The sequence below is a fragment of the Miscanthus floridulus genome, chromosome 7 (assembly GCF_019320115.1).
Source record: "Miscanthus floridulus cultivar M001 chromosome 7, ASM1932011v1, whole genome shotgun sequence".
Lineage (NCBI taxonomy): Eukaryota > Viridiplantae > Streptophyta > Magnoliopsida > Poales > Poaceae > Miscanthus > Miscanthus floridulus.
The window spans coordinates 14,750,377-14,820,620 of NC_089586.1; the positions used below are offsets into that span (position 1 = coordinate 14,750,377).

At 46.5% G+C, this 70,244-nt stretch overlaps 6 protein-coding genes across 12 annotated transcripts; 4 read left to right on the top strand and 2 right to left on the bottom strand.

Annotated features, from left to right (window-relative positions):
• The first annotated feature begins 3,358 nt into the window (after positions 1 to 3,358).
• On the top strand, positions 3,359 to 12,257 carry LOC136466576 (calcium-dependent protein kinase 4). 6 transcript variants are annotated; one of them, XM_066465020.1, is made up of 12 exons: positions 3,359 to 3,775; positions 7,729 to 7,859; positions 8,354 to 8,395; positions 8,566 to 8,677; positions 8,780 to 8,858; positions 8,951 to 9,120; positions 10,061 to 10,187; positions 10,548 to 10,663; positions 10,742 to 10,849; positions 10,935 to 10,997; positions 11,088 to 11,261; positions 11,709 to 12,257. In XM_066465020.1, exons 1-12 carry the CDS (start codon positions 3,491 to 3,493, stop codon positions 11,871 to 11,873), a joined length of 1,572 nt encoding a protein of 523 aa, XP_066321117.1. In that variant the 5' UTR covers positions 3,359 to 3,490; the 3' UTR covers positions 11,874 to 12,257. The 6 variants fall into 6 exon arrangements, with proteins under 6 accessions (XP_066321117.1, XP_066321118.1, XP_066321120.1 ...); XM_066465021.1 differs by having other exon boundaries at positions 3,363 to 3,775; positions 11,715 to 12,257; XM_066465023.1 differs by lacking the exon at positions 3,359 to 3,775 and adding an exon at positions 6,070 to 6,178.
• Positions 12,258 to 12,608: 351 nt separating this feature from the next.
• Positions 12,609 to 15,431, top strand: LOC136466578 (pentatricopeptide repeat-containing protein At1g18485-like). Of its 2 annotated transcripts, none has more exons than XM_066465026.1 (2): positions 12,609 to 14,769; positions 15,363 to 15,431. In XM_066465026.1, the coding sequence occupies exon 1, from the start codon at positions 13,274 to 13,276 to the stop codon at positions 14,549 to 14,551; it is 1,278 nt and encodes a 425-aa protein (XP_066321123.1). In that variant the 5' UTR covers positions 12,609 to 13,273; the 3' UTR covers positions 14,552 to 14,769; positions 15,363 to 15,431. The 2 variants fall into 2 exon arrangements, with proteins under 2 accessions (XP_066321123.1, XP_066321124.1); XM_066465027.1 differs by having other exon boundaries at positions 15,312 to 15,424.
• A 574-nt stretch (positions 15,432 to 16,005) lies between these two features.
• LOC136466579 (uncharacterized) lies at positions 16,006 to 17,708 on the top strand. The gene is made up of 4 exons (XM_066465028.1): positions 16,006 to 16,137; positions 16,269 to 16,380; positions 16,465 to 16,525; positions 16,679 to 17,708. The coding sequence occupies exons 1-4, from the start codon at positions 16,104 to 16,106 to the stop codon at positions 17,060 to 17,062; spliced, it is 591 nt and encodes a 196-aa protein (XP_066321125.1). The 5' UTR covers positions 16,006 to 16,103; the 3' UTR covers positions 17,063 to 17,708.
• Positions 17,709 to 24,398: 6,690 nt separating this feature from the next.
• On the top strand, positions 24,399 to 26,355 carry LOC136462643 (Golgi SNAP receptor complex member 1-2-like). Its single transcript, XM_066461714.1, has 5 exons — positions 24,399 to 24,998; positions 25,096 to 25,185; positions 25,289 to 25,360; positions 25,740 to 25,869; positions 26,033 to 26,355. Exons 1-5 carry the CDS (start codon positions 24,648 to 24,650, stop codon positions 26,128 to 26,130), a joined length of 741 nt encoding a protein of 246 aa, XP_066317811.1. The 5' UTR covers positions 24,399 to 24,647; the 3' UTR covers positions 26,131 to 26,355.
• A 91-nt stretch (positions 26,356 to 26,446) lies between these two features.
• Positions 26,447 to 30,713, bottom strand: LOC136462642 (phosphatidate cytidylyltransferase 4, chloroplastic-like). The gene is made up of 6 exons (XM_066461713.1): positions 29,904 to 30,713; positions 28,924 to 29,114; positions 28,550 to 28,674; positions 27,931 to 28,064; positions 27,554 to 27,669; positions 26,447 to 27,377 (listed from the first exon to the last, which is right to left on the bottom strand). Exons 1-6 carry the CDS (start codon positions 30,368 to 30,370, stop codon positions 27,286 to 27,288), a joined length of 1,125 nt encoding a protein of 374 aa, XP_066317810.1. The 5' UTR covers positions 30,371 to 30,713; the 3' UTR covers positions 26,447 to 27,285.
• A 1,334-nt stretch (positions 30,714 to 32,047) lies between these two features.
• Positions 32,048 to 32,966, bottom strand: LOC136462644 (uncharacterized). Its single transcript, XM_066461715.1, has one exon. It carries the CDS (start codon positions 32,902 to 32,904, stop codon positions 32,455 to 32,457), a length of 450 nt encoding a protein of 149 aa, XP_066317812.1. The 5' UTR covers positions 32,905 to 32,966; the 3' UTR covers positions 32,048 to 32,454.
• Between the last annotated feature and the right edge of the window lie 37,278 nt (positions 32,967 to 70,244).

Genomic DNA, 70,244 nt, shown 5'->3' on the forward strand with positions numbered 1-70,244 from the left:
ATTCCAAAAACTCTGATGATAAAATATTCCTTAGGTATCAAAGTTGAATGTTTGGAAGTGACATGAGTAGAGAATATGAATATCCAGTGCTCCCTCTCATGAACAAAAAAAAAAAACTTCTAAAAAGTGCATAAAGAGTCCAGTAAAAATGGATAGATCATGCGATCATCTATGTTAGTGTAGAATTTGAGCTTAAACAAAAAGTTTTTGCAAGGAGAAAAAGAAAAGACAACTTGTCGGTGCAGAAAGTGACCAACAAGTAAATATTTATAATTTTGTCGTACGTTGTGATCGGAGGTGGCCTAGCACTCAATGACACAGGGTTTATACTGGTTTAGGCAACGTGCCCTATGTCCAGTTTGAGTCGGTCGGTGACTTTATTCCTGAGCCCAGGTGCTCGAAGTTTGCAGTGGGGTTACAAACGAGAGGGAGAAAGATGGGGGTACAAGAGGTCCGGTCGGACTCCGGTCGGAAGGGCCGAGAGTGACAAGAGCTCCGCTATGAGCTAAGTGTTCGAGCATGTGCTCGTGGTTTGAACCTGGTGGTTCTGCTGTTGTGTGCTAGTGAACTTGATCGATCTAATGAATCTGGAATGACTTGAATCTATTGAGAGATAGCGCATCCTCTTTTATAGATGAAGGAGATGGCCTTACAAGTGAGAGGGAGATAGTACGTACGCTACTGAGCCGTGTTGCCCACGCCGGCGGGTACAGGATGATGGTAGGCACCCATAATACTGTTGAATGTCAGATGCACGTGGGAGGTGGTGTTGTCTTCTTCGGGTATGGCAGACGTCGACGCCTACCACACTGTTGATACCTGGAGGCATGCAAAGGGGTTTTACCATGTTCGTCCGGTACGGTAAAAGTCGGCGCCCACAACACTGTCGATGCCTAGAGGCATGGGGGGCTTACTGTATGGGAGTTAATGGCGCCCACAATACTGTAGGGAAAAATGTCGACGCCTACAACACTGTTTTGGCTCTGTTGTGCTAGGGAGGTTGCAGAGTACTGTTTTTCTGCAGGTGTACAGAGTATGGTCCCCAATATTGAGGCTTGACTTGTGCGCTCTGCCTTACTTTCTCCGTCCGTTTCCTGGTCGTTACCGAGCGGGCGTCCCCGGTCGGTTGGTCCCAGTCGGCTCTGATTGCGCCAGTCGGAGAAGAGCAGTGGGTAGGGTTTTGGCGTACCCCAGTCGGAGACGTGGGGTCGGAGTCGGAAGTAGTGCTTTGGCCAGGCCTTCCGGTCGGAGAGGTCGTCCGGAGGCGGGCTGGAGACCGAAGTGAGCGCTCCGGTCGGAAAGGTGGGCCGGAGTCGGAAAACGGACGCCGCTCCTCCTCGGGCAGCCCTTCTGGTCGGTGATTTGATCGCCCTTCTGGCCTGTTGTTTAGATACTTGGGCTGGCCCATGAGTTGCGTGTTGTCTGCTTGGGCCGAGCCTTTGTTGGAAAGCCGGTCCGCGAGGGAATAATAGTCAAAGTTCAAAATAGTAGGCTTTATACAATCTTAACACATTACACATACTACTTTTCTGTGAATGGAGAAAGTATTAGAGTTGGAGGTATAAATAAGACGGGCAATATTGTAATTCAAAGCCTTGGTGACAATTCATGAAGCTGAGGCCTGAGGGTACCCATGATAGGACAACGAAATTCTGCATGTGTGGAAAGTTTGAAAAAAAGGTACAAATGTTATCACAGGGACGTGGTCTTGACCAAGACTGCTTCCAAGGAGGAATATAATCCAGGTGCAAGGAAGGAGGCCCGGGACCGGCCGGGAGTCACAACAAGCTACAGTGAGTCGATCAGTGACTGATGACTAATTATAAGATCGATAGCAATAACATGACGAAATAAAATCAGGCTATTAATTTGGTTAGCTAAGTCGGCAGTCATCACGCGCATCTTGTGTGTAGCTAACTAAAAGGAGGTGGCAGTGGAGCTAGAGTTGACCAAGAGAGCGCTGTCATGCGGACAGATTATGGAGTAGTATTCGTGTATGTGAGGCTTCTTGTTAGGGAAACTAGGAGGCTGCTGTCAAGGGCAGCAGTTAGATAAGGATACCGGTGCCTCTGCAGGTCACCATGCACAGACCACTGCGAGAAACACTACTTTTGGTGACACGGAGAAATCGGGGCAGCACGTCTACTTGTTGCACTCGGGAGGCGCTAATGCAAGGAGACCCAAGCTTAAAATGGGTCTTCAATATAATATCTATAGCCTCTAACAGAGTACCTATATAGAAGACCTATTTTAGATGCCAAGAGAGGTATAACCTAAATTTGAGTATCTCTCCTGGAGACCCATTTACAGAAAGGGTTCTCTTTTGGATCTTATTGTTGGAGAAGGCTAAAAATGAGTATTGAACCCTTTAACTGTAGCGCTACCCAAACGTGAAATGGGTCTTGTGTTTTGGGTATCGATCGTTGGAGACAGCCTAAGGAGCCATCAGGATTGGTCCCACCAAAGAAAGTCATAGGCTAAATAGATCACCAAAATGAGTAATTATTCGGACTTCGACCCGACCATTTTTTATATACTTTTATCATAGATATATTTTTTGGAGTTGATGGGATATTTTGAGAGGAGATATGCAATGTATAATCCTTTTGAACAACCAGTCATATAGTTTGTTATGTTACATGGTTACATGTGATGTTAAAGCCAATAGCAATCCTTTTTTCTATTCGAAAATTAGCCCGTAACAAACTTACGCCAACGAATGCAATAGCTTGGTTCTTAAGGCCATGTTTGGTTATCGCAGTGGTGAGAAATCTCGCTATTAAGAAACTATAGCTGTATAACTCAACGACGCACAAAACCACCACTTATAAAATTAGCAAAGAAGAGTTCTAGAGCAATGTTTCTATCAAAACTCCCAAATGACAAACGGGTTTTTGCATTACTGTGCCATGGTTTTCGAAATTAGAAGGTTTTACTGTGTCTTTCAGAAATCAACTACATTTTTCCCTAAAATTATGGTACCTTCTAAGATCTCAAAATACTTTATCTCCAAACTAGCCTAAATATCATTATCATAGACACAAGCTAGAAGAGAAATTATAGACGCCCCTCTATCCCAAAAATGTTATAATTCTAGAATAATACTATGTCAATCCATATAAAATTTAATTAAGTGTATATAAAAAGATACACATATAGCAAATGTAAATAAATAAGATTAGAGAGGTGTGTGAAGGAGTGACTGGTGAGAGCCGAGAGGTGTTTGACAATTGGCAGTTTGACCGCTTGACCAGCGGCATCGTCTCGTGACTCTGTCGTCGTCTGCGTGTGTGTGGCTTCTCTTCCCCTCCCTTCGTCTCGTCTCGTCTCCTCCCCCTCACCTTCCTCTCCACCTTCCTCCCCTCCGCGCCCCGCTCCACCGCGCCAACCAACCAACACGGCTTCCCAACCTGCCGCCTATATACCTCCTCCCCCCGCGCCCCCACACGCGCACATCCATGTGCTCAGCTCCCCCCATCCCCGGCCACCCATGGGCGCCTGCTTCTCCTCCGCCTCCGCTGCCCCCGCCGGCGCCGCCGACGAGCGCCGCCCGTCCAAGGAGGACGACGGCAAGAGGAGGCGTCGCGCCGCCGGAACCTCGCCGGAAGGCGCGGCGGCGGCCCCCGTGCGGGTGGAGTTCGGCTACGAGAGGGACTTCGAGGCGCGCTACGAGGTCGGTCGCCTGCTCGGCCACGGCCAGTTCGGCTACACCTTCGCCGCCACCGACCGCGGCTCCGGGGACCGCGTCGCCGTCAAGCGCATCGACAAGGCCAAGGTGAGCTGCCGCCTGCCGCTGCCGCCCCCAAGTCGCCGCGCTGTCTCTGTCTCTCCTAGGAGTAGCAGTCTAGAGGTGGCGATTCCGAGCGTGCCTTTGGTCCATCGAACCACTGTGCTCTGTGCCTCCTTGCGCTGGGTGCATTTCGAGAGGGATTTCGTGCAATTTATCCGAGGAAATTAGGGATTTTTCTTTTGTTGCTTTCTGAGGTTTAGGTTCTTTCAGTTGGGATGCGATTTTTTTAGATAATGGATAAACATCCGGCCTCTACATCCGTAGATGTACACAGCCCAAAATTACAGAAAATGATAAAACCAAAAAGAAAGCCAAGGTCTTATAACATGACCAAGACGCTAACTTAAACAATAAAATTGTTTCCATCCGTTATTGGATATCTCTAGAGCAATAACTTCTAATTTCTTGCTTATTGTCGAGAGCGCGTCCTTAGCTTGCTCTTCACGCTGCAGCTGGGCCCAGAAGCGTAACCAGTACGCTCCCCTGAAAATGACCTGAGAATTCGAGGTTCTTTTTCGCCGTCAAACGTTCCGCCTTATGGAGTGTATGAACATCCGCTAAAGTTGCGTTTCTGGTGCTCCGTCGTAGTTCTTTGATGGGAACCACCACAGGTGTGGGATTGGAGGCTCCCTCAAGAGATGGTGAGGTAGCACCCGCTCCTTCCAACAATGCTGCCTCCAAGACGGCCTGAGATGCACCGGCTGGTGCCACCGCTGCCTCTCCCAAGGTCGTAGCAGGGGGAGAGGGTGCAGCAGGCAGTGGCGTCTCCACAGCCTCTCCAGGCTGGGTGGAGAGAGTAGCAGTGGCGGTAGTCCCCGCTACCTCTCCCCAGGTAGCAGAGGCCGGCACCACCACTGTCTCTCCCCCGGTCGGCGTGGACAGGGGGGCGAGTGGCGAAGTAGGGCCCCCCTCCTGAACCTCCGCAGCGGTGGACTCCATCACCTGAGCCACCTCAACATTGGGTGACGACGAGTCAAGCCGGAGCGTCTCCTCCGTCGATGTGGCCGAGCCACCTCCCTGTGCAGCCATCAGGGCGGTGACCTCCAGTGGTGGGGGTGCCGGGCCACGTCCCTGTGCAGCGGGGGCGTACTCTGGTTCCTCCACCGCTGCAGGGACCGACGTCATGATACCGGTCTCCACCGCTGTAGAAGTAGAAGAGAGGGCCGCCTCCGATGAGCCCCCAACGAGGCCGCACCCTATATCAATAGGGGCAGCAAGAGACACCAGCTCCAGCGGTGGCGAGGGGGAGGGCAATGGCGGAGTAAAGCCCTCTCCTCCCTCACCCGAAGCGTCGACAAATGTACTAGCAATCTTTGTCGAAGGTAGTGGCACAACAGCAGAAGAAAAAAGAGTATTATTAGAGTTAAAAAACGCTAATTCTTCTTGTGTTGGTGGAGAGTAACTCTTCCTGGTAGTCCCCAGGTCAGACTCCAAAGCAACTTTAAGACTGATCTCATCCAAGAGTTGCTCACAGGCCAAGTCCAAAGCTTCATCTACTAGATTTGCCTGTTGCATAGGTGGGACATTTTGAGTATGCTGCGGTGCTTGTTGGGAAGACTTCCTATTATCCTGAGGGTTCTGCGGGTTAGGATCTTCCGCATCTTCCATTTCACGGTCTCCCTCCTCCAGATCTTTATCACTCAACAAGTCCTCATCAGACGGATCAGCACCGGTGTCGGCTTGTAAATCTTCCTCCGCCTTGAAAAATAGGCGGTAGATACTAGTGCCAACACAAACGTCCGCCATACCTGGTATCTTCTTGGGGTCAAAAACAGCCACTAGAATGCGGGCTTGACCTGTTGCCCTGAGATGAACCATGTCCACCTTCTGCGTAGCTCCAACAATAGTCCCCACTGCCCACAGCGATAGGAACGAACGCAGGCGCCTAGGGACACCGGTGACATTTAGCCATACCTGCTCCAACACCTTAATAGGCTGCACATCATCCACAAACTCAGCAAAAGATATAGTGCCTTCCTTGTTCTTTGTGTTGATGGTGTCTATTGCTATCATGCGATCCAGTTCTTCTTTGCTGGGGAAGGGGACAACATAAGAGTTAGCCCCCAGCTGTTGTACCTCCCAATCCCAACGGACCGGGATAATCCTAGCCAGCTCCGCCTGAAGTAACTGTGCCGATACTTTGCCGACTTTGACAGTGACGAGTGCTGCAATTGAAGACTGTGATGTCTCCACGATCTGATTATTTCTTGCACCCTGGATTTGGAAAAACCCCATCCCATCCTCAGCTGCACCACACAACGCGACTGAGGGTTTGGGGCCTCGCAACAAAGGGCATAAATTTGTGAAGTGCTCATCCGTGCAAAGTTGGGATGCGATTGGTGCCGGATGTTTTCGGTAGCTTTGGCAGGCGTCTAGCTCAACGAGTAGGTAATTGCTCTCATTTCCAGCTGTTTTACCGCTTCATTTCTTCCAAGCTTTTGCCGTTGGTTGCTGGTGGTTCAGAGCTGCGGGATTTGAGGTGGTTTTGACATTCGGGCATCTCGGATGGCCTCTTAGTTTGGCACTACAGCTTTGTTATTTTCGGAACGAGGTGTTGCTCTCCAGCTCAGTACGCTACCTCATTCATGGAAATGGCAAAATCACTCATTTGTAGAACGGGAAAGGTGTTTTTCCTCTGGATATTCATGGAAACGCTTTGTTCAGTTGTCCTACTAATTTTGATAAGACGGTGCTGGGTTTACTGCGATACTCCTTAATGTTTCTTATTTGGAACTAAGATTGATTTATGCAGCACACAATTCATATGGAGCTGTGGTTTTTGTGTAATTGCTTCTGTTGTCTACTTGTCTTTGCTTCATTTCTTGAACCTTTGTTTTTTTTTTCCAAGGGGGGGAGTGCGAGGAGACAATTTCAATTTCAATGTTTACAGACGCGTCCAAATAGGTTATTTATTTATTTAGGATCATTAAGATTGTCTCCTTGCATGGTTGCGACTTGGAAGGTTCCTGTCGAAGAAAAAGTCAGGAAAGCTAACCATTGCCCACTCGCAGTGGACAACACTTCCATGTCTTCCATACTATAGGTGGACAGCATTTTCCTAGGTATTATTAATTTGACCTTGAAACACATATATACTAATCAACATGGTTTTGATTTCATCAAATGTTTTGGACTTTCTGTTGAACTGTCAAAGTTACTTTATTAGTCTTTTGGAAATTTGAACCTCTGGAATAAAATGTCAAATTTTGTGGAACCTTTGATAGTATCTTTTGGAAAATTAGTGTTAGCGTCATTGGAAATATCGTTCATGTGTCTGTGACTAATGTGTTACTAGAAAGCTGAATAGGTGACGTCCTTGTCAAAAAGGCACTAAATGCGAGTCTGGAAATTAGGCCCTGCTATTGGTAAGGGAAGGAGTCTGAGCATCAGTGCTGATAGGAATATAGACTCTGGTGATATTGTTGACTATTAAGTTTTCAACTTTTGAGACAGATAAGTAGGATCCCTCTTTTGATCATTATTTATAACATAGCCTTATATACCTCAAGGCTTGCATTGATAGGTTAATCTAGTATGCCTCCTGGAGATCATGACCTCAAGTTGCACACGGCTGTCAATAATATCGTCACCAAATGGTCATTAGTATTTGTGGAATATGCCGAAAGTAACCAATGTGCCATCAATGAATTTGCATAATTAGTGATTATAATCTGTTTGGATTAATTTACATCAGAATACAATGAGATGGTAAGGTAAGCAATCAAAACAGAGTATAAACATGTGTGATTCGACAAATCATAACCCCGCCCAGGTGTTTTGTCATTCTAGCTTTATTTGTCCAAGTAGGCAGCTGAAGCATTAGATGATTGCCATGTACTGTTATGCCTTGTTGCCTTCACATATTTTCTACTCCACATCATCTTTAGAAGTTAGAACATGTGATTTATGGCAATTAAGATTATAATTTTATATAACAGATGACCCGTCCTGTTGCTGTGGAGGATGTGAAAAGAGAAGTGAAGATTCTTAAAGCACTTAAAGGACATCAGAATATTGTTCACTTCTACAACGCATTTGAGGATGATTCATACGTGTATATTGTGATGGAGTAAGTAGGCCCATACCTACTGCTAATAGAGCATATCAATTTTGCTATGACTTTTTTTCTTCTAAAGTTTTAACTTTTAACGCCAATAGTATTTATCTTGTTTCCAGAATCCTAGACACTAAAATGTCATTCCTAAATATAAATCATTCTATAGCTATACCAGATGCATTCTTGATTCATTTTTCATAACATATGGATATATGGGACTGTTCTTTCAAATCTGCATTTTGAATTTGAATTCAGGGAACTATAACACTAATTCAGAACTCTATCATGTTTAACACTTTCCTTGCATTGTTCTATGTTTGTCAACTTGATGCACTTCTTAGATAATATAACATCATCTTCCACAGTCACCACTCACCATTAGTCAGGACCTAGGATCTTCCTGGTTCCAAAATGTAGCTAAGAATGTCATACATGATCATGTGATTTCAGATAGATGTTCATATATGCCAGTACCAAATCTTAAGTCTTACCTTCTGTTTTTGCAGGCTATGTGAGGGTGGTGAACTATTGGACCGGATTTTGGCGAAGTAAGTAGACAAGATCTCCATCTCTTTGTTTCCTGTACCTCAGTCTTTGTCATTGAATTTCTAGATTTTTGTGCTGTAAAATCAGATTGTTTTATTTTGTTTGTGTGCTTTATTTGATTTCTAGTTGCTCCTTCAAGGTCCTTTACTTAATGTTGTGTTCGTTTGGACAGAAAGAATAGCCGTTATAGTGAGAAAGATGCTGCAGTGGTAGTCCGCCAAATGCTCAAAGTAGCTGCTGAGTGTCATCTGCGTGGGTTAGTTCACCGAGATATGAAGCCTGAGGTAGAAATCAAATACTTTCAATCTCTTTGCACACAGTAAGCATTTGGTGATATTTCACTACTTCCTCAGGTCATGTAAGACTGTACCTATTTTCCTTCCCAGAACTTCCTTTTCAAATCAAATAAGGAGGACTCACCACTAAAGGCAACAGATTTTGGTTTGTCAGATTTCATTAAGCCAGGTAGCTACTTGGGGCCATATGAATCTGTCTGGAACCTGATAGGGCAAGTCTGCAGTTTAGCTGACTATTTTGTTGTCTAATGCATGCTTTAGGGAAGAAGTTCCATGACATTGTTGGAAGTGCTTACTATGTCGCACCAGAAGTACTAAAACGACGGTCTGGTCCTGAGTCAGATGTTTGGAGCATAGGAGTTATAACCTACATTTTGCTCTGTGGGAGGCGGCCTTTTTGGGATAAAACTGAAGACGGTATATTCAAGGAGGTAAGTGGATGGCTTTTGCATAACATGTGCTTACATGTAAAATATGCTTGGTTAGACTGTGAGTGTCGTACCAGGGACCAGCGTTTTCAGTGTTCTGATACGGTTTTCTACAATTCGTTTCTACATCATATAGCAGTGTTACCTTGTTAACTATTTCAGTGTCAAACTATTTGTCAGTGTCAGCACTCAGCAATATGAAGGGCGGGCCTGGTGCAAGCGGTAGAGTCTTACTGCCTGTGACCGGAAGGTCCCGGGTTCGAGTCGCAGTCTCCTCGCATTGCACAGGCGAGGGTAAGGCTTGCCACTAACACCCTTCCCCAGATTATAATTTTACTATTTTGAACACTGTAAACCTATTTTACTATTTTGAACACTGTAAACCTATTTGGCCAGGTTATCCTTCAGTGGTTTCTGTACTAGCTACCAGAAACCCACTTTATTCTGGTGTTCAGTTTAATAACACCCACCATCTTTCAGATTTGTAATGTTCAGTGTTACACAAACTTCATTAAGATGCACCTTAAGATGATTATAATAAGTAGTAAAACTGCCTTGCACTTCTAGTTAACTTGAAGTCTGAAGATGACTTGTGGTACCTATGGCCTCAAGAAACCAAGGCATTGCCATTGGCATAGCTAATTTGAATGCTTGAATGAGCTTCAGATATGGCTATCTGTCTTAGTTTTGTACATCTGATTCAACTTTACAGGATATTTGCCTTTGAGATCATTGTCTCAGCCAAAATATGTTGCGGTCTCTTTTTTTACTGTCTTAACCTCTAATACTCTACCTGTAAAAGCTGCTAAGCAATATGGTTTCCATTTTCATTATTACCTTCACCTTTTTCTTGCTATTTAAATATCTTTATGCATTTTAATCAGCAAGGGCATGATGCGATGGTATATGTGATATTCTACATCTTTTCACTTCTCATAAATAGGTTCTAAGGAACAAGCCTGATTTTCGTAAGAGGCCTTGGTCAAGCATCAGTGCAGGTGCTAAAGATTTTGTTAAAAGGTTACTAGTGAAGAACCCAAGGGCAAGGCTAACAGCTGCTCAAGCTCTCTGTAAGTTTTGGTATACTTATTATTAATTTACTAGCCAAGGCATGATGCTCAGATTCACCTCCTTTTCTATGCGAGAACTGAGAACACATATACATCTTGCAGTATGCCTTTCAAGTTTCAATCAGTTATAACAATGTGAATATGAAAAGACCGATGATTTTCTATCCTGCACCATTTTAGAACATTAAATCTGATTTGAGAAGTCACATGAAATAAGCATATACCACTGAGGTTTGCTAGTTCTCATATGTTCTTATGATGAACTATTAAGTCATTGGAGGTTTGCTGCCCACCACCCCTATGTTTGTATTGTGAATGACTACCATCTTTACTGATCCTGATTGTTCTTGATATGTTCAGCACATCCGTGGGTAAGAGAAGGAGGAGAAGCATCCGATATCCCTGTTGACATATCTGTGTTATCAAACATGCGTCAGTTTGTCAAGTACAGCCGTTTTAAGCAATTCGCACTTCGGGTAATTATAGTGATTACAAAAAATAATTTTAACACTACATTTATTTTTCCTTACAATATTTCTTTGTGGCATGGTCAGGCTTTGGCGAGTACACTTAATGAGGAAGAGCTAGCAGATTTGAAGGATCAGTTTGATGCAATTGATATTGATAAAAGTGGATCAATTAGTATCGAGGAAATGCGCCATGTAGGTTTTGTTAGTATTTGTTGATGAAAATGCCTTAGATCCTGAATTACTTTGAGGTGCTGATGACCTGTGCATGTTTCAATAGGCCCTTGCAAAGGATCTTCCCTGGAGATTGAAGGGTCCCCGTGTGCTCGAGATTATTCAAGCAGTAAGTTTGGGCTGGATCCCTTTGTTTCCAAGCAAATAGCTGGCCTTGTTTTGAGGATATAACTAAAACTGTGATCTTATTTTGTGGTAGATTGACAGCAACACCGATGGGCTTGTGGACTTCAAAGAGTTCGTTGCAGCAACTCTCCATATACACCAGATGGCGGAGCTTGACTCTGAAAGATGGGGTATACGCTGCCAAGCTGCTTTCAGTAAATTTGATCTGGATGGTGATGGATATATCACACCGGAGGAACTTAGAATGGTAATTTTCTATTCCTATTTTGTTTTCATGTTGCTTCATCAATGAATGCAACAGTCCTTATCATCACTGCTCCTATGAATAACTAGCTGGCCTGACTATCATGAGATGCTGTAGTTGCTTATTGCACGTTTGGTTTAGTTCCACTTGCTAATTTTCTATTTTCAGTGAATGAAGTAATTTAACAATGGAGCGCTGTAATATTTTAATCAAGAAAAAAGTAATTTATCAATGGAAGCGCTGTAATAATTTATCAATCGATCTGCACGCACCAGGGATGGACACATATCATTCCTATACCATCTTACTTCTGTGACAATTTCAGCATTTAGATTTGACAAAGATAAAAACATGTTAGGGTTTCTACCGAGAAAACCACCTATACAAATATTGAGAATTGCACCGTAGAAACCCGAATCGGCAGTATTCTCATTGAGATTTTCTTTCAAGATGCAGCACACTGGCTTAAAGGGATCTATTGAGCCGCTGCTGGAGGAGGCCGACATCGATAAAGATGGGAAGATAAGCCTGTCCGAATTCCGCAAGCTCCTACGAACTGCAAGCATGAGCAACGTTCCCAGCCCAAGGGGGGTTCCAAATCCTCAAGCTCTGTGAATTGCGGCTCAGCCATTACATTAGGGAGGAGCAAATTTAGGAAGATACCAGTCATGTGTTCTTTTTAGGTTTCTTTAGCGTGCCATGTGATGTTTCTGATTTTAGCATCCAGGTTATGTGTGCAGCAATGAGTAAGTTTCAAGTAAATATTTAGTGTTTTTTTACAGAAAAGTATGAGAGGTGGAGGTCAAAATGGTAAATAAGACTCGCCTTCTTCTTTCCTGTACACTGTACAGTATTACTAAATACGTATGATTTTATTATACTGTTGGTCGCAATAAAGTTGGCTGAAGCAGTGAGGATATGCTGGTTTGTGACAAACTTGCAACATAATCTGAAATGGTGTGATTTCAAACTGTTAAATGAAATCCTATTTATAAATTAGTATGATCTGTACAGTAACTGTTGGTTTGTGACAAACTTACAACACATCTTTTTAGGCCTCATTTGGAACACGGAAGCTTTTCAAGATTCCTTGTGTTCCAAATTGTTGCCAAATTCTTTTTTTTTTGGCAGGTTAGAACAAAATCATTGACTTGATTTTCATGAGTTCAATTCAGATGGATAATTTTGAAATGTAAGATTCGCTCCCACTGGGGTTGAACCTAGGAACTAGAGGTGCGCATGCTGTCCCCGCGTGTGCGTGGGAAGCAGGGGAGCAGCGCAAGCGCAAGCGCAGCAAACGTGGAGGGGAGCGGCGTAGCAGGGAAGCGCTTGGAGTATCGGGGAGGGGAGGGGAGGGTGTACTCAATGACACAGGGTTTATACTGGTTCAGGCAACGTGCTCTACGTTCAGTTTGAGTCGGTCAGACAGATAGATAGATAGGATTTAGCGTCAGATGGTCTCTGAGTTATCTTTAGGCACGGAGTCTTCTAGAAAAAAGCAAACACATTCATCATGAGGTGAAGTGTGCCCACTTAGTCCCCGAGCTTGACAGTAGATGACGTAGTCATTTGGTGCCAGGGTCCAAAGTAGCAGAATAGAGGACCAGCCGGGCAGGCAGCCAGAAAAATCAAAATTTTTTGTCGGTTCGCCGTCAGAAATAATTTTTCTGTCGGTCTTACACGCACAGGAAAATCACGTTCACCCATATTAAAACTAATTTTCTTTGTGTGGAGATGGCTGATGGCTGACTGGAGCATTTGTCAGCGAGTATGGCTAATGCATCCGCAGTTGTATTTCCGCTTTTCCTGAGAATTCGTACAAAATCCTGGTGAATTTATGCGTTTTCAAACAGATCACAACACAGTTTCAGCATAAAAAGTTATGACAGATTTCATTTGCAATTTCATTGCTCGTTGCTGCCATTAGCAAATGTGCTGGAGTACTAGGATAGCACTATAGTATAGCAGACTGGCAGTTCGAAAAAGCGCGCGCGGGCTTCTCCTTGGCAGGCTGGATGCCGCCGCCGCCGCCGCGGTTGGCGCGAAACCCCGCCGCCGTCCTCCACGCGGCGCTCCTCAGGGCCTCCTCCTCTGCCGCCTGCCGCCTGCCTCCCCGCATCTCCTTCAACTCCCTGCTCGCGGCCGCCGCGTCCTCCCCCGACACGCGCCTCCGCGCGCTCGCGCTCCCAGCCCTCGCGCTCGCCCACGCCTCCGGCCGCGTGCCCCTCGACTCGTACGCCCTCTGCTCCGCGCTCCGCTCCACGCCCACCGCCGCGGAGACGCTCCACGCGCTCGCGGCCAAGTCCGGCTGGCTCGGCAGCGTCTTCGTGTCATGCGCGCTCGCCGCGTCCTACGGCGGGTCCGGCCGGTACCTGGACGCCCGGAGGCTGTTCGACGAAAGTCCCGCCAAGAACGGCGTCTTCGGGAACGCCGTTCTCGCTGCTTACGTGGGCGCGGCCAAGTGGGCGCCCGTGCTGGGGTTCGCGAGGAGGTTCTCAGAGCTACGGCTGCAGGTCGACGGGTACACGATGACGGCTGTTGTGCGGGCATGCGGTGAGGTGGCAAACGCTGATCTTGGCGTCGAGGCGCACGGGCATGCGATCAGGAGGTTGGGAGGTATAGAGGTGGACGTGTTCTTGGTCAGCGCGTTTGTGGACATGTATGCCAAGTGCGGGCTTATCAGCCAAGCGGAGCTTGTGTTTGGCCTTGCACAGCAGGAGAGTCGTGGCAGAGGTGACGTTGTGCTGTGGACGGCCATGTTGAATGCCTATGCACGGCATGGACAGTGCAAGGAGGTTATCCGGATGTATGACCTGATGGTGGCTTCTGGTGTCTATCCGGATGAATTGGCCATATTAGCTGTGCTCTCAGCTTGCCAGCACGCTGGGGAGGTGGTCAAGGGGCTCAACTACTTTGAATCCATGCACACAGATTATGGGTTGGTGCCCACACCAGAGCACTACGGTTGTGTGGTCAACATGCTGTGCCGTGCAGGGGAAGTGACCAAGGCGTGGGAAATTGCCACCAAGGATGGCTGTGATCGTGCAATCGGCGTGTCAACATGGGGGGCACTGCTCAGTGCTTGCCAGGCGTGTTTAAATGTTGAGGTCGGGAGAATGGCAGCTCAGAAGGCAATCGAATTGGACCCTACCAATGTTGGAATTTACATTGAGCTGTCAAATTTGTATGCAAGGGCTTGCTTGTGGGACGATATTGGCCAGCTGCGGGAGGTGATGATGGAGAAAGGGTTGGAAAAGGATGTTGGATGTACTTGGGTTGAGCTTGGTTCATGAAAGAACTTGAAAATGCTTCATGTTGATGTATGATCCAACCATTATGATTGGAGTTGTGGGAGGCTATTTCATGTTTGGATAACCTGCCACATCCATAGAAACCAACCTTTTCTGGGACAAAAATTGGAAGCACAATCTTTCTTTGCAGTCGAAATTAAGATAACCATGGAGGAATTGTAATTGAGATCAACAGTTGCCACATTTTCTTCATGTCTGAGGTAAATTGAGATGTATCACTGACTCACTGTGCAACAATGCACTTACAATCATAACAAGTTGCCAACTGCATTGTTTCGTGTAAATAAGATACCATCATTGCGCTGTGACAAGTAGACATAATGCTATGCATTTTTATTTTTGACGCATTGCCGTGATTTTTTTCTGATTGGAACATGATGCCCTGGTCTGATAGTTTTATATTTGTAATAAAGTGAATCTAAGGTTAGCATGGTTGCTGCTATGTGTGCTCATACTGGAACATGTTTGTTCCTAATCTGTATGCTCCTACCTGCAATTTTTATCTTTGAAGTGGCTCTTACATTCCATAGATTAGTCCCACCACATCAAAACTGAAAAACTGGTGATTGCTACAGTAACCAATACCTTTTCTTTTAAATGCATTAAAATTGTACTGAATCACCTAGACGAAACTAGTACCAAAAGTCGGCCACCCAGCCTGAATGATTAAAATGAGTTACTATTCTTTTGAGAAAGAAATGAGCAGACACATATGGAATTGAGTATCTTTGATTTTAAGCAGTGTCAACTTGAACCGATGACCTTTCAAAGCTCTCTCTTGCTCTACCATTAGGTGTTCCTGGAAGGGTTATTCTTTTTCTAACAATCGATATAGTTTAAATTTTGGCAATGGAAGAGAGACAACGATAACTCTGGCATATATCAGAACTGAATTATGTGGATGCACTGTCCGGCTACTAATGCTATACTTAGCAACTCGTGTTCCATGGATCTGAAAATATTGATACCCAAGGGACAAGAAAGAAGCAGCACCAGGAATCTCTCTTTTAGCAGATAAAGCATGGTTATTCAATTCGTCTTGCGCAAGCAAGAAAGCATATGCATGTGCCAAAGCATGTCAATTATGACTCTAAAGTGAGGTTTAGAACTTTAGATCACTGTTAAATGAGTCCAGTTCTATTTGGGAACCTTGCAATTTTCCAGAAATCAGCTATTCACCTTCCTTGCGCTGAGGAGAGACACTCAGTTGGACCATATTTTTACTATGCTGGAAAAATTTGTGGATAACGTTCTCACTGTTGCAGGAAACCCAGAAAAGGCCAGGCTGGCAACCTTACCCGAAATGATACCTACAGCTTCAGAAGCAGGCCAACCCTAACTTCACTTCCAGGACAGGAATCGAATTGGAGGGGGGCAGAAACAACCTTGGTATGATAACAAGGAAAGAAATGCATTCCAAGCTTGCACTCCTTTTGTTCTGTGGAACTATATAAGCACTCAGTCTCAGGTACCCTTGCTTCTTGTGAGCACACGCACGCACGCCCTGATCAATCACCCTGCTGTTGGACCAAAGATGGGTCTTAACTTCAGTGTCTTGAACAAATTCGGTAATTTTCCCTCAAGCATTCCTTTATTTGTTTGTGGTATGATGCAATATGCGCGAGGGATCTACCTAAAGAAGTTGGGGACTATGTTTCATTTTAGAAGGGGAATTGACAGTTTGTGCTCTCGTTCTCAGGAGTCCCAGGGCTGAGCGCGGCAACTACCAAGCAAGTTTATGAACGGCATTTCGCAAACAAGGACACTAAGGAGTTTAAAGATTTCCATATTGCTTACGTCGAGTTCTGCAAGTGGGTGTCTTTTCTATTCTGTTGTTTTCCACTCCTGCCCTAGCACTTCATCACAAAATTAAAAGACTTCCTCGCTCCCTGCAGGTATTTCAACACGGTAATGCCCGGTCAGGATTTCGACACTCCATCAACTACGGAGATTCAGGTAATAATCAATCCAAAGTCCATACGTTTCTGTGGGGAATATTATGTATATATTTACAGAGTAGTAGTCCCATGTGTAAACGTCCTGCATGGAATGCATATAGTAGCTAGACTAGCATCTCAACGCACATGGCATGCATGCGTTGCAACGCAGAAATTTTTTGACGACGTGTGGAAGCCGGAGAAGAACGAGGAAGAGAGGAAGAGACTGTTCCTCGATTTCATGGAGAAGAACGTGAGGGAAGCGAAGGTGGACGACAGCTTCTTCATCGCGGCCGGGCTGGCGGTGCCGGTGGCGGCCATCGTGGGCAAGAGGGCCAGCGGGCACATCCCCTACGTGAAGAGCGTGAGGCTGGACCTGGTGCCCAACGTCGTGTTCGTGCCGTTCGTGACGCTGCTCGGCATCGTCGGCGCCACTGCGTGGCAGATGGGCAACAAGAGCGCTGCCGCCAAGGAAGATGAGGAGGCGAACGAGGAGAAGAAGAAGACCAGTAAGCGCGCGGCGGAGCAGCAGAAGGAGCAAAGCAAGGCGCCTTGACTTGTTTATGTATATGTATATGTATATGATCTCTTGACTGATGAATGCGCTTGAAAATAACATGCATGCATGGATGACTGATCATCACCCATTCGCTCATCAATAGCCAAGGGATTTATTTATTGTTTGATGAAGCATTTTTATGGTGCACAGCAGCATAAATAATGGATCTATCTCATGGGTACAAAATGTAAAGTTGGGCGTTAATTATACATATTTTATGTTCCTTCTGCTTGTGTCGTCATTAACACGAGTGTTTTGAGCGACATGCATGTTCTGGCTGGCAAAAGCTGACAAGTTATTACGGGTTGAAGCAAGAGACAGTTGAGATACCTTGCAGAATAGCAAAGGTAGCCCAACTCGATTGCAAATCAAAGATCAATCCATGTCTTGGACAACACTTCACTTCATAAATTCTATCATTCCTGGCTGATCGACAAGTTATATATAGAGGCACTTAGGCAGGTTTATATGTGCACAAAGGAGAAAGATAAATTCACTACAGCCTCAAATTCACATCAGAAAGTGCTCAAATTCACTAGACCCTCTGCTCAAAGAGCCAGATCTACATGTGCACTTTGGGCTTGTTTTGTTGGAGCCTTGGCTTGAGAGCCCTAGAAACTGTTTGATACCGCTTATAAGCTGCTTATGACTAAAATAAGGTGAAATTAAAAGTCAAATCGTACATTTTTCAGTTTTTTCCTCCCTAGTACATCACCCATTATAGTAAAACTCACAGAAGCTAGGCCATACCAGCTTACTAAGCCTATATGGACTCACTACCGGATTCAGCTTCTTTGCCGAGTGCCTCAGGCACTCGGCAAAGGCCGATATACACTTGGCAAAGCCTTTGTCGAGTGTTACACTCGACAAAGGGCGCTCGGTAAACAGTTTATCGGTAAAGACCTCTTTGCCGAGTGCACTTTATCGGGCACTCGGCAAAGCCTTTGCCGAGTGCTAATCTGACACTCGGCAAAGAAAAGTCGCCGTGACGGCGAGCGCCACCGTGACGACGGCTTTGCCGAGTGTCAAGGTCAAGCACTCGGCAAAGGTTGCCGCTTTGCCGAGCGTCGTTGACTCAGACACTCGGCAAAGGTGGCCACTGTGCCGAGTGCCACCGGCAAGACACTCGGCAAAGGTAGCCTATTTGCCGAGTGTCCTGTCAAGACACTTGGCAAACAGGTGACCTTTGCCGAGTGCCTGGCCCGTGGCACTCGGTAAATCTGTGATGTTTGCCGAGTGCAATGGCCTTTGCACTCGATAAAGCATGTTCTCAGGTAGTCACTTTGCCGAGTGTCATGGCCATTGCACTCGGCAAAGTGATTGAAAACAACCTTTTTTATTTGTTTTTTACATCCCATCCAAACAAACATAAGATATATATAACAAACATCACCAACATCACATATATATCATCAACAACACATATATATATCACCAACACCACATATATATCACAAACGTCACATATATATCACAAACGTCACATGTCTCACAATATATCACAAATAAATTCACAAGTAATCCAAGTGCTCCATCATCTACAATCACAATTGCAAATAGAAGTACCATTAACAACCACAAGTATCATCACCAAGATGGCCAATGAGACTGATTTGGTTAAGAATTCGCTGAAGCATGAGGATCGTTCGATGCCGCCGATTGATTCTGCACAAAGGAGAAGAGATTGCATGTGTTAGACAAGATAAATATATACCATACATGAATAAAACTTTCATACTCCACTAGGTTTGACCGTAAGCATGAACATACAAACTAAAACATTTATACTCACAGGAGTAGAATAGTGAGGAGGTGGAGGTGGAGGTGGAGCGAATAGCGAAGGTGGCGGAACTACACCCGTAGTGGCGCCAAGACTTTACATGTACTGAAGAATCTCTGCCATCCTCCGCTGCTCGGCCTCCCGCTCGGCCTCCACTCTCTCCATCTTCGCCTGCATCTGCTCCCGTATCCTCCTCTCTTGTTCCAGATAAACAAGAAGTACTTAGAAAGAGATGCAAAATAAACAAAACGTAATTATAAAATAACATAGTATTACATGTATTACAAATAATCTTCATGATCGGGATTAGCTGGATCATAAGTCTCATCATCACTATCAATCATGTCGAAATAATCAACACTATCTGAATGAGCAATGTTGCCATTGTCATTGTCTAAATGTAATCGCTCAAGCATTTGTAAGTCCTTCACATTTTGCACCTCATCTCCAGCGTCCTCTTCAATAACCGTTTCATTGTCTACTTCCATTCCGATCACTTCGGTTAAGTATATCTCAAACCTCCCTTTTAGTCCCTCTTCTTGAAAGAACTCTCCGTCATATGTGTTTGGGTCTAAGTTGTAATCTGTCGTTGAAAGCATGCGCCGGGGGGAGATTGAGGGGGATAACGAACACGGGTCAACATGTGTATGGAGCAGCCATCATTCCATAAGGATTGAACCCATCTGTTGCCAGCGCAACACGTACATTACGAGCCTCTTTAGCTTTCTCATGATGAATGCCATCAAAGTGGGTCCTTGCTTCACCATCGGATGCATGTACCATCCTGTTAGGATTGTATCGTTTGCTATTTTTGTGCCATGTCATCTGTTTCACGGATTCCTCGGTCATGTATAGCCATTGGATCCTTGGTATGAACGGAAGGTGCCATAGGCTTATCACGAGAATGTCAAGCTGCCTCTTCTGGCCATCACTAGAATCTACCTCCAGGAACCTAGAGGATTTACACTTTGGGCAGTACTTTGCTTCCACATATTCTTTCCTAAATAGGACGCACCCCTTCGGGCAAACATGTATCTGCTCATACGACATCTTAAGTGCACGAAGGAGTTTCTGTGACTCGTGCATGCTCTTTGGCAGAAGGTGACCCTCCGAAAACAGGCTACCAATAACTGTCAACCTACTATCGAAGGCGTCTCGACTTAGGCTATACTGGGACTTTAACGCCATTATGCGTCCAATGGCATCCAGTTGAGAAACCTTTGTCTGGCCGTGAAGGGGTTTCTGTGCCGCGACAAACATGTCGTAGAACGCCTTTGCGGTTGCCTCTGGCTCCTCCTCCATACGTCCTTCAGCGAACTGTGCCTCGTGATAGTCATTTAACATGTCTGCTACCCTGACATCAGCATCATAATCCTCGACGCGTGGTCTCACCACCTCCTCTCTCATACGACCGGCTTTACCATGGTAGACCCACCGGGTATAGTCTGCCGTAAATCTATTCTTCCAAAGATGTTCCCCCATGACCTTCTTCGTTTGTCTTTTCTTGTTTGCACATTTGCTGCAGGGACAGCAAATTTTACTCGCTCCTTTAGCAGCCACGCCAAATGCCCGTTCCAAGAAAGCATGGGTCTTGTCAATCCATTCATTGGTGACCTGACCCTGACTTGCGCGGCCCGTGTACATCCACTCATGGTCCTCCATCCTCTAACATATATATCGGCGAGTAATATAAACATCAATTGCATCTACACGACGTTCCTACTATCTAATAGGTGAGGATAGGTCCTAATCCCACGTGAGGATCCGTAGATGAGGTTAGTTTTTATGCTCTACTCCTATCCGAGATAGAATTTCAGCAGCACCTCCCCGCTGTTCTCCAAATATACATCATGCCAGGGAGAGTGTGTATTCGGAGAACAACAGGGAGATGATGCTGAAACTCTGTCTTGGATCAGAGCAGACCATGGAAACTAACCCCACCTACACATCCGCGGGCTGTCAAAAAACGTGGATAATTCGAAACATATACGGTTTTAGATATGGAAATATCTACATATTTCCAACCGTATCTCTTTCGATCGGGATTTGCCTAACTGGGTTACGTGATCTACGACCATGATACAGAAAGAGGGGTTATACCTAGGGTGGCGGTGGAGTCAGGCTAGCGGGGCCGTGGCGGGTCGATGCAGTGGCGAGGCGACGCGGTGCAGGCAGACCCGCAGCGGCGAGGAAGGCGATCAGGGTCGCCGAGGTACTCCGGCTCCGCTCCGACAGGCTCTTCTCTGCAAAAAAGAAACATAAAACTGTCAATACAAAATTTTGGCAGCACCTCCCCTGCACGGTGAGGTTTCCAAAACCTATAAGAAAACCAACGGCACGATGATCGACATGCACATATATATGAACGGCACGATGGCCGATATGCACAAGATTATATCCAACCACATATATATAACAATGTCACAACCACTCCTACGACTCCTACGACTACCACCACTGCTACTCTACCACTACTACTACCACAACTACTAGTAATACTACTACGACGACGACGGTAGGGCATGCCTAGTGGGCGTCGTAGGGCGGCGGTGGTGAAGGGGCTAGGGCGTCCGTGGACAAGGTGACGGCTAGGGAAGCGCCGGGGACGTGGCAACAACGGCCGGGGCGCCTCCTCCTCCTCCTCCTTCCTCCTTCCTCCTCCTTCCTCCTCCTCTTCCTCCTCTCCTCCTCTCCTCCTCCTCTCTTTCTCCTCCTCCTCCAGCGGCGCTGGCGCGGTCAGTTGCCTGCGTGCGTGCGCGTGTGCATGTGTGCGGTGTGTGTGGGCCGGCTGGGCTAGCAGGGTTAAATCCCCCTTTTGCCAAGTGCCCCCGATCTGGCACTCGACAAAGTATTTTTTTTTATTTTTTTAATTCTCTGTCGAGTGTCACCTGGCCTGGCACTTGACAAAGAGGTTTTTTTTAAAAAAATTCTTTGCCGAGTGCCCCCGATCTGGCACTTGGTAAAGTATTTTTTTAATTCTTTGCCGAGTGCTACCCGTCCTGGCACTCGGCAAAGAGGTTTTTTTATTTTTTATTTAAAATTCTTTGCCGAGTGCCAGACGTCCTGGCACTCGGCAAAGAGGCTCCTTTGCCGAGCGCCAAATGCAGACACTCGGCAAACCATTTTTATTTTTTTTCTTCCTACCCTTAAACTTTTTCTGTAGTCCTCATATAAAACCTGGTACTCCATGTTCCATTATGGCACATTTCTCGGATTTTTTTCTATATTTCTTTAATTTATTTCATTTAATTGAATTTTCTTGGATAATTCAAATTATAACCGCTAGTCATTCGAATAATGAAAAAATGAATTTGAAAATGATATTCATGTTATTTAGTATAATGTGAGGCCGTACTTAGGAACAGACCACCAATTTCGAACATCTTGTTCACGAAACATGACCACGAACTTGCGGTCGAGTTGTTTTTTAATTCTATAAAAAGCAAACGAAGACCGAAAATCTTGAAACTTATCGAGATGTCATGATATCATATGTGGAGGCTGTGATAAAAATTGAGGAGGTTTCGCGCACGTTTGTCATGTACGATGCTTAACACCTCGTCGGCCTCTTCACGAAATCATGAAACTTCTTCGGAGATTCTTCGATTTGCAAGCAGTGTATGTGACACACTTGCGCGAAACTTTCTCAATTTTTTATCATAGCCTCCACATATGATATCATGACATCTTGACAAGTTTCATGATTTTCGGACTTTGTTTGCTTTTTATAGAATTTAAAAATAACTCGACCGCAAGTTCGTGGTCATATTTCGTGAACAAGATGTTCGAAATTGGTGGTCTGTTCCTGGATACGGCCTCACATTATACTAAATAACATGAATATCATTTTTCCATTCATTTTTTTCATTATTCGAATGACTAGCAGTTATAATTTGAATTATCCAAGAAAATTCAATTAAATGAAATAAATTAAAGAACTATAGAAAAAGTCCGAGAAATGTGCCACATTGGAACATGGAGTACCAGGTATTGTATAAGGACTGCAGAAAAAGTTTAGAGGTCAAAAGTGAAAAATATGATTTGCCGAGTGTCAGGAGAAGACACTCGACAAATCACCGCTTTTGCCGAGTGTCAGGAGAAGACACTCGGCAAAGGGTTAACGGCAGCTGCCGATCGTTAACGGCAGCGACCCTTTGCCGAGTGTTCTGGTTTGCCGAGTGCCCGCCACTCGGCAAACCTAGTCTTTGCCGAGTGCTCGGCACTCAGCAAACTACCTCTTTGTCGAGTGCCAGTTGTTTGCCGAGTGCTTTCTCTCTGGCACTCGGCAAATAGCCTCTTTGCCGAGCGTCCGATAAAAAGCACTCGGCAAAGTCTGGGACACTCGACAAAGAAGCCGTCTCCGGTAGTGACTAGTTTAGCCCCCTGAATGGTTACATGCCCTGACTGTGAACAATGTTTTATTTATTTTTGGTAGAACTTCTCTTTATTCCAATCCCATCATTAGACAAACTATCTTTACCGCCCCAAAAAAAATTAAATAATGGTTCTAGAATATCACTCTAAACTCAGTTGAATGAACATGCGTAAGCATGGACTATGACATGTACACAATATAAACTAAATGATTAAAAATGTATATTTGTATTGATTAAGCTACCATAAGAGCATCTCTAACATCTATGCCGCCAACAAATTAATGTTCTATCTGGATGCACATAACTAATTGTTAGCCAGCTAATTTTTAAACCAAATTAGCTCTAGCTTGTCCAAACATGGGGCTAATAAGTGAGAAAAAACCAACTAGCTGGCCAACCTCAACTAATTTAGGCTAAATTTTAGCCCTAACTTGTAACTAACTTAGCTAATAAAAAATGCCCTAAGTATGACTATTTCTTTGGTCTTCATAAAAGAGGAGATGAAAGATAGCTACCAGCATACTCCAAGATCAAGCACCAAACTTTAAACACCTTAGTTTAAGAACCAAACTAACTCTAGTTAGTATTTGTTCTAACCATTGTTTATGGTTTATCTATATCTAATATCTAATATGAAAAAAGTTATTAGCCGGAGACATCCTTAATTATAAGGGTTGGTGTAGTTTTAGTTATTATGGGGTTTATATAACAAATTATGACACTCACGCATTTTACACTTTACCATTAAAACTTGTACTTGATCTTTTTGTTCTTTTGCTATTCGTGTTTGACAGGTATGGTTCCTAGTTCCTCAGTTCTTCTCATGTCACATGTTTTGCACTTATACGTAGCCTGTTCGGTTGGCTAGTTCGTATCGTTGCTGGTTCGTGAAGAAGTACTGCTGGCTGGTTTGTGTGAAAGAAAAATACTGTTCCGACTGGAAATTTACGATCGTTTACGACAAGCCACAGCCAAACGAACATGCTGATTTTACTATATTTTGATTTTGCTCGGACCTTTTCATATAAATAGTGGCAAAAACAGAGCACCACCGTCACTGTTTCTTCCGGCACGGAAATTTTCATTCAAAATGCGAAAGAATACTCCTGTAACAATCCACGAGACAGGACAGGAGGGAGTTTTATGAAATATTGCGATGAAGTAGGGGTGTAACCGTGATTCCTTCTATAGTTCCATTCCATCACCACCGGCTAAACTCCCCGCCCTCGATCGAGAAGACCTCACCTCGCCCTCCGCCGCCGCCGCTGCTGCCGTTTCCTCCTCCTCGCGAGTCCTAACCTCCCCACTACGGCGCGCGGTCGGATCCAGATCGGAGGTACTCCCCACTCGCCACGCTTCTTCTTCGCGTCACAAGCGACCCCAGACCCCTCGCCGGATCGGATCTCGCGCGGCGTCGGTGCCGGAGATGATGTCGTCGTCTTCGTCGGATGCGGCCGCGGCGCTGGAGCTGCAGGAGTCCGGGTGGGAGGAGCTGCGGCGGGAGGCGCGCAAGCTGGAGGGCGACCTCGACGTGAAGCTGTCCTCCTACGCGCGCCTCGCCGCGCGTTCCTCCTCCTCCGCATCCGCCTCGGGCGCCGCCTCCCCCACCGCCGACCGCTCCTCCTGGAAGTCCATGGAGTTCGAGATCCAGTCGCTGCTCGGCAAGCTGCAGGACGTCAACGACGCCATGAGCCGCTGCGCCGCCTCCAGCGCCACCACCACCTCCGTCTCCCAGAAGCTCGCGCGCCACCGCGACATCCTCCACGAGTTCACGCAGGTCCCTTCCCTCCGCTCCGCTCCGCTCCTCGCACTCTTGTTTCGTTGAACCACTGGCTAATCGCTTCAAGTGGTGGTTTGTTCGTTCGTGGAAGCAGGAGTTCAGGAGGACGAGGGGGAACCTGAGCTCCATGAGGGAGCACGCCGATCTACTCAGCTCCGTCAGAGACGACATCACCGAGTCCAAGGTTCATTTCTTCCCAGTACCACTGCAGCAATGTAGTACATGCCGTTTTCACTGTTGTATGTATTGTGCCTGTCTTAACACTCTTCTGTGGAAATCCTGGCCAGGCCACTGGTGGCATGTCGCCAAGAGTGCATTTGCTCAGGGAGCGAGCTTCCATTCATGGCAGCATCAACCAGGTCTCTTCTGGAGTTAGACAAGGCTTGCGGTGCCTGTTTACATTTTGTTTATTGTAATTTCAGTATACCACAGTTGCTTAGCTTGCCCTAGAAGAATTTAGTTTAAGAAATTAAATGTTCACCCTAAGCTGATATGAATGATGTCATGTGCGAAACTGTATGATAGAAATTTGTGGAAGCAAATGTATCTTTCACTAGCCACTGCTGCAGCAGATCCCATTTCACTCATTCTGCAATTGAGAGTGTAAAAGAATAGGCCGCTAGGAACGTTACGACTCAAGAACATTTGCACTGTGCCAATGTCTGTCAATATACATTTGTGCAGAGCTCTATCTCTGGCGCAAGGAACTAAGCTGCCTTTTTTCTTGTTGGATTCCAGATTGATGAGGTAATTGGCCAAGCTCAAAGCACAAGAGTAGCTCTTTCCAATCAGAGGGCCTTGTTTGGAGATGTTCAAGGAAAAGTCAAGCAGTTGGGTGAAAAGTTCCCCATAATCAGAGGTCTTCTTGGTAATATTTTGATCCCTTTGCATGCTGCAGCACTGGGTTTTTTTTTGGTTGTTATGCTATGATGCAATTGTATTAGTCACTGCTGTGTGATATTTTTTCCCATGGACTCCCTGCAGCCACTGTGTTGCTACATCCATATAATTATGCCTATCCGTCCTTGCAGGCGCCATTAAGCGGAAGAAATCAAAGGACACTATAATTCTTTCAGCAGTGATCGCGGCCTGCACCATCTTTTTGATTATTTACTGGCTTTCAAAATGATGGGATCTCACCTGAAAGAAACTTCCAAGATCTCCCTTCTTGGCCCGGATTAGCTGATAATATCAGATAGTGTATCAGCACTGAGAAAGATGGAACGAGAGACCAGTTTCTTCAGCTTTCATTGATTTGTTCGACATCTATTGTACCTTGTATGAGATTCCACATATGTAGAGAATTTTTGCTGGTTCAGTTCAGTAAATATATACACATACATGGTAACATGAAGCTAATGCTTTCTGTTAGAAAAGTGCTATCTGAACGCTAAACTTTAGATGTAAATGAAAATTTGCGACATTTTTATGTTCAGAGCCAGCATATTTCAAATTAATTAGTTGAAATGACGGCGTGGAATCCATCCATCAAGACTAGCAATTATACCCTGCTCTCCTCAGCCATTAACACCTGAACAACTGATATGAATGGGGAATTTAGCTGACAATCAAATGCCTTGAATCATTAAAACGATCGATATCAACAAGTATAGTTTGGTACATATTGGCATAAGCTGCTTCAATACACTGTTAACAGCTTTTGTGATGAATAATTAGCCTTTCCTTTTAACTCTCTATATAAAAAAAACTATGTACACCCAAAGTCACAAGTTTGCAACAAACTGGTTGAGCTGGAAAGACCCATCTCAAACCCAAAGTAAGAAGAGAAACACTGCCGATGTTGAGCTTGTGGCCGTAATCTTTTGTTCTATATAACAGTCAGAAACTCGGCCACCAAATTCGCTTGGATAAGAGGACCACATTGTCTTGAGATGAAGACTGATCCAGGCCATCTCAGCAAAACTCATCGTTGTGTTAAAATATGGTGACCGCATTGCTGATGGCAGGAGAAAGACAAACAAAAAACCAGGTGCTTTAGGGCCTGTTTGGCAGGGCTCCGGCTCCTCGGAAGGAGCAGCTCCTCTGGAGGAGCTGAAGCCGTTCTGGAAAACGTTTGGCAAAACGGCTCCTTCGCACTAGACGACGTGAACCCACAGCAAGGAGCCGCGCGAAGCTCGTTTTTTAGACTTCTCCTGCGCAGGCAAAAAATGGCTCTGGCTCTTGATTGGCTCCCCATGCGGAGCCCTTTCCAAAACAGGCGTTTGGCACAGCTCCAGCAGGAGCCGGAGCTGAAGCCCCTGCAGGAGCCCTGCCAAAGACGCTCTTAATCAGGCCCCAAGGGTAGAGCTACTCTGACAAAAGAGTAACAAAGTGCCCCTGTGAAAACGTAGCTGTCAACTCGGTCAAGAATTCCACCTGCATTGTAGCATTGTGTCACAATCATGCATGAAGTATGAAATACTGATAGAACATGAATACAATGCGGCTATGCATTTCTCCACTTCTATGATATATATTTTCTCCAAGGATGATTATTTCAATGCAGTACAAGCAGTGTAGAGAAGGGCATAGGGGAGATTAACACTGCTTACCATGTCCAGGAATGAGTGATCCAGAGTCCTTCACACCAGCATCACGCTTAATCAGAGATTCAACAAGATCCCCAAATAATGAACCCAGAAAGATCAGGATTCCATAAGCTGTAGCACTGATATCAACGAAATAGCTATTAGGCACTGAAATGAAATGTAGCCCAAATATTTTCCATTCGCAAACAAGGGAGTGCAGTATTGCCATCTATATGTTGCAACTTTGAAGAAAATGATAAAATTATGATAGGCTGCAAGTCCTTTCAGGATAATCAAGTCCAAAGTCTAATAAGAACATAATATAGTTTTCCTTTTTGGTTTTGCTCTTGATGTGCTAGATGGCACTTCAACAATAATAGTAGAAATTCCAGAAGTCACACCTCAACAGCGATCTTGGCCAGCGTAAGACAGTTGACAGCAGCACAGTGGTAAGTATACAGCCAGCTAGACCAGCTAAAGCACCCTCCAAGGTCTTCTTAGGGCTTATGTTAGTCAAAGGAGTATGACCAAATGCCTGAAACAACGAATAAATAACATGGTCACATGGTACTCCTTTCAACTACTAAACTGTAGACTTAACTGACCACACGTTATACCAATAAATTAACTGGGCACTGCATAAAGCAGGTATCAGTTGAGTGCAGCTAGTCTTAAGGTGAAGCTTCAATGGTTCACCTTACACCATGAACCACATGGTTTCTTGGCATCATAATTCATGAGCAACAGGCCTTATTTCAGAAAGTGTCTTAAAGTATACAGATAACAGATACTTGCTATAACTAAAATAATGAGCTACAAGAACCCAAACAACTACACTTGTTTCTTAGTCCAATATTACACTGGTGCACTGGTAAAAGTAAACACATGGTGTTATGCAGCACAAAATAAATAACATCAACAAAGCCTTTAGTCCCACGCAAGTTGGGTACTCTAGATATGGAACTCAACACTAGAAAGAAATAAAAAAAGAAAATAAAATCTGTTAATTAAAGAGCATACCCTTCCAAAAAGGAAAGCAAATGTATCAGCAGCAATGATGCTACTAATCGCCATCAAGGTTGCTACAAGTCCAACTGTCCAGTGAGCTTGTCCACCAAGAAGAATGGGCCAACTGTATGCTATACCTGGCAAAACACACTGTATATTAGGGGAGGGCCTTACAGGTAGCAAAGAAATAGATACACTAGAACCATATGACCTTGTAAGGACTTAGATAATAAAAATATCCTTGTAACTAACCAAGACAACAGGAAGACTAATTAGATGGGCACAGGCCAATATAGTTAGCACACACATTATTTGTATCAACAGTAGCAAACTAAAGAGCACAAGGGCTGGCAGAGCAAAAAAGACAATCCAACCAAGAAACTTACTTGTATTTAAGGCAGGGGCAGCTAGTCCCGAACGAAGCTTAACCCAGAAAGAAGGTAGATAGCCGCAATAAAATAACCCAAAAACCGAACTAGTTAGCTGAGCAAAACGAGGATTTCCTCTTTGTAAAAGCAATGATATTGCAATAACAAATGCAGAAAACGTCACAGTAACATCCATGCGTCCATAGTACCTAGGAAAATAGACAGGTGAAATATCAGAAATCAAAGCTACGGTCATATTTACATGAAATAACAGCTGAATATGTAGAATTCTTAAATAGATGCATGTGGCCCATTTTCGCTCTCAGATTGAGATTGTGAATCCTTAGCAGTATCACCATGATATATCTACAATCCCCTGCCTATCTTGTTGAAACTAACTAATGAACTTCAAAGAGGTTCTGTGCTATTGATGTTACAAATCCTATGCAATTAAGAAGAAAATTGTAAGCTCCAAAGTCACCTAAACTCAACTATATTGTGGGGATGTTAGAACAAGCATTATTCCTTGAAATTTTCCTTACTGCATTCAAGAATGAGAATATAATCCCAATATCCTCAACCCGAAATCTTAATAATCACACCAGCAGATTACTCAATTTCACAGGCTGAAAAGTTATAAGGCTAAATTTTTTTCAATGTAGCTGATGAACTAGCTTCAATTCATTTTTCATGTTCTATTTGTCAGAGCAGTTTTTCCACTGCAACCAGTTCATCAAATTGTCATCAAAATTACATAGGAATAGGAATATAGGATGATGCAATTTTTTGCACAGCTTCCTTTCCTGGAACACTCAGATGCCAGATCCCCTCTATGACTTAAGCAGTAGGCAGCTCATAATCACATTACGCTAAAAGATGGATGCTAGTAAAATCGTAGCTAAATTACACCTCCGCTCGAAGCAAATTTTCAGCTATGAGAGAGACAGAGCACGCGCTAAAAGATAAGCAACGGAAGAAGAAACGCGATGCGCCCTTACAGCGCAAGGATGGGCATGAGAGCGCAGATGGCGGAGCACGCGCGGGACACGTAGCGCGGCGGCGGGGTCCAGCCTCCGCCAGCAGTGCCGCGGACGAGCTCGAAGTACTCCCGGGAGCCGGCAAGGACGGCGGCCGCGACGGCGGCGGCGAACACCCAGCCTCCGGCGACCACGACGCCTCCGGCGCCCACCCCGATGGCGACGCCCACGAGGACCCGCTTCTGCAGCTGCCTGGCCTTGTCGGCCTTCCTGGAGGCGGCGGTGTCCTCCCCGCTGCCGTCGCTGACGCCGCCGCCGGCGGCGGATATGGCGGCGGCCGCGAGCAGCGGGAAGCGGCGGCGGAGGCGGAGCGGCGGCGGGGACGGCAGGAGGAAGCGGAAGCGGAGGCGGAGTGGAGGGTGCGGTCGCGGTGGGGAAGGAAGCAGGAGGAACGGGGCGTGGAGGCGGGTGGCCGCCGGCGCCGCCATGGCAGGTGGGAAGTGTGGGGGTCGGGAGCGTGCAGGACGGACTCGAGGCGGAGATTTCGAAGTGAAATGAACAGAGATTTTTTTTTGTTTATTAATTTTCGCCGCTGTTTTTTAGTGGAAGTAGGAGCAGAGTACAAAGAAGGAACTTTCCTAAGAAAAAAATTCTCACGGCGTGCAGTGAGTTGTAGCAAATGGTATAAATTATCGTGCACAACGCATGCATATGGTAAGAAAATAGATTATTTATATACTCTATCAGAGATATATAAACAATTTTAAGACCAAATAATGAGTGTGACAAAACACTAACACGCACCTCATTAATTAGTTAGTTTAATTGTACATTGCTTAATTTCTTAGCAATTGTTATCTTGTTATATTTTCTAGTAATAAGACTTAGTTTAAAAAGACATGTATGTATATTATTGATTTCGGCTATAAATTACATGAGTTATTTTAAATATAATGATGTTTAAAAGTAATATTCTACGGTTTAAAGGGCAAGCACGCATAGACGTGATTGAGCAATTTATAATAATTTATAATTTGGAGTGAAATTTGGAACCATATCTTTTATTTTAAGACGGAGGGAGCAACTAAGAATGCGTGCTACATTTATATCAGTATATCGCCTGGTGCAGCGTTTCATTATTTGCACCAATCAGCTAGTTGTTCCTTCTACTCCCTCCAATGATTCTAGTTTTTTTTTTAGATACATAGATTTTACTATTTATCTAGAGATAATAAAAATTATGTACCAAAATAGGCCAGAATGACTTATAATTTAGAACAAAGGAAATATTTGGTTTCTATCGTAGGAAAGGAGTAGCTAGCTACATCTAAGAGTTGAAAATACATCCTCTCTCTATATAAGATGGTAATTACTTGCTCTCTGTATTCCAAATTATGAGACGTTTTGGCTTTTTCTAGATAAATAACTTTTTATGTACTTAGATATACTTTATGTCTAGATATATAATAAAAGCAATATAACTAGAAAAGTCAAAATGTCATATAATTTGAAAGGATGAAAACACGAGGTCAATGATAAACAATACTCCCTACGTTCCAAATTATAGTCTAGATACATCGTAAATTTACCCAAAAAAAAGTCAAAGCGGTTTATAATTTGGAACGACCAAACCATTTAATGAACCATTTAGTGCCTAAATAACACAATTGGCCTCTATTTGCCATTTAAACATTGTCTAAAGTTGAACAGTGTTTTCAAGTCACAAGAATCATCATGGACCAAATTGCTTTCACCAGTCGTCTAGGTGTCGTGACGATTGCGCTCCGCCACTTTGAAACCTCTTCATGGTTGTGTCACTGGTATGCAACCGATAGGTCGCCTAATAATGTCCATTGCTTGTTAATGTTTTTCCATAATAATGGAAAAAATTATTGATTCAAATTCTTTTACATTTTGATCATCTTTACCCTTCATATTCAACTTATTTGCACTAGTTAGTTTCTCTGCTCTATGTTTGTATTAAACCTGTTCAACCAATACTTACATACCAGTTTCCACGTGTCAACAGTGAATCACAATGTAACACACACATACCGGAGATTAATCCAGGCATGAAACATTCGCGTATTGCTTACTTGAAGACAAGAAAAAACTGTGCTTGACATATATAGGCATTCACCCAATGTGAAAAATAGAACCAAAGATTATTTAGTGGTAACAACTGCCAGCATGCCTTTTCATTCATTCATTCAATCAATCAAACAAAAAACCACACAAATGCTTATTTGCGTGACATTACATTGGACTGCTAATATCAAGCAGTCGATGAAACTATATATCGTCGATGGATCGATTCTTCGATCGATTGACATATTTGAACAAAAACAATTAGGTTACAAAAATACCGAATTAATAGGTATACGGATAGCTCATCAGCCTGAGCTGAACGCCCATCAAATGATTGTTGCATGCGGCCAGCCGGTGACAACGACGACGTATAGATAGCTCATCAGCCTGAGCTGAATGCCGGCCATGTCAGTCACCCGCATGTACGTGTAGAGTACGCAGCAGAAGAAGATCGAAGTGCATGCAGGCATGCAGCATGCATGCTTCAAGAAGCAGGAGGGGTGCAGCGCTTCCTGCAAGTCTCGCTGAGCGCCTTGTTCTTCTCCTTGGCGCAGGTCTTGTTGCAGGCAGCGGTGACCTCGGCCGCTTTCACCACGTAGTCCTTGTCGCACTGCTCCTCGCAGACCTTCATCGCCGGCGCGGTGATGCCCTTCTGCTCGGTGCACTTGCCCTTGCACTGGATCCTCCCGTACAGCACCAGGTTGGAGCGCTGCGAGAGCTCGCAGGACTCCTTGCAGACGACGAGGTCCATCCCCTTCCTGTCTTCGCAGAGCGTGGCGCAGAAGCTGTCTTGCATCTTCTTCGTCTCGGCCGACTCGCCGGTGGCCGCGGCGGCGGCTGCTTTCTTCTTCTTTGCCTCTGCTGTGAGTGGGGCGGACGCTAGTGCGAGGGCTAGCACCAAGAGCAGCGCGGCTGATGCCATGGTGGTCTTCATTTTCTCGCTCGGCGAGGTGGGTGTTTATTTGTTGCTGCTAGCTGTTATTGATGACAGGTTTGCTTGTTGAACTAACATGGTTGTTGGTTATATATATAGGACATCGATCGCAAAATGGAGACCACCGACGATGTAAGTTGTGTGGCCATGAGAGTTTGCCTCCCTACCTCTCTCTCCTCTTGGTCCTAGTTAATTGCATGTATGTATCTATATCTATGTATAGATGCATGCAATTCCTAGCTAGCTCCTTCTTGGTTTTCCGATTCATTTGGGCTACCACACAAAGTCACAAAGATGTGGTTGCCATGGTATATTAGGCATGCACGCGTCTGAACATTTTTAGCAAGTAGTGGTCATACTCATTTTACATTCACTCTCTGGCGAAGATAAATGTTGTTGATGAGAATAGTAAAAATAGAGGCTGTTTTATTGATTTTTTCTATTTGGGCCAGCAACCAGACACCTTGTAAAAGAATTTGGTTAGTTTTACACACCATCATACAACGGTGAGTCTATCTATTGTTGAAATATAATCTTTAAGAAACTCACACAGCCCACAATATTCGTTGTATAATTTGTGACCACCTTCATGTAGCATAATATTTCCTTCTGCTTTCTTAGTGTGGTCTCTTCATCAAACTTAATCACGTAAGCATATGAAAGGATGCAAGAAAGCGACACTCTGTACATATCCCACAACTAAAAAGAACAAAACGTGGACATTTTTTCGTGCGACAAAAAAAAAATTGGGGTTGTCGGTCTGCCTCCTCCTGCAATACCGCGAGTTCACCTCGCGCTCTGCAATCATCTCCCCTGGCAATCACGCGCGGCTCACCCAAATCAATGCACTGGGAGAAAGGAAGGTCCCGCAACCGCAATTAGATCACGCGCATCCTTGTCTCCTCCGTAGTGCGTCGCCCTCGCCCTCGCCCTCGCCATCACGAGCCGTGCGCTCCTCGCAACCTCGCCATGACTCTCTGCGCCCTCTGCAACCTCGCTTTATCGCCCCTGCCCTAGCGGGGCAACTGCTGCCGCTGCCACCGGCGCTCCATGGCCCGAGCGCAGGGTCTCCGCTGCCACCGCCCCTCAAACAATGGCGCGGCGCCTCCACTCCCACATCAATGCCTCCGTTGGGCTCCCATGGGCGCGTCCCTCGATCTCCCACAGGCAGCGTCGCTTTTCCCACCCCGCAGCACCACTCTGCCACCCCTCCCCGTTGGGTTCCCACCCCATGGGTAGCGCCGCCGATGACTGGCACTCCATCCACTGCGCCACTGACTGCAGACCGCCAGCCTAGACCACGGTGGAGATGGATTTGACCGTGTGCATCATCCTGGTGCGGAGGAACACTTGCCCGTCGCACGCTGCTATGGTCCATTGCAAGTGCCGTTGCACATTGCGTGCCGTCCTCCAGAGCAAACAAAATCAAGATCGATCGGAATCAACTGTGAGTTTGTACTCCCAACCTTGTTCTTCCTACTCGATTGGTTTGGGGTTGGGTTTGGGTTTTGGACTTTGTAACTTCGCACAGGTTTCGGAAGGAGCACTAGGCTCGTGGCCAGGTCAGGTCGCCCACTCGCCCTCCAGAGCGAGGATGTCAAGCTGGTCACTGTCAACGACCCTTTCATCGCCACGGATTACATGGTATTGCCCTGCATTTTTTTTCTCCTGTTCCCTCGATTGCTCCTGGTTTTTCTGTTCTTGCCTTCTTGTTATCATTACTCCTTTTGGGATTTGTTTTGTGATGCAGTCTCAACTGGTGGTGATATCGGTTTGTAAATTTTTTAGATTTATTTATCATCCTGATCAGCTATCTTTATTCTGCCCTTGATTCAGTGAAGTCTTATACACTTGCTTTCCGTTCTATTATATTACAAACAATCGATAATTTTTAAGTTAGTGTAAATTAAGTGCAATCTTAGTTAACCTAACAAAGATAGAAATAACTACCGGCAGTGTTGATGGTACAGGCATTTGACATTCGCATGGGTAGGTAGGTGATGCCGTATTCTATTCTGAAATATATCTGACATATACTCTTTGGTTTACTAATTGGAATTTTGGTCGTTCCCCTTTTACATCACATCCTAATTGACTTATATTAATTTATTCTATATGGTTTGTTGGTTCGTTTCCCTCTTGCTTATAACAGGAGACTCTTGATAATCTGGGGCATCCTGTGAACTGTGTCTCATTATCAAAAGACATCAATTGCCTTCTAGGTAACTGTTTAGATTCACAAGCTGATCCCTTATACAAAAAAACTCACTAAAAAAGCAGCTCAGTATTTTGTTTTCAGTCTGGGCACAAAGTTAATTACCAGGAGGCTTCTTTTGTCTAGCATTTTATAGAAGGATGGAGTTATTATTTTTATTGTCCTCGACTTTATGGAAGCATGCGATCACACTCTTCCTTCAGCTTTGATTGGAAAGATCATATGATCATCAATGATGGCAAATGTGGCCTTGAGAAGAGATTCTTCCATATATTGACATAGCTGCCAGTCTCATTTACCATCTTGAATGGATTGATCTTAGCAAATTTTCTCCTTGACTCTTAGTCTCTGATTCATCATTGGTCTATCGTCTTTGCCATACCATCATTCATGGGCATCCTTATCTCTCATAACTAAAAAGGCTAAAGATTGGACACCAGAATCGTGCGACATACGTTGGGTCGTCGGTCTGCCGCGCGCCCCTGCGATCCCGCTCTGCATAGGCAGGTGGGACCTCCTCCATGGCCCCTTTGATCCCGCTCCGCGCCGTACGTTGATCGCGTCTTCTCTATGGCATGCGATCCGTGGCTCCAGCAACTGCCCTTGCTCTCCAGCAACCGCCCTCGCCCTCTCCCTCGCGCCGCCATATGTTTCAAATTTTTATGCCAACATGACAGCGTAATAGCTTCTTTGCTTCACGTGACGTGTTATTAGCTTGTTCAAATTATTTATGCGTCCTGTATTGACATGTTCAATGCCATTCAATCGAACCAATCTGAGGTCAATCCTATGTGCTAACGCGTAAATCAATTAGCTTCTTTTTTTGTCCGTGTGTTTTCCGGCCCAAATCTTAATCTCAGATTAATTTCGTGTGAATTTTTCTTGCAGGCTAGCCTCCACATCAGTTAGCTTGCAGTGGGATAGAGGAACATGAGTTGTGCCTCCACATCATGTTGTGCTTAAATTTCTATGCTTCTTGATCTTGCATGTCATAGCTAACCTGTGGTGCATGCATCTGTTTGGCGCAGTGATTTCTCAGGGGATAAATGCAGGAGACGTGAAGAAGCTGCAGGATGCAGGGATTTACACTTGCAATGGCCTAATGATGCATAATGACAAGGTTCTGAACTATGCATCTGTCGGGTACCATAAAAAAGGCCCCCCTAAGCAAGAACCGAAAAAATCGCTTAGACCCTATAAAAATCGAAGCCAAGAGACAACTACTGGCTAACCCCCACCTTGTCCGAGGCTCGGCTGGACCGCCCGGCCCACCTCGAACAGATTCTCCACCTCGCTCGAGGCCCCGCACGTAAGGCCTCGGACGAAGTACCGATTCTCCGTCTCGCTCGAGGCCCCGCTCGTAAGGCCTCGGACGGAGTATCGATTCTCCGTCTCGCTCGAGGCCCTGCTCATAAGGCCTCGGACGGGGTACCGATTCTCCGTCTCGCTCGAGGCCGGCTCGTAAGGCCTCGGATGGGGTACCGATTCTCCGCCTCGCTCGAGGCTGGCTCGTAAGGCCTCGGACGGGGTACCGATTCTCCGCCTCGCTCGAGGCCAGCTCGGCGACAACCCCGTCGCCTCCGCCTCGACCGATTTCCCTGACAGAACGTCACGTCCAACTAACGCGACCAACCACTCCCGCGACGTCAGCCGAACAACGGCTTGACATAGCGGAGTGACCGACGAGATGGGAGTCGCGTCAACGCCATGACGTCCGGGATAGGACGGGGCAGGGGTTATCGGCCGCTGTGCTTGGCACTGTGCCCACGACTGACACCCGTACTGCACTGTGCTACCTAACCCCTGCTCCGAGGACAGCGCGGCGTGGGGAGTCAAGTCTGTGTACCTGTAGCCTCGGAATTAGTGTACAGGACCAACTGCTCCCTCCGAGCCTCGGCCATCCGCTTCGGGGTCTCGGCAGCCTCGGGATTCGCGCTCGCCAAGCCCCCCCACGATGGTTCAGCCTCTGCACCGACCGGGCCTTGGCCCTCTACGCTGTCGACATACAGCGACCGTCACGTCGACCACAGCATGTGCCATGCCCTGCGTCAAGCTATCACTCGAGCTCCCACGTCGCACAGGATCGGGCGTGACCGGCGCGTCGCTCCAGTGCATCAAGGACAAGACCGCTCCACCAACCATGCTGCCGCAGTGACAAGATACAGGGCTCGGCATACTGCCTCCGCTCGCAAACCGCCATATAGCAAATGCATGTAACGCCCCTGTGCCTCCCTTCGATTATAAAAGGGAGTGACCAGGGCCGCTTCTAGATGGGCTCACGAACTCAGGCACATACACGAACATGCAGACGAACATGCTTAGACGCATGCACAGACGGAGACATCGCTCAGACACACACACGCGCAAGCAACGCTCAACACTCTGTAATACGCACGCTCCCTCGCTGCCTGAGATCAACATCTCAAGCAACCCACACCGCTTCATGCAGAGACCTGGGGCTAGCTCCCTCTCTCGCCCTGCTTGTAAACCCCTACTACAAGCACCTCGGTGCAAGGAATACAAGATCGATCTCTCAGACTGGACGTAGGGCACCTATTGCCTGAACCAGTATAAACCTTGTATCTCTTTGCATCACCATCCGGGATTAGGGGCACGCAGTACATTTCACTAGTTGGTTGAGGGCCCGCCAGTCCAAAACACCGACAGTTGGCGCGCCAGGTAGGGGACTTACTACGTGTCAGCTTAGTCATCCCAACAAATTCCGGATGGCAGACCCCGTGCGACCACTGCGCCTCAGCACGGTGATCTGGTTTGGGAGCCTAGAGTTCATGTCTCTAGGATCTGAGTACAATATGGTGCTCCTCACACCCAGAGCCCCACCGACCGACGACGACACCACGCACCGGCAGCCCAGGCGCAGGCGACGCCCGGGCCACCGCCCTCGTCACGCTCGCCAGGCACGACATGGGCGAGACCACTCCAACACTGCGCAAGCTCAGGGCAATGCACTGCGCTCCACCGGCACCCCGGGCCCGGCTGTTGGTACAGAGTCCCTGGTTGGGGACCTATCCAGCCTAAGCCTAGGCAAGGGAAAGACGCCGATGGCATGCGGCGATGCCCCGTCATCAAGCTCTGCCCCGCCACCTCCTGAGGAGTCGCCTCTGGCGGAGCGGAGCCCGACGACGACACCATCCCCGTACCTTTTTGGGTTTGGCAATACCGCCGCCGCCTACGCTTCCGCTCACGCGGAGCCCTTAGGACGCCACCAACGCTTTGCCCTCGACCTCGACGCCACTACCTCGACCCACACCCACGTTGACTCCTCGAAGGAGGACAAGGCGTGGGCCAGAGCAGACTTCTCCGGGCTTCGCGACCCTGAAGCCTTGAGCCGCATCCTGGCCGCGAGCGACTACTGCTTTGGCTACTCCAACTCTGATGACGAAGGCACTTACGACCCCACTCGTGAGTGCTTCCACGTCGAGTTCGGGATGCCGAGCACGAGCGATGAGGACGAAGGGGCAGGTTCTCGCTCCCCGCCCCCTGAGGGGGCGGGCGGCGCCGCACCTCCATGTGTCGAGCCCCGGGCAGCGCAGAACGAGGACCTTGCCCCCGAAGAACTTCGACGCCTGGACCTGGAGCAGCTCCGTGAGCTTTAGGCCAAGGTCGAACAAGGCCGACTCCTTCTGCAGCAGCTCTGAGACACTCTCGAGCAGGAGCAACGGGGTCGCGGTGATGGCGGAGCAGCCCGGCGGAGGGCTCATGACGTCAACCACCGCATCAACAACGACGTAGGGGACGATCAACCCCCTATCTTCCATCGCGCTAGCCAGAACGTCGCGGCAGCGGCGATGCTACTCCAAACGATGCCCGAGCCCTCTACCTCAGAGGGGCGACGGGCCCGCAGCGAGCTCCGGGACCTCCTCGAGACTGCCGCGGTGCAGCAGGCCGAAAGTTCCGCCTCTCGACTGTAACAACCCAAAAATCCATACACCAAAAATACCAACTACAAAAATTTTCTTAAAACTCCCATGTGTTGATGAATGTCATGAATAGAAACCCAACCTAAGAGATGCATTAGGTCTAACCCCAACCTAAGTCAACACATAAGCATGGCATGCCATTTGTTAATCATGTTTATTTAAATACTGACAAATGAAACATAGCATACATTGTTAACTTACATGGTGATTTGGATTTTCATTTGTTTTATGTAATGCCTAACAACTCCCTTAAAGAAATAAACCATAAAGTAATTATTACTCAAACCAAAGAATAAATGTTTAAATAGAAAACTAATTCTATTTTTGTATAACAAAACTACACCTATTTTTGTTATACAAAATAGCTAAATAAAATTCCTAATATATATATAAAAGAGAATGTTGTGGGCCTCATATCTACAAAACTCCAATGAATAAGGTACACTAATTTTTTAATTCAAATTTCAAATCAATTTGAATTTAAACAAAGGAGAAGAAAAATAAAACAGAAAAAGGGAAAAGAAATGGAGAAGGCCCGCAGCTGGCTCGGCCTGCTCGGCCCGCTAGCGCGCAGCAGCAGGCCGGCCCAACTCGCACGGCCAGCCTAGCACGCGCCCACCCCCGCGCGCCTCCCCGCCTCGCTTGCTGCCACTGCCCGCCGGGCCCCACCTGTCGGCTTTCCTATTCATCTTCTCCGCGCCCACGCCTCAACCGCCCGCGCGATCGGAGGCCGACAGTGTTGGCAGGAGCGGCCCAGGGGGTCACGCCTAGGGCATGGCCTTGCTCCCCCTTGCGCCGCGCTCACGCAACCTCACGCCACCGTCGGATGCATCGCACGCCTTTCCACTGCACGATGCCGAACGCCATTGGAGGCATGGAGCTCGGCTATAAAGCCACGCCCAGAGCCCTAGGGAATCCCTCAGCCACCGCCGCCACTTGGTGGCCCAGCAGCCACACTGCACCGAGAGTAGAAGGCCGAGAAGGAGTTTGGGAGAGGAGGATCGGAGCCACCCGCGTGCTGCCGAAGTCGTCCGAGCCGAAGACGACGCCGTCATCTTCATCACGGTCGCGGGTCGGCACTGCACTGCTTCCGTCTACACGGCCAAGACCCTCCACTGCACCGCCATCCTATCGCCTTTGACACCAACGGTGAGCCCTCGCTGCTGAGACTCCTCCTAGCCCCTGGACGCCGTAGCAGAGCACGCGCACGCCGCGCTCCCGACGCCGCCGTCATGGCGTGGCCACCGCTAGCGCACTCGGCTGCCTCACCGGACTAGGACGCAGCCGTAGCACCACCAGGACGCCCGGAGGGTAGCCGCATAGACCAAGACCCTGTTAGCCGACCACAGCGCCCCAGCCACGAGCTCTGGACCTCAGCCAGAGTTCTGCCGTGCACCATCACCGTGTGCGGACTCCGCTGCGCCCAAAGGTTGCCGTCGTCACTTGTTCCAGTCGCCCACTAGCAGTCTGAACGGGAACAGGGCACCAGGACCCCTGGAACAGCCCCTAGCTGCCCCGCCGGTGAGCACCGCCACGACCAAGCCACCGACCGCCGTGGCGAACACCCTAGAAAGCCTCGGCCACCACCTAGACCCCACCATCGTGTTCGCCATGGCCACCTGTCCAGGCCCACCAAAGCCCAGTCGAGGCCCAACCTGGTTGATCATTGACCGGTCAATGTTGACAGTTGACCTGGCCCCACATGTCAGTGTCACAGGGACTCTGGACCCACTCGTCAGTGAGTGATGTCATGCTGACATCATGACAACGTCACGCGGGACCCACCTGTCAGTAACAACACAGTCGAGGTGACGTCATGCTGATGTCATGATGACATCAGCTACTGACGTCAGCAGCCCTAGCCCCACACGTCAGTGACCCTGACCCGATGACCATTGACTCACCCGTTGACTTGACGTTGACTTTGACCGGACCCACAGGTCAGTGACCCAAGAGACCCTGGCACCACCTGTCGGAACGATGACGTTGATGACGTCATGCTAACGTCAAGATGACGTCAGCAGGACCCCACTTGTCAGCTCAGAGCTGAGTCGGTGATGTCACGCTGACGTCACGCTGACGTCAGCATGCCACGTGGACCAGTCACAGCGTGACATGTGTCAGCCCAGGATTAATTCAGCTTTTTCCATTTTCAGAGATGATTTAAACTTCGGTAATTCATAACTAATTCATACGACCTCAGAAAAATACGAAACCAGGACCAAAATTCATCTAAAATTGAGCTTTACGCAATGAACCCATGTTTGAGTGCATTTGGCTCTTTTGAATTTTCATTGCTTCTTTGTGCTATTCTATAGACGTCGCTAACGCGACTGTAATGCGATCATTTGCAGACTCGGAGGAGAACCAGACGGACGAGGATCGTGAGTACCGTGAGGAGTACGGAGATGACTACACTGAAGGTGCCACATCCCACCCAACCTCGTAGCACCTATTACACATGGCTAATATAGAACTGCTATTGCTTTACTTTACTGTTATAATCATACTATGATAGGACTTGCATGGTAGTATGCTTACTTGATGGCCTCTACCTTGACGCAACCTTACCCCTGCATACCCTGCTATTAGGCTAGATACACGCTTACTGCTATATTTCATTGCTTGTACTTCTACTACGCTTATACAACATTAATGCGTGGTGTTATCTGGACTATGGCGAGAGTGCTACATGTGTGACTAGGGTGTGTGGAGGGTGAGGGTTGTGTCGACCAAGTTGGAGTATACGACGAGCCTAGGGCAAGTCTTGCCGCGGGGTGCTACCTAGGCACCCCTGGAAATGGAAACCTGTGGTGGGTAAATGGTATATGAGGTGGCCCTAGGTGTGAACCTGTGATGGGAGGAGCCCAGGGTGGAGGTGCTGTGGTGGCACGATAAATGGAAACCCTAATGAAGATATTCTGGCTTAGTCATCCTTAAGGACTTACTAGTACTCAGATTCACCGGGAAGCTTACGTACCACTCGCCCTATATGGTGTGGGATGGCCGGACTACTTGGTAGGATATTGCCACTACTGCTAGGTTGATAGCGGACAGTGTAAGGAGGTACGGGGCACGGAGGATTTCCCCCACACCCTTCTGAGACTTCATGGAGACCTTGTGGACCTAGCTCATGACTCACAGTTTCAGCCACCCCAGACTAGACTTGGGGTGTACCAGGGCTGAATGGTAGAGTGGCATTAACCTAGGCTAGCAAGCGGCCAGAATCAATCTAGTTGATGACGGTCAGCGAGGAAGGCGGATCTTGTGGTTATGTAAAACCTCTGCAGAGTGTATGGTTGATCGATCGATACATGTGTCGACTTGTCGGCTATGAACCTTTCCTGGGTTTCGCTTAAACTAGATAACGAGATGAGTCCTTCTCTTCTTCCCCCGTGAGAGAGTGTCGGTCGTAGCCAGGGGCTACGGGCCATGAGGCAGTGCCGAGAGGGAGTTGGCCTGTCGACTGAGCGATGGTATTGTAGTGATGTGGTGATAACATAGAGATGGTGGCATATTGATCCCAGGATCGAAACCTAGCTCTGGACGAGAATGGGGTGGAATGTGTGGGAATTGTGTTAAAACTTGACCAACTATTATTGTATACTTGATATGCTAAAACATAGGAAACCACAGCCTATTAGGTTCCCTTTTTATTATATCCAATTTGCATCCAATTTCCACAAAGCAATGCTCATAGGGTGGGAGTGGCCAGTACAAATCGTACTGATACATTTTGGCACGTAGGTTCTGCTGAGGAGTTTAGCTCCGAGGAGTTTGACGGTTGAGGGGTTCGTACCTATGCTCGAGTTTGGCGATCTTATCTTCAAGCTGTTCTGAATGAATGCTACTTTTGATTCCGCCAATGTGGCGATGTAATAATTTATGTAATTCCGCACTATTTGTACCCTGATATTACGTTGTATAGATGTGATATTCGACTGGAATTTGGGTAATATGATCTACAATGGTCTTATTACACTTTGACTCTGTGGATTTCCCTTCGCTAAAATCAGGTCGTTTCAGTTGGTATCAGAGCCATACTTGACCTTAGGACGAAACCCTTAGAAATGGACGAGAGAATAGAACGTAAACAGCCCTTCTTTCGGTTATATACTGACCCTGCATTTACTTTTATGCCAGGCTTATCTATTATTGACCTGCTAACACCTGTTCCTTAAAACATGTAGATGGCAACGAACGTTGACTGGCCGCCTCTAGGACCGCTACCTCTAGACCACGCCAAGCTTACCTTCGACCTACGTGAGCTCGGGGGTTTTGCACAGACCCTCTGCCAAGTTCTCGTCACGTTAGGAGTCCCCGACAAGCTTGTCAAGGTCACCTGCATCGGGAAGCCAGCTCAGGAAGGAGGAATCGAAGGACCGATTGTCACCTCAGTCGAGTTCCCAGCTAGAACTACCTTACCTTCTGTCCTAGCTTTCACCGAGTTGACTATAGAGGACACAGTCGAGGAGGGACTGCAAGCTATCTCACATAAGGCACTTCGTAGAGTGATGAGGGACCACTACGAGCACCTGAAGATGATAGAGTTCCGTCTACTTCCCCAGGCCCTCGACCTCAGCCTTACCCCTAGTGAGTAGAGTTTCGCAGCTGGCAGAGTTATCTTTGCCGAGGAGGACAGATGCCTTCGCATCTTAGCTATTCACCTACTAGAGCAGGACAGGTATGTGACCTAGCTGGAGCAGAGGAGATGTCAGGACCAGGCCCTTCTGTGGGAGTACTAAGAGTGAGACTCGCAGGGAGCACAAGAGCAAGCTAGTCTACTTGAGATAGTTGCCAAGCTACAGGACGAGCTCAACCATCGTGAAGAAGTCCACAGAACCGAGGTCGTAGACTTACAGGACAAAGCCGCCGACCTAGGCAACAGGAACTACTACCTCGATAGCAAGGTCTTAGAGTTGCAGAGAGAGTTGGACGACAGGAAGGCTGAGTTCAACCGCAGAGGAGACAGAGAAAGGTCCAAGGGGATGGATATGCTGAAAATCCAATCTTGGAACAAGACCATGACTCAAGAGCTAGAGGAGTTCAGGAGGAAGGCCATTCGCAACCAAGGTCACCTGATCGAGGCACTCAGGCAGAACGAGTACCTACAGGACAAGTGTGAGAGGACATGGCAGGCTTGGCAGAAGTCTGACAGGAAGCGCCTCAGGGAGATGAAGGGTATGTGGGATCAGCTACCCAAGGAGATTCATAGCAAGATGAAGCCTAGGATAGAGGAGTTTGAGTTAGCCCTGACTCGCCTCAACCTAGATGCCTGCCCTACCCTACCTGGAGCCAAGCCTACTAAGGAGCTCGCCGAGGCCTTGAAGTACGTGTCCTGACTTCACAAGTCAGACGAGGAGATCAAGATCGAGAACAGTCGTATCCCAGCTGTGGTGTACGAGTTAGAGTAGAATGACCCTGCGTGGTCATGAGTCATGTCAGTAGCTTCCATAAGCTATACCCCATGATGTACCCCTTATGAGATGTAATATGAGACACTATGCATAGTACGATTCTCGCAAGTCTTCAAGTGTAGCTACTGGAGATGATGCTATGTAATAAAAACCCATGTAATGAATGTATTGGATCTTATTGCATCTTATGGATCTTATTGCTTCTTTGTAATGAGTGTTGGATAGAATAAATGTTTCATTAAATCATCAAAATCATATAATCATACTAAGTTATAAGCACTTATGGCACAAACACTAAAATTTCCATGATCCATGTTGCAGATGCCAAACCGCCGATCTAATCGCCTAATGAACCATGGACGTGCGCCCACCCCTGAACTAGTTGAACCAAATGGGGGGCGTGGTGGCAACAACTGTGGCCATGGCCATGGCCGTGGACATGGAGGGATACCCTTCAACCTGGAGAATACCCCACCACCTGAGGAGAACATTCCACCACCACCACCACCAAACCTGGCAGAAGTGATGGCACAACAGACCCAACTTCTTGCAGCTCTGGTTAACGGAGCAAACCATCACCAGGGAGGTCAGCAAAATGACTTCCAAAGGAAGCTGGAAGGATTTTTGAAGCTAAGGCCACCTACCTATGACGGCACCGACCCTAACCCGCTTGTAGCCAATGACTGGCTCAAGGAGATGGAGAAGAAGCTTGACCTTACTACTTTCACCGATGATGAGTGTGTTGGAGCAGCCGCACACCAGCTCACAGGTGTAGCACGCGCCTAGTGGGACAGTTTCAGTGATTCCCATGAGGACCCTGCCAACATCTCGTGGGATGAGTTCGCTGAAGCATTCACTGAGTATCACATTCCCAAGGGTATCATGGAGGCCAAAGCCGAGGAGTTCCGCAACATCAAGATGGGAAAGGATAGGGTGACTGAGTACACCACTCGTTTCACCAATCTTCTTCGCTATGCACCTTCCTATGTTGTGAACTCTGAGAAGGAGAAGTTGTACTATTACCGCAAGGGACTTAACCCGTACATCAAGCTGAAGTTTGGTGGTATTGAGAGTAACACGTTGCGTGCTCTGGTGGATCGTTGCATCTAGATTGAGAAAGACCGTGCTGAAGCTAGAGAGGAGTACAGGGAGAGGAAGCGCAAGCCTGAGGAGTCCTTCCGTGGCCGTGACCGTAAGAGGTTCCATAGAGATGCACCACCCAGGGAACGCTCTTGCCACAACATGGATGACAACCCTGGATCGAGTAGGGGTAGTGGAGGCTACATCGCCAAATACTCCCGCCCTGCTCAGGATCGTTACACCCGGGACCATTATGCTCAAGACCGCAACACTCAGGACCATTTCAACTGTTCCCGCTCTATGAATGAACACCCAGCACAGAACCGCTCTGCACCAAGCAATGGAAATTAGAAGGCACCTGCGCCAACCCCTATAGGTGGTACGCCTTTCACCTGTTTCGCTTGTGGCCAACCGGGTCATAAAGCCGCTGAGTACCCTCAGAACTCAGCTGCTCAGAAGTCTCAGTTCAAGGGATCTGCTACCCGTGGATGTCTCAACCATCTAGACACCGAGGAAGCATAGGCTGCCCCTGACATTGTATATGGTATGTTTTTAGTTAATGGCAATACTACATCAGTTCTATTTGACTCTGGAGCAACTTGTTCTTACATATCATCCAAATTTGCACGAGAGCATGACCTGCCTGTAACCCCACGTGGAAAGCCTATCGTCACCAGTTCACCTTTAGGAGACCTAAAGTGCACCCACATCTGTATGGGAGTGAGTCTTACCATTGAGGGTCTTGTCTTTGAAGCCGACCTAACCCTGTTACCTTCCACAAACCTAGATGTCATTTTAGGTATGGATTGGTTAACCATTCACCGAGGTATCATATCTTGCTCACCTAGATACGTCCAAGTGACCCACCCATCAAGCCAAGTTATTAGATGTGAACCCCAGTCCGGAAAGTCCACCTCTATCCGGTGTGCCCTTAAAGCCAGTTCAGAATCACAGAAAGAGGAGAAGACAGTTCATGATGTGCCTATGGTCAGAGATTATCCCGATGTATTCCCTGAAAAACTACCGGGTATGCCACCAGACTGTGATGTAGAGTTCATCATTGATCTTTTGCCGGGAATAGGACCCATTGCCAAGAGACCCTATCGCATGTCAGTTGATGAACTGGCCGAGCTCAAGAAATAGCTTGATGAGCTCATCTCGAAGGGATATATCAGACCCAGTGCTTCACCCTGGGGATCCCTTGTTCTATTTGTTAAGAAGAAGGATGGCTCAATGAGAATGTGCATTGATTACCGGAACTTGAACGCAGTCACCATCAAGAACAAGTACCCCCTGCCAAGAATCAATGATCTGCTTGATCAGCTTCGAGGTGCCAAATATTTCTCCAAGATTGATCTCAGATCTGGTTATCATCAGATGAAGATTCGAGAGGGTGACATCCCGAAGATAGCTTTTGTGACTAGGTATGGGCAGTTTGAGTTCACCGTGGTGTCCTTTGGACTCACGAATGCTCCCGCATACTTCATGAACATGATGAATAAGGTTTTCATGGATGATCTGGATAAGTTCATGGTAGTATTCATTGATGACATTCTTGTTTATTCACCCACCGCCGAAGAACATGAACATCATCTGAGAACCGTGCTTGAGAAATTAGCACAACATCGGCTCTATGCAAAGTTTAGCAAATGCGAATTTTGGCTATAGGAAGTTGCCTTCCTAGGCCATGTACTGTCAGCTGAAGGTGTCGCAGTTGACCCAGCCAAGATTGAAGCTGTGAAAGAGTGGGATCAACCCCGTAATGTGACAGAAGTTAGAAGTTTCTTGGGATTGGCTGGATATTATCGCCGATTCATTGAGAACTTCTCCAAGATAGCCCGTCCAATGACCAACCTTCTGAAGAAGACTAAGGAGTTTGAATGGACACCCGAGTGCGAACAAAGCTTCCAGAAATTGAAATAGAAGCTTACCACAACTCCTGTGCTAGCATTGCCTGATATCAGCAAAGATTTCGTGGTCTATTGTGATGCATCCCGTCAAGGACTTGGTTGTGTGTTGATGCAAGGTGGAAGAGTGATAGGATATGCTTCTCGACAGTTGAAAGAACACGAGAACCGTTACCCAACCCATGATCTTGAGTTAGCAGCAGTTATGCATGCCTTGAAGATCTGGAGACACTACTTGATAGGCAACAAGTGTGATATCTATACGGATCACAAGAGCTTGAAGTACTTTTTCACTCAGGAAGATCTAAATATGAGGCAACGCCGATGGCTAGAGTTGATCAAGGACTATGACCTGGAAATTCACTATCATTCAGGAAAAGCTAATGTAGTCGCAGATGCTCTCAGTCGCAAGAGTTACTGTCACACTTTGATCACTGAATCCGTACCACCTGATCTCAAGGAAGAGATTGATGATTTCCAACTTGAGATACTACCGCATGACTTGTTGAATGAGCTCCTCATACAGTATGACCTCACAGATCGCATCCGTCAAGCTCAGAAAAGTTGCGAAGAGATTGAATATCTCTGTGGTCTGATGAAACTAGGCTACAAGACCAACCACCAAGAAGATGAACAAGAAACCATCTGGTTCAAGGATAGAATATGTGTCCCTTCCGATCCAGCACTACAAGAGGAGATTTTGTCTGAAGCCCATGATTCTAAGTACTGTATTCACCCTAGAAATTCAAAGATGTATCAAGACTTGAAGAAACACTTTTGGTGGAAAGGCATGAAGATAGACATTGCGGGACATGTGGCACGATGTGACACCTGTAATAGAGTCAAGGCTGAACATCAAAGGCCTGCAGGTTTGCTAAAGCCTCTGGATGTTCCCGAGTGGAAATGGGAGAGCATATCCATGGATTTCATAGTTGGATTGCCCCGCTCATAGAAAGGGAATGATTCCATCTGGGTGATTGTTGATCGTTTGACCAAGATTGCTCACTTTGTACCAGTTAAGACCAAGACCGATGTCGAAAAATTAGCAGATCTATATGTTGAGCATATTCTCAGACTGCATGGAGCTACCTCTAGAATTGTGTCTGATTGTGGTCCTCAGTTTGTGTCCCGATTCTGGGAAGCCCTGCACAAGTCCATTAGAACCAAACTTGATTTTAGTACCGCTTACCACCCACAGACAGATGGACAAACTGAACTAGTAAATCAGATCTTAGAAGACATGCTTCACGCTAGTGTACTGAATTATGGCTCTGATTGGGAGAAATGCCTACCCTATGTAGAGTTCTCTTACAACAACAGCTACCAAGCCAGTATCAAGATGTCGCCATTTGAAGCTCTGTATGGCAAACCTTGCAAGACACCTTTGATGTGGTCCCAATCAGGAGAAAGATCGTTCTTTGACTCCGCTAAGATTCAAGATGCCGAAGAAGGAGTTGCTCAAGTGAAGGAGAATTTGAGGATTGCTCAGAGTCGATACAAGAGCTATGCTGACAAAAGAAGAAGAGAACTTGAGTTCAATATGGGAGACTTTGTCTATCTCAAGGTATCCCCGCTACGTGGAACTGTTAGATTCCATGTGAAAGGAAAGCTAGCCCCTAGATTTGTTGGGCCATACAAGATCCGCAAAAGGATTGGAAAACTCGCTTACAAACTTGAGCTACCTGAGGAATTGGCGGGTGTACATCCCATATTCCATGTCTCACAGCTACGCAAGTGTTTGAGAATGCCCAAAGAAGTAGTTCCAACTGATACACTTGACATTCAAGATACACTTGAGTATAAAGAACATCCTATCAGAATTCTGGGGAGAGACACCAAGGAGACCCGAATCAAAACTATTCCTATGTGCAAGATCCAATGGAGCAACCACACTAAGAGAGAAGCAACATGGGAGAAAGAGTCTGACCTCCGGCCATGATATCCTTACCTCTTCAAAGAGTATGTTACGCTTTAATCTCGGGGACGAGATTCTGTTAAGGGGGTAGGATTGTAACGACCCAAAAATCCATACACCAAAAATACCAACTACAAAATTTTTCTTAAAACTCCCATGTGTTGATGAATGTCATGAATAGAAACCCAACCTAAGAGATGCATTAGGTCTAACCCCAACCTAAGTCAACACATAAGCATGGCATGCCATTTGTTAATCATGTTTATTTAAATACTGACAAATGAAACATATCATACATTGTTAACTCACATGGTGATTTGGATTTTCATTTGTTTTATGTAATGCCTAACAACTCCCTTAAAGAAATAAACCATAAAGTAATTATTACTCAAACCAAAGAATAAATGTTTAAATAGAAAACTAATTCTATTTTTGTATAACAAAACTACACCTATTTTTGTTATACAAAATAGCTAAATAAAATTCCTAATATATATATAAAAGAGAATGTTGTGGGCCTCATATCTACAAAACTCCAATGAATAAGGTACAATAATTTTTGAATTCAAATTCCAAATCAATTTGAATTTAAACAAAGGAGAAGAAAAATAAAACAGAAAAAGGGAAAAGAAAAGGAGAAGGCCTGCAGCTGGCTCGGCCTGCTCGGCTCGCTAGCGTGCAGTAGCAGGCCGGCCCAACTCACACAGCCAGCCCAGCAAGCAGCCCATGCCCGCGCGCCTCCCCACCTCGCTCGCTGCCACTGCCCGCCGGGCCCCACCTATCGGCTTTCCTATTCATCTTCTCCGCGCCCACGCCTCAACCGCCCGCGCGACCGGAGGCCGACAGCGTTGGCAGGAGCAGGCCAGGGGGTCACGCCCAGGGCATGGCCTTGCTCCCCCTTGCGCCGTGCTCACGCAACCTCGCGCCACCGTCGGATGCATCGCACGCCTTTCCACCGCACGATGCCGAACGCCATTGGAGGCATGGAGCTTGGCTATAAAGCCACGCCCAGAGCCCTAGGGAATCCCTCAGCCACCACCGCCACTTGGTGGCCCAGCAGCCACACCGCACCGAGAGTAGAAGGCTGAGAAGGAGTTCGGCAGAGGAGGATCGGAGCCACCCGCGTGCTGCCGAAGTCGTCGGAGCCGAAGACGACGCCGTTGTCTTCATCACGGTCGTGGGTCGACACTGCACTGCTTCTGTCTACATGGCCACGACCCTCCACTGCACCGCCATCCTATCGCCTTCGACACCAACGGTGAGCCCTCGCTGCTGAGACTCCTCCTAGCCCCTAGACGCTGTAGCAAAGCACGCGCACGCCGCGCTCCTGATGCCGCCGTCATGGCATGGCCACCGCTAGCGCACCCGACCGCCTCACTGGACTAGGATGCAGCCGTAGCACCACCAGGATGCCCGGAGGGTAGCCACATAGACCGAGACCCTGTTAGCCGACCACAGCACCCGGCCATGAGCACCGAACCTCGGCTAGAGTTCCGCCATGCACCATCACTGTGTGCGGACTCCGCCGTGCCCAAAGGTCGCCATCGTCACTTGTTCCGGTCGCCTGCTAGTAGTCTGAACGGGAACGGGGCACCAGGACCCCTGGAACAGCCCCTAGCTGCCCCGCCGGCGAGCACCACCATGACCAAGCCACCGATCGCCGTGGCCAATGCCCTGGAAAGCCTCGGCCGCCACCTAGACCCCACCATCGTGTTCACCATGGCCTGGGGAAGCTTTTCCCCACCTTAATTGAACGCCAGCGCCATCGTAGGATCACGCCGGTGAGCACACCACCGGTGGGAGCACGCCGGGGATGGAAGCAGAGGGCTTCCCCACCGGCCGCACGCGCCTGCACCCAGTGCACATGGACCAGGCCAGAGGGAAGGAGGGTGGACTCAGTCTACCAAAGACTAGCCAACGGTCCATGGACCATGAACATGAGTCCACCATGAGCCACGCAGTGCGGGCCGAACCTGGCCCACATGTTAGTGTCACATGGACTCTGGACCCACTCGTCAGTGAGTGACGTCATGACAATGTCACACGGGACCCACCTATCAGTAACAACACAGCCGAGGTGACATCATGCTGACATCATGATGACGTCAGCTACTGACGTCAGCAGCCCTGGCCCCACACGTCAGTGACCCTGACCCGATGACCGTTGACTCACCCGTTGACTTGACGTTGACCCAGCCGAGTCGGTGATGTCATGCTGACATCATGCTGACGTCAGCATGCCATGTGGACCAGTCACAGCGTGACATGTGTCAGCCTAGGATTAATTTAGCTTTTTCCATTTTCAGAGATGATTTAAACTTCGGAAATTCATAACTAATTCATATGACCTCAGAAAAATACGAAACCAAGACCAAAATTCATCTAAAATCGAGCTTTACGCAATGAACCCATGTTTGAGTGCATTTGGCTCTTTTGAATTTTCATTGCTTCTTTGTGCTATTCTATAGATGTCGCTAACGCGACTGTAATGTGATCGTTTGTAGACTCGGAGGAGAACCAGACGGATAAGGATTGTGAGTATCGTGAGGAGTACGGAGACGACTACACTGAAGGTGCCACATCCCACCCAACCTCGTAGCACCTATTACGCATGGCTAATATAGAACTGCTATTGCTTTACTTTACTGTTATAATCATACTATGATAGGACTTGCATGGTAGTATGCTTACTTGATGGCCTCTACCTTGACGCAACCTTACCCCTGCATACCCTGCTATTAGGCTAGACACACGCTTACTGCTATATTTCATTGCTTGTACTTCTACTATGCTTATACAACATTAATGCGTGGTGTTATCTGGACTATGGGGAGAGTGCTGCGTGTGTGACTAGGGTGTGTGGAGGGTGAGGGTTGTGCCAACCAAGTTGGAGTATACGATGAGCTTGGGGCAAGTCTTGCCACGGGGTGCTACCTAGGCACCCCTAGAAATGGATACCTATGGTGGGTAAATGATATATGAGGTGGCCCTAGGTGTGAACCTGTGATGGGAGGAGTCCGGGGTGGAGGTGCTGTGGTGGCACGATAAATGGAAACCCTAATGAAGACATTCTGGCTTGGTCATCCCTAAGGACTTACTAGTACTTAGATTCACCGGGAAGCTTACGTACCACTCACCCTATATGGTGCGGGACGGCTGGACTACTTGGTAGGATATTGCCACTACTGCTAGGTTGATAGCGGACAGTGTAAGGAGGTACGGGGCGCGGAGGATTTCCCCCACACCCTTCCGAGACTTCATGGAGACCTTGTGGACCCGGCTCATGACTCATAGTTTCAGCCACCCCAGACTAGACTTGGGGTGTACCAGGGCTAAATGGTAGAGTGGCATTAACCTAGGCTAGCAAGCGACCAGAATCAGCCCAGTTGACGACGGTCAGCGAGGAAGGTGGATCTTGTGGTTATGTAAAACCTCTGCAGAGTGTATGGTTGATCGATCAATACATGTGCCGACTTGTCGGCTATGGACCTTTCCTGGGTTTTGCTTAAACTAGATAACGAGATGAGTCCTTCTCTTCTTCCCCCATGAGAGAGTGTCGGTCGTAGCCAGGGGCTACGGGCCATGAAGCAGTGCCAAGAGGGAGTTGGCCTGTCGATTGAGTGATGGTATTGTAGTGATGTGGTGATAACATAGAGATGGTGGCATATTGATCCTAGGATCGAAACCTGGCTCTGGACGAGAATGGGGTGGAATGTGTGGGAATGGTGTTAAAACTTGACCAACTATTATTGTATACTTGATATGCTAAAACATAGGAAACCACAGCCTATTAGGTTCCCTTTTTATTATATCCAACTTGCATCCAATTTCCACAAAGCAATGCTCGTAGGGTGGGAGTGGCCAGTACAAATCATACTGATACATTTTGGCACGCAGGTTCTGCTGAGGAGTTTAGCTCCGAGGAGTTTGACGGTTGTGGGGTTCATACCTACGCTCGAGTTTGGTGATCTTATCTTCAAGCTGTTCTGAATGAATGCTACTTTTGATTCCACAAATGCGGCGATGCAATAATTTATGTAATTCTGCACTATTTGTACTCTGATATTACGTTGTATGGATGTGATATTTGACTGGAATTCGGGTAATATGATCTACAACGGTCTTATTACACTTTGACTCCGTGGATTTCCCTTCGCGGAAATCAGGTCGTTTCATCAATGGCGCTGAGGCGCCTCGGAACTTCCCACGGCACCGCCTCGGTAGGATAGGGAGGCCTCGGTTCGTCCCGAGCCTGCTCGGGCACCGATGGCCAATGGGGCCCCCTCGGTGCATGACCGCCTCGGCAACCATCGCGAGGCGCAAGGCGACCACGATGTGGTCAGCAGGCGACGGCACCACGACAATGAGGGGCCCGCCTGAGGCTACCACCCACACTGAGGAGGTCGCTACGACAGTGGGGAGGACCGCAGTCCTTCTCCTGGGCCACCTGGCCCTCGAGTCTTTAGCAGGGCCATCCGCGGCGCTCACTTCCCGGCCTGGTTTCGACAATCGGCCAACCTCGCAAAGTACAATGGCGAGACCAACCCCGAGCTATGGCGAGCCGATTACCGCCTGGCTTGTCAGCTAGGCGGCGCGGACGATGACCTGCTCATCATCCACAACCTCCCCTTGTTCTTGTCAGACTCAGCGCGAGCCTAGCTCGAACACCTCCCTCCCTTGTGTGGCAGAACCTCCTAAATTATAGGACCCACATGCACTTGTCACTGTCCAACGACCTTTGACAACAATGCATATGTTCCTGGTAACTTAAGAAGTCTGTCGGGTGTCCTCGGGGAACCCCGAATCATCCACGATTTCCGAGCAGGATCATGTTACAGAGTCATTGCAGTATTACAACATTTATTCAAATATCTACACCAGAGTAAAAACAGCGGAAGTCTTACAATAACATAATTTACAAAACAGTGGTTTCAAACCTCATAACTAAGTTCGATGATTATTACAAAACGAAATAGTGGAGTGGCATTATAATATAATACAAAACACACAATGAGACTGCCCTACCCAAGGGCCACACATTTACATCTCATCGTCATCACAAGGTACAACTGTCATGCAGCACGATCCACAACAGATCTGCTCATGAGGCTCACCTGCAACAAGGGTCAACGAACCCTGAGTACAAAAGTACTCAACAAGACTTAACCGAAATAAGAACTGATAACTCAGGAATGCAAGCTCAGGGATTCAAGGTATGGTTTTAGCAATAATCAAAGTTATTTTATGTAAAAGCTCTTTGACAAAATTCTTTGTAAAGAAAACTCCTTAAGAATTATATACCAAGCTAACACGATCCGTACTGAGATCATGAAACTTCATATCCAACACCTTCACAAGCCTTATTCAAGTTCTAGTTATTAATTCTACGATGATGAACAGTGAGTTGAGTCTCCATAACCGAGGAGCAATGACGATTCGAACCGATTATAAACCCAGCTGGGGCTTCCAGACCACACGACATATGCAGGTCCCCGACCTACATATACCAACCTACCCTCAGATCCTCTGAAACAAGAATGGGTCCGCGCCACCCGAGAATACAGTACTCCACCAATCCAGCCCATAGCCACGTGGGTACACACTATTCCCGCTATCTCTCCACTCCCAGTGCGCGAGTAGCCATTCTCGTAATAGAATCGCCAAGTTCAGGCTTACCGGAGTATGTGGTTAGTACTACAAATTCTCACCTCATGCAATTCAACGACGGACGTGCCTTAATCGACACAGGCGGAAAGAACCTGCTCACAAGACCTCCATGTCTTGTGGCTCACACACACCAAGTCCGCCCGATCTAGATTTATTACTCCACATTCCCATATCACATGCTAACATAATTAACCAATGTTCCATTTAAAACTTGCAGGTGGCAGGTAATCACCCGACTTTCATCGTTCTACGCATAGCTAAGCAAAACTAGGCATATACGAGTTTAAAACTGGTAATATGGTAAAAATGGAATAACAAGGGTGGTAATGCACCAATTAGGCTCTTACTTAACTCCTAATCACTTAATGCAGTAACGGAAAGCAAAAGCGAAATTAATTTGTAAAACACAAGGTAGGGTGGTATGCATCCGGGGCTTGCCTTCGTTGACGGAAAAGTCCGTCTCCTGCGACGTTTCACAAGTATTCAATCCGACCTCAACAGACGGATTAACCTCCTCAACAACTTGATTAACTACCACGTGTTCACCTTCGTTCACTACACGTAATAACAATGCCATGTTTAACATGATGCGGAATACGAAATATGATGCTCGATGATGGATACAAAAATTAACAATTTGAATACAACTTTCCTTCGCGGTACAGTTGCAAGTCAAACAAACTAAATCTTTTTCGTAACACATACATCAACTGCCAAGGATCATTATCAACTAATGATCCAAGGTCATCACTCAATCCAAAATTTCAAACAAAACCTAAATCATTAAAGGTTACTATTTGCTTTTATGAATTAATTTTTTAATTCAAAATTATGAAATAAATCAACTTATCCTAATTGAGCTAAATTTTTTTTGGAAATGTTCATTACATGATAACTAAGTGGCAAAACAATTTTCATAATTTTTTTGGATAATTAATTAAGCCTAGAAAAATCATGGAAATCCATTTATTAAGAAATTGAGCAATTTTTATCACATTTAAAAAGTACTAAAAACATTATTTCATATTTTTCTTAAATACTTTACATCACAGAGAAGTCACACAAAAATTTTCATAATTTTTGGAGCTCTAAATAAATCTACACAAAAATAACAAAAACAGACACTATTCATTTAATTCTGAAAAATAGAAAATCCACTTAGAACGTTGAGTCACTGACACCCGGGTCCCACATGTCATCTTCAACCTCCGACGTTGACCACGGCAGCGACGGCTCTGACCGGCGAATTCTTGCCGCCGGTGAGACTAACGGTGATGGTGAAAGCACTACCACGTCCCCTACACCACTACGCTCCGATTGGTGGCACAAACAAGCCTCGACACTAATTGGACCAAGCACCACGGCGGCCATGGCGGACACGACAGCACGACCATGCTACGCCGGTGACACCAGTGTGGTAGTGATTAAACAAAGGACACAGGAAGCATCAGGAGCTCACCCCGAACGCGTTGAAGCAAGGAGCGAGGTCGGAGAAACAACGGAGAGGCGTGACGACGATCACAGTGATCACGGCGGAGCAAAACGTCGTCGGTGATGGTGTACCGGCGACTGCAGTGGTCAAAATGAACAACCAACTATGGAGTAAGCACCACAGTATCGAGATGAAGCCATAGGTACACATAGCAAGGACAGCAGCTCACTGGAGGGCGCTGGCCACGGAGATGCGCTTGCGACGGGAAGGTCGCCGGCCGCGAAGAAGAAAGACATGGACAGCGAGTTTCCGGTGGAGATAAACTGAATTGGTGGGTCAGTTGGACGCGTAAGGTTAAGGTGGAGCTAGAGCACACTTTACCGAGACTGCAACGGCGCTAGGTCGACGGTGAGAGCTCGACGGAGTGGAGCAGCGGCGACGGGAAAACAGAGCAAGAAGAAAGGGCAAAGACGACGGCGGCTCAGGCTATAAAGGGGGCCAAGAAGCTCGAGGAAGCTGCGCTGTGGCCTTCACCGTGCCAGCACGACACCAAAACAGCCACGACCGTGCCTGGAACGCCGAAGAAGGAAACGCCGGCAATGTAGCTTCGGCGGTGGACACTGTTCACTCAAATTACAGAAATGCCATTCGCCAAAATTCACAAATTACTCTCAAATTTTCATAACAACTCAAAAATCTCCAAAAACAAAAGTTGTTCAAAATCAAAAGTTCTACAACTTTGCTTCTATAACCATCTCCTAATTCGGTCTAGATTTTGAAATGAACTTTTGAATTTGAATAGGGAAATTTAACGAATTACGCCTTTTTGAATTACTCAAAATTTTTCTAAACAACTTGAAAAACTCCAAAAACAAACTTTGTATAACTTGTCAAGCTCTACACTTTTGCTTTTGGGCTCAACCCCAAAATATGCTTAGATTTTGAAATGGATTTTCAGGGTAGGATTTAAATGCTGAAAAGCGGGGTTTTCTCGAAAAATTCAAAAATCCAAACAAACTTTGAATTTAAGTCAAACAATACAATTCAACACATACCACATGAATATAAACTTGTTTTAGTGTATGCATCTCAAAGTTTTCACCAAATGCCAAATGCTTTGCAATGCATATGATAACATGTCAGGTTTTAGTATTTTAAACACCCGAGGTGTTACAATCCTTCCCCCTAAAAGAAATCTCGCCCCGAGATTCAAAGTCATAGAGTAAGTAATGGAAAAGGAAATGTGTCGCGAGAACATATACCAAATCTGTCCATAAAACAACTGAGGTCCTTTTACAAAACACAACTTGTACAACCGAACTCAGCTAACATTACTCTATTCTATATTGACGCTAGAAACTCTAGAAACTTTTCTAACAAGTAATCTTCTGATTCCCAGGTAGCTTCCTCTTCTGAATGTTGATTCCATTGTATTTTATAGAACTTGATTGTCCGTCTTCGAGTAACACGATCTTTCTGATCCAGCACTCGGATAGGATATTCGGAGTAAGTTAAATCCGGTTCTAGTTCTACTCCTTCGACTTCAACATTCTGTTCAGGCACTCGGAGACACTTCTTTAATTGAGAAACATGGAACATATCATGCACAGCTGTGAGATGTTCAGGTAATTTCAAGCGATATGCCACTTTTCCATACCTCTCCAAAATTTGATATGGTCCAATGTATCGGGGTGCCAACTTTCCTTTAACACCAAAACGGTTAACTCCCTTCATTGGTGATACTTTCAGATATACAAAATCTCCTTTGTTGTATACTAATGGTCTCCATCGTCTATCCGCATAACTCTTTTGGCGGGACTGAGCTATCTTCAGATTACTCTGTATTTGCCTAACCTTGTCTTCTGTTTCTTTCACAAGGTCAACTCCAAAGAATCTTCTCTCTCCTGGCTCAGACCAACTCAATGATGTTCTGCATCTACGACCATAGAGTGCTTCAAATGGAGCCATTCTAATGCTTTCCTAATAACTATTGTTGTATGAGAACTCGGCCAAAGGTAAGCACTCATCCCACTTATTGGAATAGTCAAGGACACAACATCTTAACATGTCTTTGAGTACTTGATTGACTCTTTCAGTCTGCCCATCAGTCTACGGATGATAAGCTGTACTATATGGAAGTTTGGTACCTAACGAAGCATGTAAGTGTTTCCAAAAGCTGGAGACAAACTGTGTACCCCTATCTGACACTATGGTTTTTGGTACCCCATGCAAACTCATGATTCTTGCTAAATACATCTTGGCATATTGGATCGTGGGATATATTGTCTTGACTGGAAGAAAATGTGCTGACTTAGTGAGTCGATCTATAATAACCCATACTGAGTCAAATCCCTTTGATGTCTTGGGTAGACCAACAATAAAATCCATACTTATGTCCTCCCACTTCCAAGATGGAATAGGCAATGGTTGTAATTCACCAGCAGACCTCAAATGTATAGCTTTCACCTTTTGACAAGTATCACACTTTGCTATATATCTAGCAATTTCTATTTTCATTTTAGTCCACCAGAATCTTTGCTTCAAATCATGGTACATCTTGTTGCTTCCCGAATGGATAGATAACCTAGTAGCATGTGCCTCATCTAGAATTGACTGCCGTAACTCAGAAACTTTTGGTACCACCAGGTGATCCTTGAACCATAACACATCTTCATCATCTATGCTAAAGCATTCCGCTTTTCCATTCTTGACTTTTTCCTTGATATGGGCTATACCCTTGTTTTCCTTCTAAGCAGCAATAACTTGATCTCGAATAGTAGCTTCAACAATTATGTTGGTCAAACTTCCTTGTTGAATTACTTCTACATTCAACTTCTCCATTTCTTGGCATAAATTCAAACCCATTGTTCTCACTGTCAGACAATTGCAATAACTTTTGCGACTAAGGGCATCTGCAACCACATTTGCTTTACCCGGGTGCTAATGTACTTCCAAATCATAATCCTTAATCAGTTCTAACCATCTTCTTTGTCGCATGTTTAATTCTGACTGAGTGAAGATATACTTTAAGCTTTTGTGATCGGTGTAAATATGACACGTATTACCAAGCAGGTAATGTCGCCAAATCTTTAGAGCATGAACCATAGCTGCTAACTCCAGATCATGAGTCGGATAGTGTTCTTCATGCTGCTTAAGTTGCCTGGACGCATAGGCAATGACTCGGCCTTCTTGCATCAACACACATCCAATACCAATACCTGAAGCATCACAATAAACATCAAACGGCTTCTCGATATCAGGTTGAGCTAACACTGGTGCTGTAGTCAACAGCCTTTTTAAAGTCTGGAAAGCCTCTTCACAATCTAATGACCAGACAAACTTGACTTGGTTCTTCAACAATTCAGTTATAGGTTTTGATACTTTAGAGAATTCTGGAATAAACCGATGGTAATATCCCGCCAATCCAAGAAAACTCCAAACTTGATGAACTGTGGTTGGCGGTTTCCAATCAAGCACATCCCTCACTTTGCCGGGATCAACTGCAACTCCTTTGGCTGACAAGACATGTCCAAGAAATTGCACTTCCTTAAGCCAAAAATCACACTTGCTGAACTTGGCATACAATTGATGTTCTCTCAAATGAGTCAGAACAATTCTGAGGTGTCCTGCATGTTCTGTCTTATTCTTGGAATATACTAGTATATCATCTATAAATACCACTACAAACTTGTCTAGCTCAGGCATGAATACTGAATTCATCAGGTACATGAAATGAGCTGGAGCATTTGTCAAACCAAAAGACATTACCAGGTATTCATATAATCCATATCTTGTGGTAAATGCCATTTTGGGAATATCTTCAGGCTTTATCTTAATTTGGTGATACCCTGATCTCAAATCTATCTTGGAGAAAACTTTGGCTCCGGCCAATTGATCAAAAAGCAAATCTATCCGAGGTAATGGATACTTATTCTTGATGGTCACTTCATTCAACGGACAATAGTCAACACATAACCTCAGGGTCTCATCTTTCTTTTTCACAAAAATTGCCAGACATCCCCAAGGTGAGGAACTAGGTTGGATAAACCCCTTCTCAATTAATTCTTGTAATTGAGCCTTCAACTCGGCTAATTCCTTAGGTGGCATTCTATAAGCTCTCTGAGAAATCGGAGCTGTTCTAGGTTGTAACTCTATATTGAACTGTACATCCCTATCAGGTGGTAGACCGGATAAATCTTCAGGAAACACATCCGGAAATTCACACACTACCGAAATATCTCTAATCTCTTTGACAGCAGTCGCACAAATCTTGCCCACCGATCTTCTTAGGGTTGGAAGTTGGATGAGAAGTTGAGAATCACTATCAGACAAACTTACTCTTAAGGTCCTATTCAAAACATCTATAACAGCCTTATGCTGATATATCCAATTCATTCCCAAGATTACATCTATATCCTGATCCTTAAGGATAATCATGGTAGTGGGAAAAATATGCCCACCCAGGTTTACGGGTACCTGGTATACCATTTCCTTAGTACACAGACGTCCCCCGGGCGACTGTATAAAGAAACTTTCCTTTGTTGCCCCAATTGAAATTTCATACTTCATGACAAATGTTCTATTGATGAATGAATGCGATGCGCCAGAATCAAAAAGTATAACTGCAGGGTGATTGGCAACAGGAAACATACCCATTATCACTGGCTCCCCCTCCGAAATTTCTCCAGCTCGAATATAGAACACCTGTCCTGTCTTCCTCTCATCTTTGCCCTTCTGAGCATTCTGATTGTGGTTCTTGTTTGGTGCCTGACCCTGTTGTTGATTGGCAGGGGCCTTCTGATAATTTTGATTAGCCTGCCTAGGATATGGACATTCCCTGGAGAAATGACCAGTCCTTCCACAATTGTAACATGGATAGTTGTGACCCTGTGACGTTGGAGCATTACCACCAGGAGCATTGGTTGACTATGAGTTCGGATAGGTTATAGCAGGACGGACATTTGACTGTTGCCCGGCTTGGAACTGTGGCGGACGATAAGGAGGACGATAATGGTTTACTGGATGATAAATCACTCTCTGCCTCTTTTGGTTTCCACCAAAAGGTCCAGACGGCACATTCTTTTTCTTCTTGAGCTCCTTATGCTGCTGATACTTTGCCTCTGAAGCAATTGCAATATTTACTGCCTCATGATAAGTGATATTGGTACAGGCTGTCATCATTGTTTGCAGTTTGGTATTCAGACCTCTCATGGACCATTTCTTTTTCTTGACATCCGTATTGACATGTTCAGATGCATACTGCGATAGATGATTGAATCTTCCCACATACTGCATAACCATTTGATCCCCTTGCCTCAAAGCAAGGAATTCATCCAGCTTCATAGCCATCACTTCTTCCGGGATATAATGGGCTCTAAAAGCAGTGCGAAATTCTGTCCAAGTTAACGGAACGCCTGCGGGTTGCATGGCCATCAGATTTGCATACCAAGCACCAGCTGCACCTCTAAGTTGCTGGGCAGCAAACACCGGTTTCTGAAACTCTATGCAGTGAATAAGATTAAATTTCTACTCCATGGTCCTAAGCTAGTCATCAGCCTCCAGTGGTTCATCTGCCTTGGTGAACACCAGGGGTTTTGTATCCATGAAATCCACATAGGTAGCCTCATGCCTGTTATGATTGCGGCCACGGTTTCCATGCATCTGATTCTGATTACTTTGAGCCATCTCATGAAGCAAACGAGAATTTTCCACAGTCACATTGACTAATGCAGCGATAGCATCAGCCAGATTGGTCGGCATCGGTGGCGGGTTGGGGATATCATCATCATCTTGTGAAGTACCAGGAATATGCGATCCTCGCGTACGACGCATCTGCTCATAACAAACCAAACTTTATTCACAAGCCTTTATTGAATTGCACAAAAGCTTACTCCAGACACATTACATAGGGTTTACTACTATAAACACCAGACCCTATAAGTACCAAAACAAGATACATAGCTTAACCATAATTAACTATTATACAACTCTACTCTTTTCCGTGATTACTTCAAACTTCAGGCTCGGTATCCATTCCGGAATTATTACCGCCTTCATCATCACTTTCATTGATCATTACTAATTCTTCAGGATCTTCTTCTTCTTCCTCTTCCAATTCGTTATCATCGGCAAGGATGACACCGGGGTCCATGGCATTAGCTTGAGGCTCATGATTTGGGTTTAGTAGATTGCTAAGCCTATGAACTTCCTCATGTAGATAGGTATTATGTTCTTCTAAATCTTCTACATAGAATTCTAGCTCATGAGTTCTAGCTCTAGCTACATTTTCCCTATGCCAAGCCTCATTTCATCCCTCCACCGTATGAACTAACATGCTTTCGTAGTTCCTATGTGCGGTGGTGAGACGCCTCAATTGATCCTGTAATTCTCCTACCTGTATAGCATCCAAAGCCCTATCTCTAGTAGCTTGTGCTAATTCTGTAGAAATCCTTTGTATCTCTGCTTGGGGATCAGGCCTAGAATTGCTACTGCTAGCGCCATCATTTCTAGGGGCAAGTTGGTGACGAGGAACTCCTTTGGGTCCAGTGGACTTACGGGGCATCATCTTGGCATGAGCCATACTGTAGGAAACCAATTTAATCCAAGTAAGACCATTTGATCAAAGTCTAAAGAGCAGCTATGATGGATTACATTACTCAAACCAGTCTCACTACTCAACTCTAGACTAAGAGGTGAAGGAAGTAACGAGTGAATTAATATTGATGCATGAATCGTTCTTACGAACAAAAACATCAAAGTTTATAATGCACATAAACAACATTTATTTTTATATAGGGCATAGTAAGATTACTACTCCACCACACAAGACCCTTTTAATCAAATAAGGAATGGTGAGAAAGAAATAAGATAAGTCAGAAGCAATTTGGACCAAATTATCAAGTTAAATTTAGTCATCCCAAATCATTTTGAAGTTTTTGTAAAATAATACAACAAAAACCTTGTAACGATCGCTCTAATACCATTCTATGGCAGAACCTCCTAAATTATAGGACCCACATGCACTTGTCACTGTCCAACGACCTTTGACAACAATGCATATGTTCCTGGTAACTTAAGAAGTCTGTCGGGTGTCCTCGGGGAACCCCGAATCATCCACGATTTCCGAGCAGGATCATGTTACAGAGTCATTGCAGTATTACAACATTTATTCAAATATCTACACCAGAGTAAAAACAGCGGAAGTCTTACAATAACATAATTTACAAAACAGTGGTTTCAAACCTCATAACTAAGTTCGATGATTATTACAAAATGAAATAGTGGAGTGGCATTATAATATAATACAAAACACACAATGAGACTGCCCTACCCAAGGGCCACACATTTACATCTCATCGTCATCACAAGGTACAACTATCATGCAGCACGATCCACAACAGATCTGCTCATGAGGCTCACCTGCAACAAGGGTCAACGAACCCTGAGTACAAAAGTACTCAACAAGACTTAACCGAAATAAGAACTGATAACTCAGGAATGCAAGCTCAGGGATTCAAGGTATGGTTTTAGCAATAATCAAAGTTATTTTATGTAAAAGCTCTTTGACAAAATTCTTTGTAAAGAAAACTCCTTAAGAATTATATACCAAGCTAACACGATCCGTACTGAGATCATGAAACTTCGTATCCAACACCTTCACAAGCCTTATTCAAGTTCTAGTTATTAATTCTACGATGATGAACAGTGAGTTGAGTCTCCATAACCGAGGAGCAACGACGATTCGAACCGATTATAAACCCAGCTGGGGCTTCCAAACCACACGACATATGCAGGTCCCCGACCTACATATACCAACCTACCCTCAGATCCTCTGAAACAAGAACGGGTCCGCGCCACCTGAGAATACAGTACTCCACCAATCCAGCCCATAGCCACGTGGGTACACACTATTCCCGCCATCTCTCCACTCCCAGTGCGCGAGTAGCCATTCTCGTAATAGAATCGCCAAGTTCAGGCTTACCGGAGTATATGGTTAGTACTACAAATTCTCACCTCATGCAATTCAACGACGGACGTGCCTTAATCGACACAGGCGGAAAGAACCCACTCACAAGACCTCCATGTCTTGTGGCTCACACACACCGAGTCCGCCCGATCTAGATTTATTACTCCACATTCCCATATCACATGCTAACATAATTAACCAATGTTCCATTTAAAACTTGCAGGTGGCAGGTAATCACCCGACTTTCATCGTTCTACGCATAGCTAAGCAAAACTAGGCATATACGAGTTTAAAACTGGTAATATGGTAAAAATGGAATAACAAGGGTGGTAATGCACCAATTAGGCTCTTACTTAACTCCTAATCACTTAATGCAGTAACGGAAAGCAAAAGCGAAATTAATTTGTAAAACACAAGGTAGGGTGGTATGCATCCAGGGCTTGCCTTCGTTGACGGAAAAGTCCGTCTCCTGCGACGTTTCACAAGTATTCAATCCGACCTCAACAGACGGATTAACCTCCTCAACAACTTGATTAACTACCACGTGTTCACCTTTGTTCACTACACGTAATAACAATGCCATGTTTAACATGATGCGGAATACGAAATATGATGCTCGATGATGGATACAAAAATTAACAATTTGAATACAACTTTCCTTCGCGGTACAGTTGCAAGTCAAACAAACTAAATCTTTTTCGTAACACATACATCAACTGACAAGGATCATTATCAACTAATGATCCAAGGTCATCACTCAATCCAAAATTTCAAACAAAACCTAAATCATTAAAGGTTACTATTTGCTTTTATGAATTAATTATTTAATTCAAAATTATGAAATAAATCAACTTATCCTAATTGAGCTAAATTTTTTTTGGAAATGTTCATTACATGATAACTAAGTGGCAAAACAATTTTCATAATTTTTTGGATAATTAATTAAGCCTAGAAAAATCATGGAAATCCATTTATTAATAAATTGAGCAATTTTTATCACATTCAAAAAGTACTGAAAACATTATTTCATATTTTTCTTAAATACTTTACATCACAGAGAAGTGACACAAAAATTTTCATAATTTTTGGAGCTCTAAATAAATCTACACAAAAATAACAAAAACAGACACTATTCATTTAATTCTAAAAAATAGAAAATCCACTTAGAACGCTGAGTCACTGACACCCGGGTCCCACATGTCATCTTCAACCTCCGACGTTGACCACGGCAGCGACGGCTCTGATCGGCGAATTCTCGCCGCCGGTGAGACTAACGGTGATGGTGAAAGCACTACCACGTCCCCTACACCACTACGCTCCGATTGGTGGCACAAACGAGCCTCGACACTAACGGGACCAAGCACCACGGTGGCCATGGCGGACACGACGGCATGGCCATGCTACGCCAGCGACACCAGTGCGGTAGTGATTAAACAAAGGACACAGGAAGCATCAGGAGCTCACCCCAAACGCGTTGAAGCAAGGAGCGAGGTCGGAGAAACAACGGAGAGGCGTGACGACGATCACAGTGATCACGGCGGAGCAAAATGTCATCGGCGATGGTGTACCGGCGACTGCAGTGGTCAAAATGAACAACCAACTATGGAGTAAGCACCATAGTATCGGGACGAAGCCATTGGTACACATAGCAAGGACATCAGCTCACTGGAGGGCGCTAGCCACGGAGATGCGCTTGCGACGGGAAGGTCGTCGGCCGCGAAGAAGAAAGACGTGGACAGCGAGTTTCCGGTGGAGATAAACTGAATTGGTGGGTCGGTTGGACGCGTAAGGTTAAGGCGGAGCTGGAGCACGCTTTGCCGAGACGGCAACGGCGCTAGGTCGACGGTGAGAGCTCGACGGAGTGGAGCAGCGGCGACGGGAAAACAGAGCAAGAAGAAAGGGCAAAGACGACGGCGGCTCAGGCTATAAAGGGGGCCAAGAAGCTCGAGGAAGCTGCGCTGTGGCCTTCACCGCGCTAGCGCGACACCAAAACGGCCACGACCGCACCTGGAACGCCGAAGAAGGAAACGCCGGCAATGTAGCTTTGGCGGTGGACACTGTTCACTCAAATTACAGAAATGCCATTCGCCAAAATTCACAAATTACTCTCAAATTTTCATAACAACTCAAAAATCTCCAAAAAAAAAGTTGTTCAAAATCAAAAGTTCTACAACTTTGCTTCTATAACCATCTCCTAATTTGGTCTATATTTTGAAATGAACTTTTGAATTTGAATAGGGAATTTAACGAATTACGCCTTTTTAAATTACTCAAAATTTTTCTAAACAACTTGAAAAACTCCAAAAACAAACTTTGTATAACTTATCAAGCTCTACACTTTTTCTTTTGGGCTCAACCCCAAAATATGCTTAGATTTTGAAATGGATTTTCAGGGTAGGATTTAAATGCTGAAAAGCAGGGTTTTCTAGAAAAATTCAAAAATCCAAACAAACTTTGAATTTAAGTCAAACAATACAATTCAACACATACCACATGAATATAAACTTGTTTTAGTGTATGCATCTCAAAGTTTTCACCAAATGCCAAATGCTTTGCAATGCATATGATGACATGTCAGGTTTTAGTATTTTAAACACCCGAGGTGTTACACCTTGCAGATCCACAACTGGCGCGACTTGGGAAAGGTCTTCGTCGGGAATTTTTAGGGCACATACGTGCACCCCGGGAACTCCTAGGACCTCAAGAGTTGTCGCTAGAAGCCGGGCGAGTCTCTTCGAGACTTCATTCGGCGCTTCTCCAAGCAGTGCACCGAGTTGCCCCGCGTCGGCGACTCAGAAATTGTCCAGGCGTTCCTCTCCGGCACCTCCTGCCGAGACCTGGTCCGAGAGTTAGGCCGAAACGTACCGACCTCGGCGGCCATGCTCCTCGACATCACCACCAACTTCGCCTCGCGCGAAGAGGCTATTGGGGCCATCTTCCCCGACAACGACGCCAAGGGAAAGCGGAGGGACGAGGCCCCTGAGACCTCGGCTCCCCACCTCCCCAAGAAAAAGAAAAAGGGTCGCCAGGGGAAGCAGGAGGTCCTCGAGGCTAGTCTAGTCGTGGCCATAGAGCGCAAGAATCCCCGAGGCCCTAGAGGCCCTGGGCTCTTCGACGACATGCTTAGGAAGCCCTGCCCTTACCACCAGGGCCCGGTGAAGCACACCCTCGAAGAGTGCACCATGCTCCGGCATTACTATGCCAAGCTCAGACTCCCCCACGACGATGCTAAAAAGAGGGACGTCGGCGATAGGGACGACGACAAGGACGACGGGTTCCCCGAGGTGCACAACGCCTTCATGATCTTTGGCGGGCCTTCGGCGTGCCTCACAGCGTGCTAGCGAAAGAGGGAACGCTGGGAGGTCTTCTCGGTGAAGGCAGCCACTCCCCGGTACCTCAACTGGTCTCGGGAGGCGATCACCTTTGATCGGGATTACCACCCCGATTATGTCCCAAACCCCGAGCAGTACCCACTCATTGTCGACCCGATCATAGGGAACACCCGGCTCACCAAGGTGTTGATGGACGGAGGCAGCGGCCTCAACATCCTCTATGCCAACACCCTAGAGCTCCTGGAGCTCGACCAGTCACAGCTCCGGGGTGATGCGCGCGCCTTTCCATGGCATTGTGCTGGGGAAATGCACGCGACCCCTCAGGCGCATCGACTTGTCCATTTGCTTTGGCACTCCCTCCAACTACCGCACGGAGGTCCTCACCTTCGAGGTGGTTGGGTTCAAGGGAACCTACCACGCCATCCTAGGGCACCCATGCTACGCCAAGTTCATGGCGGTCCCCAACTACACCTACCTCAAGCTCAAGATGTTGGGTCCCAACGGCGTCATCACCATCGAGTCCACGTACGAGCATGCATACGACTGCAACGTCGAATGCATCAAGTACGCCGAGGCTCTCGTAGAGGCCGAGACCCTCATCGTCAACCTCGACCGGCTTGGTAGCGAGGCGCTTGACTCCAAGCGTCGCGCCGGGACTTTCGAGCCTGCGGAGGCCATCAAGCTCATCCTGGTGGACCCCACCTGCTCTGACGACTAGGTGCTAATGATCAGCGCCACCCTCGATAGCAAATAGGAGGCCATGCTCATCAACTTTCTCCACGCGAATGCCAACATATTCGCGTGGAGTCCCTCGGACATGTCGGGCATACCGAGGGAAGTCGCTGAGCATGCCTTGGACATCCAGGCCAGCTCTAGACCGGTGAAGCAGCGCCTGCGCCGATTCGACGAGGAAAAGCGCAGGGCCATCGGCGAGGAAGTGCAGAAGCTTTTGGCGGTCAGATTCATCAAGGAAGTGTCCCATCCAGAGTGGTTAGCTAATCCTATTTTAGTTAAAAAGAAAAATGGGAAGTGGAGGATGTGTGTAGACTACACCGGTTTGAATAAAGCATGTCCAAAGGTTCCGTTCCCATTACCTCGAATTGACCAAATCATCGACTCCACTGCGGGATGCGAAACCCTATCTTTCCTTGATGCGTACTCCGGTTACCATCAAATCAAGATGAAAGAGTCTGACCAGCTCGCGACTTCTTTCATCACCCCATTCGACATGTACTACTATGTGACTATGTCGTTCGGCCTCAGAAATGTAGGGGCCATGTACCAGCGGTGCATGACCCAGGTCTTTGGTGAACACATCGGGCGAACTGTCGAGGCCTACGTGGACGACATCATGGTCAAGTTCAGGAAGGCCAGTGATCTCGTCGATGACCTGGAGATAGCCTTCAAATGCCTTAGAGAAAAGGGCATCAAGCTCAACCCTGAGAAGTGTGTCTTTGGGGTCCCCCGAGGCATGCTCTTGGGATTCATAGTCTCGAAATGCGGCATCGAGGCCAACCCAGAGAAGGTCTCGGCCGTGACCAACATGGGACCAATCTGAGACCTCAAGGTAGTGCAGAGGGTCATGGGATGCCTTGCGGCCCTGAGTCGCTTCATCTCGTGCCTTGGTGAAAAAGGCTTGCCTCTATACCGCCTCTTGAAAAAATCCGAACGCTTTTCTTGGACACCCGAGGCCGAAGAAGCCCTCGCCAAGCTCAAGGCACTACTCACCAATCCTCCCATCCTAGTACCGCCGGCCAGGGGTGAGGCCCTCTTACTCTACATCGCCGCAATGACCCAAGTGGTCAGCGCGGCCATAGTAGTCGAGAGGCAGGAAGAGGGGCATGCTCTACCCATCCAACTACCTGTTTACTTCATCAGCGAAGTGCTCTTTGAGACCAAGACACGCTACCCCCACATCTAGAAACTAATCTATGCCATAGTCTTGGCTCGATGCAAGCTATGTCACTACTTTGAGTCCCACCCAGTGACCATGGTGTCATCTTTCCCCCTGAGAGAGATAATCCATAACCGGGAGGCCTTGGGTAGGATAGCCAAGTGGGCCGTCGAACTCATGGGGGAAGCCCTGTCTTTTGTGCCTCGGAAAGCAATCAAATCTCAGGTCTTGGCTGATTTTGTGGCTGAGTGGATCGACACCCAACTGCACCTGTTCAAGTCCAGGCGGAATGCTGGACCATGTACTTCGATGGGTCCCTGATGAAGACCGGGGCAGGCGCGGGTCTGCTCTTCATCTCACCCCTCGGAGTGCACATGTGCTACATGATTCGGCTCCACTTTGCCGCCTCCAACAACGCAGCCGAGTATGAAGCCCTCGTCAACGGCTTGCAGATCGCCATCAAACTTGGAGTACGGCGTCTCGACGTACGGGGCGATTCGTAGCTCATCGTCGATCAAGTGATGAAGGAGTCGAACTGCCATGACCCCAAAATGGAGGCATACTGCAAGTTGGT

Excerpts from the sequence above, each read along its gene's own strand:
- LOC136466578 (XM_066465026.1), top strand. The coding sequence starts at position 13,274 with ATGCCGCCGCCGCCGCCGCGGTTGGCGCGAAACCCCGCCGCCGTCCTC.
- LOC136466576 (XM_066465020.1), top strand. The coding sequence starts at position 3,491 with ATGGGCGCCTGCTTCTCCTCCGCCTCCGCTGCCCCCGCCGGCGCCGCC. Across the intron at positions 8,859-8,950 it reads GTCAGATTTCATTAAGCCAG|GGAAGAAGTTCCATGACATT; the intron begins GTAGCTACTTGG and ends TGCATGCTTTAG. Across the intron at positions 9,121-10,060 it reads AAGACGGTATATTCAAGGAG|GTTCTAAGGAACAAGCCTGA; the intron begins GTAAGTGGATGG and ends TCTCATAAATAG.
- LOC136466579 (XM_066465028.1), top strand. The coding sequence starts at position 16,104 with ATGGGTCTTAACTTCAGTGTCTTGAACAAATTCG. Across the intron at positions 16,381-16,464 it reads GCTTACGTCGAGTTCTGCAA|GTATTTCAACACGGTAATGC; the intron begins GTGGGTGTCTTT and ends CGCTCCCTGCAG. Across the intron at positions 16,526-16,678 it reads CATCAACTACGGAGATTCAG|AAATTTTTTGACGACGTGTG; the intron begins GTAATAATCAAT and ends GTTGCAACGCAG.
- LOC136462643 (XM_066461714.1), top strand. The coding sequence starts at position 24,648 with ATGATGTCGTCGTCTTCGTCGGATGCGGCCGCGGCGCTGGAGCTGCAG. Across the intron at positions 25,186-25,288 it reads ACGACATCACCGAGTCCAAG|GCCACTGGTGGCATGTCGCC; the intron begins GTTCATTTCTTC and ends AATCCTGGCCAG. Across the intron at positions 25,361-25,739 it reads TTCATGGCAGCATCAACCAG|ATTGATGAGGTAATTGGCCA; the intron begins GTCTCTTCTGGA and ends GTTGGATTCCAG.
- LOC136462642 (XM_066461713.1), bottom strand. The coding sequence starts at position 30,370 with ATGGCGGCGCCGGCGGCCACCCGCCTCCACGCCCCGTTCCTCCTGCTT. Across the intron at positions 29,115-29,903 it reads CTCATGCCCATCCTTGCGCT|GTACTATGGACGCATGGATG; the intron begins GTAAGGGCGCAT and ends CTATTTTCCTAG. Across the intron at positions 27,378-27,553 it reads ATCACTCATTCCTGGACATG|GTGGAATTCTTGACCGAGTT; the intron begins GTAAGCAGTGTT and ends GCTACAATGCAG.
- LOC136462644 (XM_066461715.1), bottom strand. The coding sequence starts at position 32,904 with ATGAAGACCACCATGGCATCAGCCGCGCTGCTCTTGGTGCTAGCCCTC.